Source organism: Arvicanthis niloticus, chromosome 6, assembly GCF_011762505.2.
Source record: "Arvicanthis niloticus isolate mArvNil1 chromosome 6, mArvNil1.pat.X, whole genome shotgun sequence".
NCBI lineage: Eukaryota > Metazoa > Chordata > Mammalia > Rodentia > Muridae > Arvicanthis > Arvicanthis niloticus.
In genome coordinates, this window is record NC_047663.1 from 71,421,817 (window position 1) to 71,493,905 (window position 72,089).

A 72,089-nucleotide genomic window follows, 5' to 3' on the forward strand; every position below is an offset into this window, starting at 1 on the left:
TTCCTCAGTTGAGAATTCTTTGTTTAGCTCTGTACCACATTTTTTAATGGGGTTATTTGGTTGTCTGGAGTCTAATTTCATGAGTTCTCTGTATATATTGGATATTAGCCCTCTATTGGATCTAGGATTGGTAATGATCTTTTCCCAATCTGTTGGTTGCTGGTTTGTCTTATTGACAGTGTCCTTTGCCTTACAGAAGCTTTGCAATTTTATGAGGTCCCTTTTGTCAATTCTTGATCTTAGAGCATAAGCCTTTGGTGTTCTGTTCAGGAACTTTTCCCTGTGCCTAGGTATTTGAGGGTCTTCCTCACCTTCTCTTCTTAATTTCAGTGTATCTGGTTTTATGTGAAGGTCCTTTATAAACTTGGACTTGAGTTTTGTACAAGGGGATAAGAATGGATTAATTTGCATTCTTCTACATGCTGACCTCCAATTGAACCAGCACCATTTGTTGAAAATGCTGCCCCTTTTCCACTGGGTGGGTTTAGCTCCTTTGTCAAAGATCAAGTGACCATAGGTGTGTGGGTTCATTTCTGGATCTTCAATTCTGTTCCACTGATCTTCCTGCCTGTCTCTGTACCAATACCATGCTTTTTTTTTTTTTTTTTTTTTTTTAAATCACCATTGCTCTGTAGTGTATGTTGAGGTCAGGGATGGTGATTCCCCCTGAAGTTCATTTATTGTTGAGAATAGTTCTCGCTATTCTGGTTTTTTTGTTATTCCAAATGAATTTACAAATTGCTCTTTCTATCTCTATGAAGAATTGAGTTGGAATTTTGATGGGGATTGCGTTGAATCTGTAGATTGCTTTTGGCAAGAAGGCCATTTTTAATATATTAATCCTGCCAATCCATGAGCATGGGAGATCTTTCCATCTTCTGAGATCTTCTTTGATTTCTTTCTTCAGAGATTTGAAGTTCTTGTCATACAGATCTTTTACTTGCTTGGTTAGATTCACTCCAAGATATTTTATATTATTTGTGGCTATTGTGAAAGGTGTCATTTCCCTAATTTCTTTCTCAGCCTGCTTATCTTTTGAGTAGAGGAAGGCTACTGATTTGTTTGAGTTGATTTTATATCCAGCCACTTTACTGAAGTTGTTGATCAGGTTTAGGAGTTCTCTGGTGGAAGTTTTAGGGTCACTTAAGTATACTATCATATCATCTGTAAATAGTGAAATTTTGACTTCTTCTTTTCCTATTTGTATCCCTTTGACTTCCTTTTGTTGTCTAATTGCTCTAGCTAGGCCTTCCAGTACTATCTTGAATAGGTAGGGTGAGAGTGGGTAGCCTTGTCTCGTCCATGATCTTAGTGGGATTGCTTCAAGTTTCTCTCCATTTAGTTTGATGTTGGCTACTGGCTTGCTGTATATTGCTTTTACTATGTTTAGGTATGGGCCTTGAATTCTTGATCTTTCCAAGACTTTTAAGATGAAGGGATGTTGAATTTTGTCAAATGCTTTCTCAGCATCTAGTGGGATGATCATGTGGTTTTTTTTCTTTGAGTTTGTTTATATAGTGGATTACATTGATGGATTTCTGAATATTGAACCATCCCTGCATTCCTGGGATAAAGCCTACTTGATCATGATGGATAATTGTTTTGATGTGTTGTTGGATTCAGTTTGCAAGAATTTTATTAAGTATTTTTGCATCAATATTCATAAGAGAAATTGGTCTGTAGTTCTCTTTCTTTGTTGGGTCTTTGTGTGGTTTAGGTATGAGTGTAATTGTAGCTTCATAGAACAAATTGGGTAGTGTTCCTTCTGTTTCTATTCGATGGAATAGTTTGAAGAGAATTGGTATTAGGTCTTCCTTGTATGTCTGATAGAATTCTGCACTAAAACCATCTGGTCCAGACTATTTTTGGTGTGGAGACTTTTAATGACTGCTTCTATTTCTTTAGGGTTTATAGGACTGTTTAGATGGTTTATCTGCTCCTGATTTAATTTTGGTATCTGGTATTTGTCTAGAAAACTGTCTATTTCATCCAGATTTTCCAATTTTTTTGCGTATAGGCCTTTGTAGTAGGATCTGATAATTTTTTTAATTTCCTCAATTTCTGTTGTTATGTCTCCCTTTTCGTTTCTGATTTTATTAATCTGGATATTGTCTCTTTGCCCTTTGTTTAGTCTGGCTAAGGGTTTATCTATCTTGTTGATTTTCTCAAAGAACCAGGTCCTGGTTTTGTTGATATTTTATATAGTTCTTTTTGTTTCTACTTGGTTGATTTCAGCTCTGAGTTTAATTATTTCATGTCGTCTACTCCTCTTGGGTATATTTGCTTCTTTTTGTTCTAATGCTTTCAGGTGTGCTGTCAAGTTGTTAATGTATGCTCTCTCCAGTTTCTTTTTGTAGGTACTTAGAGCTATGAGTTTTCCTCTTAGTACTGCTTTCATGGAGTCCTACAAGTTTTGGTATGATGTGTTCTCCTTTTCATTAAATTCTAAAAAGTCTTTAATTTCTTTCTTTATCTCTTCCTTGACCAAGTCATCGTTGAGTAGAGCGTTGTTCAGTGTCCATGTGTATGTGGGCTTTCCATTGTTTTTGTCATTATTAAAGACCAGCCTTAGTCCATGGTGGTCTGATAAGGTGCAAGGGATTATTTCAATCTTTTTGTATCTTTTGAGGCCTGTTCAATGACCAATTATATGGTCTATTTTGGAGAAGGTACTATGAGGTGCTGAGAAAAAGGTATATTCTTTTGTTTTAGGGTGAAATGTTTTATATATATCAGTTAAATCCATTTGGTTCATAACTTCTGTTAGTTTCATTGTGTCTCTGTTTAGTTTCTGTTTCCATGACTTGTCCATTGCTGAGAGTGAGGTGTTGAAATCCCCCACTATTATTGTGTGAGGTGTAATGTATGCTTTGAGCTTTAGTAAAGTTTCTTTTATGTATGTGGGTGCCCTTGCATTTGGGGCATAGATGTTCATCTTGGTACATTTTTCCTTTGATGAGTATGATGTGTTCTTTCTTATCTTTTTTGATTATGTTTGGTTGAAAATTGATTTTATTTGATATTAGAATTGCTCCTCCAGCTTGTTTCTTGGGACCATTTGCTTGGGAGATTGTTTTCCATCCTTTTACTCTGAGGTAGTGTCTGTCTTTGTCACAGAGGTGTGTTTCTGTATGCAGCAAAATTCTGGGTCTTGTTTATGTATCCAGTCTGCTAGTCTATGTCTTTTTATTGGAGAATTGAGTCCATTGATATTAAGAGATATTAAGGAAAAATGATTGTTGCTTCCTGTCACTTTTTTTATTGTAGGTGAAATTATGTTTGTGTAACTATCTTCTTTTGGGGTGTTGGAAGATCACTTTCTTGTTTTTTCTACGTTTTAATTTCCCTCCTTGTGTTGGAATTTTCCATCAATTATCCTTTGAAGTGCTGGACTTGTGGGAAGATATTGTGTAAATTTGGTTTTGTCATGGAATATCTTGGTTTCTCCATCAATAGTGATTGAGAATTTTGCTGGGTATAGTAGTCTGGGCTGACATTTGTGTTCTCTTAGGGCCTGTATGATACCAGTCCAGGATCTTCTGGCCTTTATAGTCTCTAGTGAGAAGTCTGGTGTAATTCTGATAGGTCTGCCTTTATATGTTACTTGGCCTTTCTCCCTTACTTCATTTAATATTCTCTCTTTGTTTTGTGCACTTGGTGTTTTGATTATTATGTGACGGGAGGTATTTCTTTTCTGGTCTAGTCTATTTGGGTTTCTGTAGGCTTCTTGTATATTTAAGGACATCTCTTTCTTTAGGTTAGGGAAGTTTTCCTCTATAATTTTGTTGAAGACATTTACTGGCCCTTTAAGTTGGGAGTCTTCACCCTCATCTATACCTATTATCCTTAGGTTTGGCCTTCTCATTGTGTCCTGGATTTCCTGGATGTTTTGTGTTAGGAGCTTTTTGCATTTTGCATTTTCTTCGACAGTTGTGTCAATGTTTTCCATGGTATCTTCTGCATCTGAGATTTTCTCTTCTATCTCTTGTATTCTGTTGGTGATGCTTACGTCTATGACTCTTGTACTTTTTCTTAGGTTTTCTATCTCCAGGGTAGTTTTCTATCTCCAGGTTAGTCTCCCTTTGAGATTTCTTTATTGTTTCTACTTCCACTTTCAGATTTGGATGATTTTGTTTAATTCCTTCACCTGTTTGGTTGTGTTTTCTTGCAATTCTTTAAGGGATTTTTGTGTTTCCTCTTTAAGGGTTTCTACCTGTTTACCTGTGTTCTCTTCAAATTCTTTGAGAGTGTCATTTATGACCTTCTTAAAGCCCTCTAACATCATCATAAGTGATTTTAATTCTGTATCCTGGTTTTCCAGTGTGATGTGGTGTTCAGGGCTTGCTATCGTGGGAGAACTGGGTTCTGGTGATGCCAAGTAACTTTGGTTTCTGTTGTTTACATTCTTGTGCTTGCCTTTTGCCATTTGATTAACTCTAGTGCTACCTGCACTCACTAGTTCTGACGGGAGCCTGTCTTTCCAGGTATCTTGTTTGTGTCAGAACTCCTCAGGGTCCAGATGTCCCTGTGATCCCGTGATCCTGAGCTCCAGCTGCTCTGAGTGCAGTGTCTCCTCTAGGATGTCTCAGGATAAGGTGTCTTCATGAGAGCAGACCAGCTAGGTGTTCGCTGCTCTGAGTGCATTGGCTCCTCTAGAATGTCTCAGGATATAGTGTCTGCTGCTCTGAGTTCCATGGCTCCTCTCGGATGTCTCGGGGTATGGTGTCTCCTGCTCTGAGGTTAGTGGCCTCTCTAGAATGTCTTGGGATACGGTTTCCACATGGGAGCAGACCTGCTGGGTGTCTGCTCCAGCCACAAGGATCCGGAGAGGGGCGGAAGGGGAGTGGTATTCCGCAGGGGTGGGGTTTGGGTGCCTGGTGGATCCTGCGAGCTTCCTGCTCCCAGTTGTGGTTCTGGGGCATAGGGCAGTGCGTGACTGATCTTACCTGCCTCTCTGAGGTCTGTGGCCTCTCTGGGATGTCTCGGGATACAGTTTCCACACAGGAGCAGACAAGCTAGGTGTCTGCTCCAGCCACACCTTTTCTTTTTTTCTATTAGTGTACTATTATTACCTTTATATCACTTGTGGCTTGCCTATTATAGATATTTCCTTTGTGGTAACCATAGGGTTTGCAATGATGTTCTCACTATGACATTATTTTGAAGCAATAACACCAAAATGTGCACATAAAGATAAAGACAGAAAAATGATATAAATAAAAGTATAAAAATCCAATACAAACACTAATATAAAAACTCTGTGCATCCCATCCCTCCCACAGTTTGAATTTTTATATACTGACTTCTCTCTTTTTTTGCCCATCTTTTCCCATACGGATGTAATTGTTTTTAGTTTCCATATGATGACATGGTTTACCTACATAGCATATTCATATTAGAATATTCCGAATTTGTATAATTACTCTTACCAGTGAACTTTAACCCTGCCTCCCCAGCATTGTCCTTTGGGTTGTTAATGCCTATTTTATGGAAAGCTGAGAACTTTCAGCATTTTATATAGGAAAGGTATGTGGAGCTATAGTTAGTCGACTTCTGTGAGTCTGGGAGTGTCTTTATCCATTTTCATTTTTAGTGTGCTGGGAGGGCACCAAGGCCTATGTCTCAGCTGATGTCACTGCAGGTTAAAATATGAATCTGTCCCATATTGGCACAGGTTTCTATGCATCACTAGGATAAGTCAATAACTCCATCCACAGTGGCCTGGTTTTAGCTGGGCTGCATTATGCTGGCAGAAAGGTGGTGAAAATAGTTCTTTGCCTGCCAAGGCTGATGCTAATCTAGGCCTGCCCCAAGTCTTATAAGAACGAAGTCCTGTGTTGTCCAGGGTAGAGGCACATTCGAGGCTATGAATGCAAACTAGTACTTGACTTTTTATTACAGTTGTGTACAACTGATTATACAATAGAATATTCTGGTTTGAGGGCAGGTCAAAGGCTCTCTGTAGACCACTGCTTGGATAAGAGGGACATTGATGTCTTCTTGGTGTTGGTTCACTATGATGGCCCTGTACTGAGCTACAAAGCCAAGCATGGTTTCTACGCCTGGATGCCCAGCAGGCGGGGTCTTGTCCACACTTCTGTTGTTTAAGATTAGGGGTATGGCAACAGTCCACTATCCATTATGCTAATGTAGCCCTGGGACTTTTTCTGGAGAAGCAAGGGTCAGAGGGCTCCATATAGCACCAAGCTTCACCTTGGTGGCTCTGTACTGGGTTTTTAGGCTAAAGACTTGACTTAATTCCTTCTCTTCCCTCTAGGTGGAAATCATCTTTGCCTGGGCTGCTTGCAGTTAGGAGCGAAGTTACAGACAACACTTTCCCTCCTGCCTTCTTGATGCATCCCTTAAAAAAAATTCATCATCCATTATACTAAACCTAGGCACTATGTGCCTTCATCTGGCCTCTGTAGCTGTTATGAAGTATTAACAATCATTTGTTCTATGAATACATTTCCAACTGTGAGAAAATGATGACAAAGAGATCCTAGATACCCTCTCACTCTCTCCAATATCCACACATGTGCAATAAATCATTAAATACATGGGATGAAATGACACTGGGGAACATCACTTTCTTAAAAAAATCCTTTAGCTAAGAATTATTTGGACTGTATATGACTGCCAGTAGAAATGACTGTCACTAGAATATTCTGTCTTCCTTATGTGTGTGTATGTATATATACATATATATATACATATATATATATACATTATATATACATATATACATCTTATATACATATATATGTATACATACATGTATCCATGTATATACACACATATACACAAATATACATATATACATACATATGTACATATATTCATATATAACCTCCTACACTCCTCTCTCCCTCTTTTTTCTCTTCTTTTCTCCCATGTTACTATTTTGTTATAATTTTTCTTCTTATATCATCTCTCTATGTGTATTGTTTTTGTTTGAGTTTTTCTATTCTCTTTCTTTTCATGCAGTAAATAATTTTTGTATGTGTAAGCCACTAGTTTTACTTTTATTTTAAATTTATATATGATGATGTGTACAACTATAGGGTACAGTGTAATAATTTAAATATTCATGCTACATGAAATAATCAAATCAGAGTAATTTGGATTTCTATGGACTCAAAATTTTTGTTATTTCTATGTGTTGAGACTCTTCTATTTCATAATTTTGAAATATATAATGGAATTTGAAACATAGTCATATTTCTGGGGCATAGAAGATGAGACTGTCTTCTACTATATAAGTGAATTTTGGTATCTATTAGTCAATTAGTTCCTGTCCCATGTCACCCTTATCCCCAGGCCTCCAGTGACCAGTGCCCAATCCACCATTCTTATGACATCGACATTGTAAATGTCACTGTATGAATAAGCAGCCCTGGTGTCTGACTTTCTCTGTCTTGCTCATTTCACCTACTGTAGCAGGATATTTATTCTGCTACATTGTATTCTCAGTGGAGCTCACTGAGTAGGCAGTAGAAGAGGAGGTGGAGATGGGAGAAGAAGAGAGAAAGGGGAGGGGAGAAAAAGAGGAAGGGAGGAGAGAAAGAGAGGAAAGGGAGGAGAAGAAGGAGGCTATGGACCATGGAGAACCATGGATGGGTCAAAATCTGTCCTGGGTAGCAACTTCTATCAAAAGTTTAGATATTGGGTAACAACTCTAATTGTGTGGCCATCTTGTTAATTGAACATTTCTAAATATAAATCCTTTAAATAATCACTAAACTTTAAGGGTCTTATTTCTATCAGGTACTGTGAGGATGGCAGATATTGTCTGGGGTTCAGCTGAGCTTTGTGGATGCAGTGTGGGGGATTGGCAAAGCATCCCCCACGCTGTCATCTCATGGATGCCAGGGTCTGTGCATCTAGCTAGCCAGAGCCCCGGTCAGAGCCGAGGAGCAGTGGGAACATGGTGGCTGCCCGGGAACAAGCTGGACTGGGTGCCGTTTTCTAAATATCATTCCCTACAATTTACTGTAATATCATCCAGTTCTAACCACATTGCTGACTATAAAAAGACTTCATTCTCTGTATGACTGATTGACATTTTATTGCATATAAAGGACCACATTTTCTTTGTCCACTCAATCACCGGTGGACATCTGATTGATACCTTATCTCTACTATGAAGAAAAATGCTTTAAACATGGAGGTTGAAGAGAAAAAAGCTTTCTGTATCATACCACATAGCATGACAGCAGCTCATGGTGGAGTTGAAGAGATGCTATTGCCTCTCATTTTTTCATTCCACACCATCCTGATGCTTCTGACATTTTTCTAAGTAATTAAAATGGTATCACATCTGAATATTGATGTACCTCATGGAGTACTTCTGCTCATGCTTTCCTTAATTGACACATGTATATTGTAAAAGAGTATCCATCATAAAAGACAGTAGAAATGGGCCATGAGTTAAGAGTGGATAGAGCTAGGGTCATACTTACTTAGGAAGGACATGAAAATGCTAATGACTGCCTCAGGCACCTCACTGTCTGCATGGCATGACATGATGAATGACCATTTGGGAAAGTGTTGCTATATTGAATTTGATCTTCTTTCACTATCAGCAGTGCCTAGAACCCATCTTTATTCTCTCCAGAAGGATCACTGTATCTTACTCTCAGACTTATTCCTCTGGAAAGTTAAGATAGGAATCAACATGCTGCACAATGCCTTTAAACACGATGCTAGGATGATTGTCGTGAGTTCATCACTATCGACTTCCAGTTAAGACAGGAGATGAAACTATGAGGTCTGGGGAAGGGTGATTTAAAAACCCTTGGTTAAAGGAGAGTATGTGTTTCAGAATATGAGTGTTGTTATACAACACTTTATTGCTCCCCGTTCTCTCTTCTATGCTGAGTCTGTGCCTCTCCCTAGCACCTTCCACAGAGCCCCCTTCACATCCTTGTTCCTTAGGGTATAGATCAGAGGGTTGAGCATGGGGGTGACTACAGTATAAAAAAGGGCAACAAACTTCCCCTCACTATCAGAATACCTGTGGGCAGGTTGGAGGTATGTGGAGATGGCTGAGCCAAAAAACATGGCAACCACCATGAGGTGGGATGCACACGTCCCGAAAGCCTTTCTGCGACCAGCCATTGACTTGATGTTCAGCACTGCCCTGGCAATGTGAGCATAGGAGCCTAGAATTAGCACTAAAGGACACACTAAGATTATGACTCGGGCCACAAACAAACTGACCTCTGTTCCTCCTGTGTCCTCACAGGCCATCTTCAGGAGAATAGGTAGCTCGCAGAAGAAGTGATTCAGTTGGTGTCCACAGAGAGGCATGGCCATCACAAGGCTTGTCTGGATCAGAGAGTTCACAAAGCCTCCCACCCAGGAGAATACAACCAATGCTCTGCAGAGAACAGGGTGCATAATGGTTGTGTAGTGCAGTGGGCGACACACGGCAGCATAGCGATCTATAGCCATTGCCACCAAAAGCACACACTCCGTTCCTCCCAGTGAGAGCACTATGCAGAGCTGGGCCACACACCTTCCAAAGCTGATGGTCCTGTCAAGTCCAGAGAGATTGACCAGAAGCTGAGGCACAGTGCTGGCAGTGTAGCAGAGGTCCAGGAAGGAGAGGTGGCAGAGGAAGTAGTACATGGGTGTGTGCAGGCGGAGGTCCAATTGAGACAGGATGATGATCATGGTGTTGCCAAAGAGAGTCAGAGAGTAGAAAATAGAAATGAAGGCAAAGAAGATGGGTTCTAGGTGAGGCCAGTCTGAGAAGCCCACTAAAATGAAACCCTCTTCTGAACTTGTGTTCAAACATTCCATAGTCTTCCACCTGCACCAACAGAAGACATATCAATGTTATCCTGTTATGAAGAATATTAATTATTCTTCAGAGCACCAAAATCACATATTTGAGTTGCTACTCTGCTCCATTCCCCTCTCTAAACCATCTAATTCATAAGTCTCTTTTTCTTTCAAATTAATGACCCTTATTTTTTTAATTGTTGTTACATTTTATCTATCTATCTATCTATCTATCTATCTATCTATCTATCTATCTACCTACCTATCACCTCTTCTTTAGTCTGGAGGTTACTAACTTGATAGTGGTGTGGCCTTAGATTCTACTAATTCTTATTTGTTTGTTTTATGGCTTTTGTCAGGCTCAGTCCTCTGGATTGCTTCCTTGTCTGAAAAGAGAGATGATGTATTGTCATTCTTGTGGCCTGGACATCAGGATACAAAGCAGTAATGTGGAACCTTTATCAAAAAAATCCAGTGTGTGTGATGCGAGTCCTGTTGTTTTGGCTTCCTCTCTTTTTTAGTCTCCAAGACAGTTGTTTCAGGACTTTGAGTCAGAGAAGTAAGCTGTCTGAGTTTGCAACCTCTGGGTTCTTACTTTCCACCTCTTGCTTGATAAATGTGGTCAATGAACCAATTCTTGGAGCCTTGACCTGCTTCTATCTGTCCCAAAAGACTAAGTACCATATGAATTTCTTCTGGGAAGAAACATGTATATTTCTTTTGATGAATCTCAGTAGTTTCTTGCTCTTGCAGCTAAACATTTTTTTTTTTTTTGTATTTTGTTACAACAGTTCTTTTGAACTTTTCCATTTGAGATCCAACCTCCTTGGAAATAGCAAATAGTGTGAAAATACATACTAATGCCTTCTTTAATGTCACAAGAAGTGATAAACTCATGTTGCCTTTTCATGACATGTGGACCATAAATACATTTTCTTGAGTGAAACATTGAATATTCCATAATCTGTGAGAAATACTTTAGCTTTGTAAAAAAAAATATGCTTGTGAGTGTTTTGCCTTTATGTGTGTCCATGGACCATACCTGGTGGTATGTACATGTACCCTGTGGCTACCTGATGCCTGTGGAGGCCAGAAGAAGGTGTCAGATCCTCTGGAACTGGAGTTGCTCATGGTTGTGAGCTACCATGTGGGCGCTGGGAACTTTATGTGGGTCCTCTGCAAGAGTGACAAAAACTGCTGAACCATCTTTCCTACACAATAATTTATTTTTAAAAATAGGTTCCTGAAGATTAACTACAAGCACATTTGGATAAGCTATGGAAATATGACAAGCATTCAAAATTGCTTTTTTTTTTTTTTTTTTTTTTTTTTTTTTTTTTAGAGATTGTTGTGCTAAAAGTTAAACAAAAGCACAAGATTTTAGGTGTTCAGTGTAGGGCTCTTTGATTTCCTTAGTTAAGGTTGTTCTTATTATGTATTGTATTTATTTTATTGATGTTATCAGTGGACTACTTTCCTTTTCTCCTGGTTGTTTTTGGGAACATAATTTATTTTTTGTGTGGCATTTTTACTGTAAGATTTAGCTGAATTCTTTTATTATTTCTGCCAGTTTTTAAAATTGCATTGAGCTTCTAGTATGCTCTGTTTACCAATGGCTCTCAACCTGTGGGTTGTAACCTCTTTGGGGATTACATATCAGAAGCAAAATTGCAGCTATGAAGTAGCAAGAAAATAAATTTTATGGCTTGGTGTCACCACAGCATGAGGAACTGTAATAAAGGGTCACAGCACTAGGACGGTCACGAATCAGGAAGGTTTAGATGGTCGTGTCATTTTCAAATAGTTGATTTTACTCCACCCTGTTTAAATTTGTTATCCTTTATTTGTCCATCTTGGGGAAACTAGATCTACATGTGCATAAATATCAAAATAGACCCATCGCCTACCTACTGCACAAATAGCAACTGAAAGTGGGTTATATAGTTTTATTTATAACACCCCAAACTGAGTGGAAAAAATGATGGGCTTCATCCTGAAGTTGATTTTTGTCAAAAAAAATTTTTTTTTAAAACCTGTGCCTGCAAACACAGTTGAAACAGAGTAAAACCTACAGTGTAACCTACAGGTTCTTGGTGATCTTGATGTAGAGGCTGTACACACGTTGGGCAGAGGCTACATGGGAAGCCTCTGTACACTATTGCTATGAGTTAAACTGCTCCAAATCATTTATATGAAATGATTCTAGGAATAATAAGCATTTAGACAAAAGAAGAGATAAATACTTGCTATGACAAATAAAATTGTAGATAATTTGTTTCTAGGAAACTTGTCTTGGAAGAAATGATACAGATGTCATTTGAGAGGAGCAATGTGAGGTGATGTAAGGGGCCACCTTGGACCTAAATAAGTAAGCAAGACCAGTATAAAGGGAGTAAGCATAGGTAAATGTGTTCTTCACTTTAATTGAGCTAAGAAAAATAATCATACAAATAATGAATCCTACGCATCATAAGAAAACCTACAGAATCAACTAACCTGGCCCATAGAGGCTCAGAGACCTAACCACCAACCAGGGAGCCTGCATAAGACTCACCTAGGCCCACTGCACATACGTAATGGTTGTGCATCTTGGTCTTCATGTAGGATTCCTAACAGTGGGAGCAGGGTCTGTCTTTGACTCTGTTGCCCTCATCTGGGACACTTTCTCCCTACTGGGCTGCCTCTTCTAGCCTCAAGAGAAGTTGTACCTAGTCTTACTGCAACTTGATATGCCAAGGACAGTTGGTATCCATGGGAGGCCTCCTCTTTTCTGAAGAGAATGGGAGGAGGAGTGGGTAGGTGGGGTCAGTGAAGTGGGGCAAGGACTGGGAGGAGCAGAGGGAGGGGAAACTGTGGTTGAGATGTAAAGTAAGTAGATAAATAAATATGTTAATTAAAATATATATCCTATGAGTATTATGAATGATGATACAAAATAAAAAATTTGATAGTGTAAGATACTATTAAAATATTTATATTATCTTATATTTTTATTGTTTTTATGCTTATTTATGTTTGTATCTGTGTGTTTTTGTACACATGGATGTCCACAGAGACCAGAAGAGAGTATTGGATTCCATGCTGGAGTTCCATGCAGCTGTGAGCTGAGAACTGAACTCTGGGACTTTGGAAGAGCAACAGGCACTTTTTAACCATTGAGCTGTCTCTCCAGGCCCATATTTTAACATGCATATATTGTCCGTTTTGAAGAATATAGTTATGTAAAGGTAGAAGACCAATCATAAATGCATTTATTTTAAAAAGTAGGAAACTTGAAAAACTTATTTACCAAGAAATGAGAGGAAAACCAAGTGATTGTTGATAAAACATGGAAATAGAATAGTACAAAAATTGTTCTCTAAAGGTTGATGTTTTATTTTCCTTTTCTCTTTCTTTTTTTCTTCCTTCCTTCCTAAAACAAAGTTTTGCTCTACACCCAGGCCTACCTCCAACTCCCAGTTCTCCTACCTTAGCCTCCTAAGTGATGGGCTTATGGGGTCATATTGGTAATCATATCAATCATATCAATCAATTATTAAGATTGAGTTTACAGGAAAAGCTTAACAATTATTAAGATTGAGTTTATTGGTAAAGCTAACAGAAATAAGCCTTTCCTTGAGAGAGCTTTTTCTTAAGTCTACTATGAATAATTTTGGCTTGACTAATTTCTGCCTTGTCAAGTTTACTGAGAGAGAGGATCATCAATGAACCTGTCAATGCAGATTTAATAACTTCAAAAAGATATCTTGACACTCTGAAAAACAGGATGAAGTATGAATTATAAACACAAAGTATATCTATGTTGTTTAATTAGTGTATCAAAGCTGTTTTGATTTGGGTAGTCTTTATAGACAACATCTTGTCAGCTCATGGATAGGTCAACGCAGACCAGTTCAATAATTGTTTTTATTCCCAGATTTTGAAAGTTCCCTTCTGTGGGTTTTAGTTTACTTAGCTGTAAAATCAAAACGACAATTGGACAGGATTTGGTTGACAGGATCAGACTGACATTAAAGGCTCTCAACCCACTCCTGTTGGTAGCATAGCACACTACGCTCTCAGCCATCCGAAGGCGGAGGAATGAATGGGTTGGAAGTCATCCTAAACTACACAGTGTTTCTTTCCCAAAAGGAAAAATAACCAATGAAACACAGCAAAAATAAACAAGTAAAAAACTACAAGAGTGCTTCAAAATATTCCAAAAATATTCAACAAGGGTTGTCGAATGAATTAATAAAAATGTTAAGTTCCTCAGCACTATGCCTCGTGCACACAGATATCCCAGCGATCTTTTCTTCCTGTGTAAGAAGAATGAAGAAATCTGCAGTGTTTTTCACACAGTGATTTAACCATTCCCGCTCTAGATTCTTATTAATGGATTCTGGAATTACACAAAACACTATATTTATAGTTGAAGAAATGTTTAGAATTCTAATTATATGTATATGTATGTCACACTACAGTATAGAAGAGTTTGACTCTTCTAAGCTAGAATTAAAAAAGTATGCCAAAGAAGATAGAATCGAATAGGAGAAACTGAATTTAAATTCACAACTTCTATTGGACAAGCATAAAATGGGATGGGGGGGGACTTACAAGTTTTCCAGCTATTTGCTAAGACATTAGAAAACACAGATGTAACAGTGTAATGGCCAGAGACTAAACACAAGTCAACTGTGTCTTCCCAAGTGACTGTAGCCAAATTCAAGACTAAACCAGACAACCCTTCTCACAGAGGATCTTAGTTTAGAATGAGACCAGAGAATTGTTCCTGCAATTTTTTTTTTTGTAATCTGACACATGCACAGAATATTCTTCATCCATAGGACTTTCACCTTTATTTCTCAGCCCCATGTTTCTATTTTCCTGTGGACATAAGCACCTATTTCTGGCAGCATGCAACCCGCTAGTGTCCATGATTAACATGCATGTGTATGGTGCCCTCTCTTGTGTAGAATTAGTTTTACTCTGTCTAGAATAACAGTTGGCATAGAAGAGCGCTTTAGAATAAAGTGTATGAGCCCCCAGCATCATCCTGAAGTAACCGGCATGTCCTTAGACAGGCACAAAGCCTTGAAGTCAGCTCAGTCTTGCTTAGTGGGACAAAGACATTGTCTCGCTTCCTGACATTAGTTTTTTCTAAACTCCAGGAATATGGTGTACAAAGACACAGTCCCAAACTATGCAACCTCAAGTCCAAAGTATTTTATTTCTCTGTCTCATCATAGTGATAGGCAAATTCTTCTGCCTAACCAGGTCTTTGACCCCTGTGTGCCAGCTGTGAGTCCCTTGCTTGGTGTATGAGTGTTTCTTTCTCAGCCCCAGTGCCCTACTGACAGTTGGCTCAGCTACAGAATCACAACCACCACAAACACCCGAAAGGACACATTAATGCTCACCCAATGTTGAGGCCAGCTCCCTGTGTTTAGCACAGCCCTCCTCACTCTTCCTGCACTGCTCCTGTGCCTGCTATTCAGTGGTCAGGTGCTTCAGCTGTGATACCCACTAACCCCTTGTTAATATTTTCCTCCACTCTTCATTGTGGCAACACCTAGGTTCCCACTCATTCCCATACTTGGTAATTATGGAAGGAAGATATCCTTGGGAAACATTTTCCTGTGTGCGTGTGTGTGTGTGTGTGTGTGTGTGTGTGTGTGTGTGTGTGAGAGAGAGAGAGAGAGAGAGAGAGAGAGAGAGAGAGAGAGAGTCAGAGTCAGTCATAGCAGGCTTGTGGAGGCCAGAGGGCAGCCTTTGGGTGTCAGTGCTCACTTTCCACTGTGTTTGAGACATGTTGTTCATGTCTGTACCTGTCAGACTCACTGGCCATGAACTTCCTAGGGTTCTCAGTCCACTTCTATCTCACTGTAGCAGCCCTGGGATTACAGATGTGTGCTCTACCAGATCCAGCTTGGACATGGGTTGTAGGATCCAAACTCAGTACTTTATGCTATCAAAGCTTGCACTTTACCCACTGACTCATCTCTTCAGCCCCAACATTTCCATTCTGGAAGAACAATTAGAGCTCATTTCTCACACAAACACTCGGTCACACATTATTACTCCCAATCTCATAGCATGTATTACAGTGGGGCTTTGACCATGATCACACTAGCTCAGGGTTTGGGCAGTACCAAGCCTTTTTATGGGAGTCTAGCAGATGTAGGTATAGAGGCAGGGAGGCCACGTTAGGGAGCACACAGTTGAACACAGACTTCCTTCTAACTGACTATCCTCTGAACACCGAGGAAAGTAAGCACAGCATGGGAGTTTCCTGAGCGTTAAGTGTCCATTTGTTCTCTTCATGATAAAACAATTAAAGGCATAGGGTTATGTTAGGTTCACATATTTGGTTCCCAAAGGCCCACATTTTCTTTTCAGGCATTACTGAGTGTTTGAAAATTTAGAACGCTAAGAAAGACAAAGGACTCTTTAGTCTTCACTGGTCACAGAATACTGAATACATTGCAAGTTCGAAACACTGGCTAAATATACAGACTCAGAGGACAGTAGAATTGATCAGACAGCTTTAAATACCCTAATGAGGCTTTAGATTGGAAAAGAGATTACACAAAGAAACACTGGTTTGAATCTGTGTTCCAAGACTGGCCTTAGGTTAAAGGTGAGGACAATTTTTTACTCCCCTAAAGCCAACACTCAGATTGGGGGTCAAACTTACAGGGAGGGAGATTGGGATTGTCTAAGAAGAAAATCTGTAAAAGAATGGAGGGGTTCTAAAACAAGACTGTCTGGAAAGGAAGCCTTATTCTTGATACTCAGATCTTTACCGGCATTCAGAGGTGACCTTCAGACTTCGTTATAGGATATCTGTAGTAGGTGAAGGCTGTGTTAGCTGGTTTGTGACATCTCATCCTGCCCTGATCTTTACTTCCTTAATGCTAATGTGTTAAAAAAAAAAAAAGAATTCCTCCTTCTAAGTCCCCTGGTGCACAGAACTTTGAGATTTCTATATTTGTCTTTATTTATTATAAAAATTAGCTTTTATCTATTTGTCTGGCTGTGGTTCTCTATGTCTATGAATATCTTCATAAATAAGGTGAGAGCCTTATTCTGATGAACTGGCAGGTCAAATGGAGATACATTCAAGTCACACAGTTAAATTTTCTCAATAAACAGAAGAGGAAGGTTGATAAACTCCTTCCTAATCATCTTCTTTGTTTGGCCAGGTATTATTCCACATTGCACTTTAGTCCTTAAGTTTTTAAGGCAATCTAAAAGTCTCTTCTGTCAAGCAATCCAATAAGAGCACACCCCAAAATTTCAGTACAAGTCCCCTAAACTGGGATGGGCCAGAGTGAGTGTAGCTGATGTTTAAATCGTGAGTTCATAAATGTCTTACTTTCACTGTGACTCTGCACACAGAACAGGGTGGTCTCCATCTGTGACGAGTTTCCTGTGTGTGTGTATTCCTCCAAGAAATTCTTAGTTTATTACAACAGCCCTGACTGCTCATTTCCTACCAACTTGTAACTATTTACTAATAGTAAATATAAATATAAATATAAATATAAATATAAATATAAATATAAATATAAATATAAAATATAAGTAATATAAAATTAAGGTCTATAAGAACCTTAATTTTAAGTTCACCTTCACCATGTATATTTAAAAATTATTTCCCTTATTTTAGTAGCTGGAGAAAAAAGATGCAAGTATGTTTTTTGAAATTTTTTTGATATGCTGCATATGAAGTAGGTACAGGGTATATACATAATAGAAGATAAAAAATTCTAATGGGGTAAATTATTTTTCCATGAGTTTAACATTTCTTTGCCCTGAAACTGGAGACTGAACACAGTGGAACTCATTACTGATTGTCCACCACAATAGTTTTTTTTTTTTTTTTTAATGCATTATGTTTTACCACGAATCTAAACATCTCAAGCAGTCAGAACGTACCTGGAATTCAAGGTTGGAAAACTCCGACTTTTAGTTTTTTCTAATGTACTGAGTTTGAAGAACAGATGAGACCCACTGGAGAACTGAGAAATCTTATGATGTCTGAAAGACACCTTTTTCCTTGGTCCTAATTTCACCTGTGGTGGGAAAGACTATGACCAGAGCTCCTGTCCTTGAGAGGTCAACATAGCACATCTAGGAGAAGATGCTGAGGGGCATGACTCTGAATGTAGAAGCATCCACCTCAACATCCAAGTGCATGCTACACCAACCAACTGATGTCAGGAAGCAGCCGGCATATTTTCAAGCCTCCTCTTGGTCCCAAGACTACATACTCGTTATGCCCTGAGGACATTTAGAAGCATTTTTTTTTTTTTTTATTTGAGTCCTGTTCCTGTAGCACTGAGCTCAGGGTCTTGCCCACACCAGGCAAGTACTTTACCACTGAGTAATGTCCCCAGTTACATTGAAGCATTTTTAAAAAGCAGTGGAGAGTGAGCGGTTTAAAAAGCATGACCTTGGAGACCTGGGGCTCCACAGTGGCAATTACAATGAACTTGACCGGCTCCAAGATCTGCCTTGAGTCCCTCAGTACTTTCTATTTGCCTAGTTCTGTCAAACCTACCTGACTTATTGTGTATTCTCAGGACAACTTCTCACTTGATCACTCGATTCTGCAGCCCAAGATTCCTTCTGATTCCCTACTTTGACTCCAGTCCCACCAGCCTTTTGCTAGACAGACTAATTCCACTGCTCACTTGAAGCCTGCCATGTTCTCATGTTACAGCTGTCTCCCTTCTCTGGAGTCATCCCGTGATGCTCGTGTATTCCTGGATAATTGTTCCATGGATCCAACTGAAACTTGATGAGTGAAGTTTTCATTTTTTGTTATAACATTTAATGGATCATCTCTTCATTTTCATTTTCAACATACTCATAAATTCACATATTCTTTTTAAAAGCAATGCATGGGCAAATGGCATTTTTTTTCTCATGGTATAGAAAATAAATGTTAATATCCAAAGTTACCTATATTCACTTAAGGAATTATAATGTGACTTCAGGAAACATATTTGCTAATATCTAAAAAGCTTTGGGACCTTACATGACTGAGCCTCAATTTCCCTGTCAATAAGATGTTATCATGATCTAACTTTCTAACCTTTGTTTGTGGATTAATGGCACACCGTGTGTGAGATGTCTGGTGTATGGTAAATATTCATTGAGTGATTCTGTCATCATAATACTAAAATTTATTCACTACTTACACATTCTCTCAGATTAATAAAGTTTTCAGAAACACACTGTACTTGAAATAACTTTAAACACTCTCAGGAGTACTAGTCTTTTTCTTCACACAAGAAGCATAACTCAATCAAGAGAAACATTACAAACACTGCAAACACTATTATCTTCATACACAATTAATGCAAATGGCACAATTTATCATATACAAGTGAAAGAGTGTTAATTTGGATGACTTGATCAGTTAATGGATAATATTAGCTAAGAGTACATAGTGTTTATGCTGTCGAAGCCATTCTCCCAGGACCTCTGCACATATCAACCCAGGCAATGTACACAATAACATTGAGTATTCATTCCTGATAACATGTTGGTTTCACAGAAGACAGTACTGAGGCACATTTTACCCAGTGTCACTTACATAGCTACTCAGTGCCACTTTTCTCTCTAAAGCTGGCGTGCTGGCTAGTTATATGTCAACTTGACACAAGCTAGAGTCATGTGAGAGGTAAGGACCTTGGTTAAGAAAACACCTCCCTATGACTGGGTTATAGGTAAGTCTGTAGAGCATTTTCTTAATCCATGATTGATGGGGGATGGCCCATCTCACTGTGGGTGGGACCACCCCTGGACTGATTGTCTTGGGTCCTGTAAGAAATCAGGCTGAGAAAGCCATGTGAAACAAGCCAATAAGCATCAACCCTTCATGGCTTCTACCTCAGCTTCTGCCTCTTTGTTCCCACACAGTTTGAGTTCCTGCTTCTTCAATGGACTGTGACTCAGGATATGTAAGCCAAATAACCCCTTTCCTCTCCAAGGTGCTTGTGGTCATGTTTTTTTTTTTTTTTTTTTTTTTTTTTTTTTTCCACAGTGGTAAAAATTCTAAGTGGCTAGGTGTGAATAAACAAATGGAGTTCCCAGGAATACTTTGCTATAGTTCTGGGTTTAAAGTATATGAATGCCTATGTGTTACACATTTCTGGTAGTCAGACTTTTCATCACTGTGACAAAACACCTTCAGGACAAGTTAAGTGGGGAAGGAGTTATATTGCCTCATGCTTCCAGACCATCATGGTTGGAATGTGTGGTGGTTTGAATGAGAATAGCCCTCATAGGCTCATATATTTGAATGCTTAGTCATCAGAAAATGGCACTACTTGAGAAGAATTAGGAGGTATGGCCTTGTTGGGGTAAGTATGTCACTGGGCGTGGGCACTGAGGTTTCAAAAGTCCATGCCAGGTCCAGTGTCTCTCTCTTCCTGCTGCCTGTGGCTCTGGGTGTAGAACTCATAGCTACTTCTCCAGCACCATGTCTGTCAGTGTTCTGGGTTCTGTGGGATGATTGATCAAAGAAAGAGAGGCACTGCAGGATGAATTTAGGCTTCTCAGCAGTTGGATCGGCCTCTCAAGGATTGAACTTGGAACCTGTTTTGCAGAGCCTTTTTACTGTCACACAAAAGGCATTTTTTTAGAAAATCAATTTCTGCACTTCAAAACCTCTTATCTGATCTAGGAGTTATCTGAAGGAACCATTGCCTATGCAATTTTCAGCTATACCAGCTTTCCTGGTTTGCCAGGTATGTCTCAGGCCTACGTTATGCAAAGGGACTCTGAATCCTTTGGAAGAGCAATCCTATAAGCCTCAGATACCAACTCCTGAGTATTTACTAAAGGCTGTTTCAAAGCCTAGGTGATGTCACTCTGGAACTCATGACAAATGCAGTCAATAGTTCTGCTATAATTGTGCTACTTTACTTCCTGAAATGATGATAATAGAGTAAACATCTGAAAATGTTAGCAAGACCCCAATGAAGTATTTTATTTTATAAGAGTTTCCTTGGTCATGGTGTCTCTTCACAGCAATAGAGCAATGACTAAGATAGTATAGTAGACCAGAGCCATTCAAATTATGGTAGCTAGAAACAGAGAGGGCATACCTATGCCTGTTGGCTTCGAGATTCTATCCTCCTTTATTCCACTGAGCCCCAATGTAGGGCAGGTGTTTTCTATATTCGGGGTGAATTATCCCCCATCTAATTAACTTCTGGAAATATGTGAGAAGATACAGCCAGGAGGTTGCTCTACTAATCCTTCAAGTAATTATCAGTCCAATAAAATTGACAATAAAACAAATATTAAAAAAAAAGTGTGGACACCTTTGTTGCTAGATCTAGCGAAAACAAGCTGGAACTAAGCAAAAGCTTCCTCCCTGCCGCCAGCATTCATAATTCTGAAAAGCAACAAGTAGGCTGCTGGAGGAGAAAAGATGTTGGTAATCTTACATAACTGTGAATCTACCAACTACAGTGTCAGCCTGCTAGGAATATGGGCCCAGTGGTGCAATATTGGCACAACTGTTATGGGGGTAACTAAGAACACTGATTGGGTTCAAGGTCTGCTCCTCAAGAGGGATTTTAGGTCTGATTTTATAAACCTGATTTTTAAAAATGTTAGAGGTGAGTAGATCATAGGCTATATAGGTGGGGAACTTATTTTTGCATAGTTAAATTGACATGGCATCAGACTACCTTCTAATCTTGTATACTTATAACCATAGATGAATGCTAACCTTAATTAGTAAGTGTCTCTACAAAAAATGATGATGAACACAGAGACTTTCGAGTGCTCAGGATGCTGAGCAAACAGAACAGTTGAGCATTCAATCCTAAACAGGCCACTTCTACGACTCCCATTAAGGCTCAAGGAATATCATGGAAGAAGGAGCAGAAAGAATATATGAGGCAGTCAATAGGGAGAAAGTCTGTGAAATTATCTCTGAGCATGCCACAGCCACTGTGATCATGATTTCACAGTAGCTGTGGTTGTCTGAACTGGGTCTGTAGAAGACTGGATGCTTGTCAACTCTAGTCATTGGTGAGGAGGGTCACAGGGCTATCCCAACCTGCTGATGAATTTGATATCTATTGGTGGACCCACTGATCTCTACTGAATAAGTCCTAACACATGGGCGTGCACAGAGGACTCTGGCTCAACCTAGTAGGCTACAAAACAACAACATCAACAACAATGACAACAAGGCATTGTTTTAATTCACTTTGTTGATGTGATAAGCTACTCGGGAAATAAAGGAAATACCCAGGCTCATGTACCCAGGGGTGATACTGCCTACAGTGGCCTGAGACATCAATTAGCGATAAGAAATGCCCCATAGACATGATGTAGACAAGTCCATCAGCTGTGGTTCCCTTTTCTCAGGTGTGTCAAGTTGACACAATATGAGGGACCACTAATGTGTGTAGAGAGTATGAGGTCCTTTGTACACACAGATAGGCACTAGGGAAATCATGAAGGCTAAACATATAGATTTATTTCTTCAAAGAAAGAAGATGCTTGCCTGTTTTCCACCCAGAAAGCTGGGAATACATGTAGTTTATTGCCTGGTTATCTTTTGCCATCTGTAGGGCCAGGTTTCACTCATTCCCCCAAGCTACTGTGTTTTTTTATTCCCGACTCATGTACTGTAAACATTGCACATTGCTTCTCAGTCAATAAATCCCATTCTTTTGTGATATATCACATAATTTTTAACAACCTAGGTAACTTCTGTGTTATCTGTAGGGCCAGGTCAATCCTCACTCCAACAGGCTATTATGTTTACCTCAGTTATTCTCTCTAAACCCTGATCTTGAACATTGTTTCTGAGCCATCTTTATGGAAGAGACCATATGTATTTTGTAGAGAGTTTCAATATAAACATGCCTTAAACTTTGTTTTACACATATGATTGAGTTAATTGTTATCAGAAAAAGTTTCTTCCAAATTGTGCTGTGCTTAAATATGGCAGAAATAAACTGCTTAGTGTCAGACTCTAGAAGTTTGTACCAACCCTGGCTAATTATATCACTTTCAACTGGATTTTCTTCTTGCTTCATTCAGATCAACATTCTGCTGGCCATAATGGTTTCATGGATGTCAACACTCATCAACCTGGGGGGGAAGGAACTGTAAGGAGAGGGGGAAATGGTAGTGGACAGGAGTTTAGAGAGAGTGTGGGCTTGAGAGTAATCAGAACACATTACATGCATAAAATCATCTAAGACCAAGTTTCATTTATGAAAGCACAAAATGCAATTATTATATTGTTTATTGGCTTTGCATATAGGAAGGGTGTGGGAAGATTGTTGGATTTTTATACAATGCTAAGTTTTGTTTTCAATATAACCATCCAACACTGATTTTAACAGGTTTCCTGAGATGTATTTCACGTACATAATGTATATGCTTAATATTTATACTGTAATGATTCAGTATACTCACAGATTTGTATATTTGTCATTTTAGAAATTTTTGTCACCGGATTTAATTTCATGCCCATTTGCAGTCACTGTCCTGACTGTCATTTTCAGACAACCATTGATGTAATTTTGTGTCTCTGGACACTTCTTAATGAGGCACTCCACAGTGTGTATGACTCTTTGCATGTAAGTTACTTTTCCTTTGCTCAGTTCTCCTGGGGTTTGTCCCTGGTGGCATTCTTCAGGATGCCATTCTTTTACATGATTGACTAGGTCTCTTTCATGAATAGATCAAATCTCTCTCCATGCAGTTACTGATGGCCATCTGGCTTGTCTTCACAGTTTGCCGGCTATGAGTAAGGATGCCTTGAAACAGTGGTAACTTTAGTATGTGAATATTGACTTCTGTAATTTCAAGAAAGAAACCAAGTAAACTATCTTAATGAAACTAATAATGTTTAGTTCATACCTGAAAACCCGAGGAGACACAGGCATTTTGTATAAATGACACGGACCTCCATAGAGTCCAAAAATGACAAAAGAAAAGAAATTTGCTATTCAAATACTTCACACTGGTGTCCACCATAGAAGGTGTGTAATTTGCATTTATTTTGCCAAAAATTTTGTTGAGTCAAAGTGGGTAGAATCTACAGGAGTTGTTGTTAAGTCCTGAACGGGGGAGATTTATGATTCTCTTCTGTTGTCCAGGATTCTACAAGCCCCTACCCCTAATCTGGGAGGACGACATGCAATAAAGGGGGCTGGGTGAGTGAAAGAACTGTGTGTGTTTTCTAGTGGGTAGCCTCTGCTCAGCTCCTAGATAATTTTGTCTGAAGTGTTTTGGGATCAGTGTTTTCAGATATCTGGGCCCCTCTTTTAAAAGATAATATGATAGGTTTTCCTGTCTATTAAAAAAATCTCGGCACAAGACCTGCCCATGATTAAACCAGACAACATACCAGCACAGAGAGGAAGAGCCTTGTGAGCTCCCACCCGGAGCAGAAAGGCGACTGATAATTGAAAGCTGATGGGGAAGGGAGAGTCAGTTTTCTTTACTTTGCTCTTCTGCTCAATGATTTTTGCTTGATTTTCTGTTTTCATCATGCGTGTAGGGCTCAAATCCAGGGCATTTGCTCACAGTCAGGAAATCCTCTGCCACTGCTCTGCACCCCAGCCCTTCTGCTTGACTTCTGAATTATTTCTGGCTCTCTAAGTTGCTGTTGTTGTTGTTGGTTAGGCTTCTGCATTATTTCTGTAGTGTCTGTATTTGTTGACTCATTTCCTTTAAACCTTTATTTTAAATTCTCCATCCAAGTGTTTGCTCGGTTGACTCCTTCGTTGGGAGAAGTCATGTTTCCATGAACGTTCTTTGTGTGTATTGCTGTGCAACATCGTTTATGAACTGAAGGACTAGGTGTTTCTTCCAGCCTTTCAGATCTGGCTTTATGATTGTCCTTACAGACATTTAAAGCAGGCGTCTTTGCATTCTCTGAGTCTGGAGTCATCTTTGCCTTTTCAGCACTAGATGGCAGGCTAAGCCCAGGTTTGCTGCATGCATACTACTGGTGTGTGTTTGTGCTTCAGAGGCAGAAGGTGATGCAAACCCAGATAGATCTAAAGACTTCACTTGCCGTGCAAGTGTGTATGGAGTCCCAAAAATGTTGCTTTCATGCTACAATCCTCTCTGTATCACAGTAATCGAGTCATTTGTAACTAGTAGGCATGTGGTAGGTAATTCCCTGGCTCTAGATAGACTAACCACAAGGCTCTGGTCATATGTAACACCCATGGCTACAAACACCACAAAAACTACACTGAATCTGGTCCCTTGAGACTGTTGGAGGTCAAGATAAGTCCAGTGTACATGCTGGCATGAGCATGTCCTGAGTTCCAAGGTAAAGTCTTGTGATTACAGCACCATCCTGCTCTAGAAACTGAAGTCTCAGACTCTGATGAGTTGGGGTAGTGTGATAGAAGCAGTGGCTTTCCTACCTAGGCTGACCCTATGCTGGGATGTGCAACTAAGAAAGTTGCTTGAATTTGTTCCATGTCACTGCCATAATATAAAATAAATATAAAATAAACTAGTAATGTCATTAGCAAAAAGTAAGAAATTCCAAAATAAAATGATGAATTATATAATCACATTTATGAATAATGTATTCCAATAGCAAACATCGAATAATTTTGAAGTAACCGAATATTAAATAATCTGCTGGCTCTTGTTTGCTCTTCTACCTGGAGTCTGTGCCTCTCCCTAGCACCTTCCACAGAGCCCCCTTCACATCCTTGTTCCTCAGGGTATAGATCAGAGGGTTGAGCATGGGGGTGACTACAGTATAAAAAAGGGCAACAAACTTCCCCTCACTATCAGAATACCTGTGGGCAGGTTGGAGGTATGTATATATACCTGAGCCAAAAAACATGGCAACCACCATGAGGTGGGATGCACACGTCCCAAAAGCCTTTCTGCGACCAGCCATTGACTTGATGTTCAGCACTGCCCTGGCAATGTGAGCATAGGAGCCTAGAATTAGCACTAAAGGACACACTAAGATTATGACTCGGGCCGCAAACAAACTGACCTCTGTTCCTCCTGTGTCCTCACAGGCCATCTTCAGGAGAATAGGTAGCTCGCAGAAGAAGTGATTCAGTTGGTGTCCACAGAGAGGCATGGCCATCACAAGGCTTGTCTGGATCAGAGAGTTCACAAGGCCTCCCACCCAGGAGAATACAACCAATGCTCTGCAGAGAACAGGGTGCATAATGCTTGTGTAGTGCAGTGGGCGACACACGGCAGCATAGCGATCTATAGCCATTGCCACCAAAAGCACACACTCAATGCCTCCCAGTGAGAGCATTATGAAGAGCTGGGCCACACACCTTCCAAAGCTGATGGTCCTGTCAAGTCCAGAGAGATTGACCAGAAGCTGAGGCACAGTGCTGGCAGTGTAGCAGAGGTCCAGGAAGGAGAGATGGCAGAGGAAGTAGTACATGGGTGTGTGCAGGTGGAGGTCCAGTTGAGACAGGATGATGATCACAGTGTTGCCAAAGAGAGTCAGAGAGTAGAAAATAGAAATGAAGGCAAAAAAGACGGGTTCTAGGTGAGGCCAGTCTGAGAAGCCCACTAAAATGAAACCCTCTTCTGAACTTGTGTTCAAACATTCCATAGTCTTCCACCTGCACTAACAGAAGAAGACAACTCAATGCTTTCTATGAAGCACATGAACTATTCCTTAGATGGCTCAAAAATTACAAGTTTTACTCATGTTAATATTCTTTTTTTTACTTCTGTTTTTAGAGAATTTCATACATGCATGAAAAATATTTTGAGTATATTTATTTCCACTCCTACCCCAGCTCCTCCTAGATGCATTCTTTTCCCACCCTCTCATAACTGTATGTCCTCTCTCTTTCACAGAAAGCAACCCACTGAGTCCAATCTGTGATGCCAATATGTACATGGGCATGGGCTAACTACTACTGGAGTGTGGTTGACCTACTAAAGGCTGTTCCATTAATGAAAACTGAGTCTCCTTCCCTTAGAAGTCATTAGTTTTTAATTGCTCCTTCCTCAGTTAAGGGTAGGGGCTTGTCAACCCTTCTCCCCTTCATGCTACCATGTTGCCATTCTTGATCCTGTACACACCTTGTGCAGGCTACCAAAGCTGAACTTTCTCAGTTCAGCTCTTCTCTAGCACATAGATAGATCACTGGAGTGTAGAGGTGTGGCCCTGCCTTGAGTACATTCCTGTAGCCCATTTGTTCTATAGACAGGCCACTCAACCCTCTGGAAATGATTCTTCCTTGTCTGAACATAGGAAGGATGCAGTGCCGTCCTCGAGGCATTAATAACAAGATCTAAAAGCAGTAATGTGGAACCTGCTTTCAGATTCTAATGTGGAAGATGCAGCATTAGTATTCAGTATGGTTTTTGTTTTTTTCTTATTTTTGTTAGGTTCTGAGATAGGCTGTCCTTGTAGTTTGAGACAGAGGATGAACCAGACCAAGTTCATTAGTCTGACTGTTTGGTTCTTTCTTGCTATATCAGACAATATTTTGAAAAATTATCATAACAAATATATATTCTATGTCTATAGCTTGATAAACAGTAAGGATACAAGGAGGAGATTTGTTAGTAGAAGATGCTTAGATTGCCCCTGCAGTAAAATATGACTATGTTAAAGTAGAGAGTTAATTTTAAATGTATTTTGTCAACTCTAAGGCATTGTCTTAAAATGGTATTTAAAAAACTAGAAAAGTTTAAAAAGTACACATACTAAGCAACAGGAGAGCACTGAGAGCTGCAAATAGTCACTGATAAATAATGAAAGTGAGATATATGCATAAAAAGTTATTCTTCTTACCATCTTGAGTGCTTGGAAGGAATTCAATATTATTTCCAGGGCTGGAGAGATGGCTCAGAGGTTAAGAGCACTGGCAGCTCTTCCAGAGGTCCTGAGTTTAGTTCCCAGCTACCACATGGTAGCTCATGACTACCTATAATGAGATCTGGTGCCCTTTTCTGTCCTGCAGGCATGGACACATGCAGGCAGAACACTGTATATATAATAAATAAATAAATAAATATAAAAAAAGATTATTTCTAGCTGCATGGTGAATTCTGTCACTGTGATAAAACACTGACCAAATACAAGTTTGTATTGCTAAGACCCATTTGCCTAGGGATGGTGCTGCCCATAGTGGGCTGTATCCTTCCACATCAAACATTAATCAAACAGCCTCTTAAAGATATGGCCACATGCCAATCTAATCAGGGCAATCCCCTAGTTGAGACCTCAAATGAACCTGGGCTGTGCCAATTTGACAGGTGAGTCTAAATAGGACAGAGACCTTGTCTCAAAACATGGTAAAAGAGCATGACTAAATCACGCACCCAGACAACCAAGAAAACATGCAGAGCATGGATGAAGAGATTTCTATCTATGCTTAATGTGAATAATTTTTGGCACACTAATCCATGATGCTTTGTGATAAGTTTACTGAACTGAAAGGTAACCACAGACACCCAAGAGCTGAATCAATTATTTCAACAAGATGTTTGAGTTTTTTCTCATGAAAGAGAGTAAAACTGTCAACTGCAACATTATATATATATATATATATATATATATATATATATATATATATATGATAAATTATATACATATAATAACCTGTTTTGTCCAAGCCAGATCTTGTACAGTTTCAGATAGATTCTCATAGATCAGTTCAGTTGTGCTGTTCGTCTGTTACTTGTTCTGAAAGTTTGCTTCTAGTTTATGTATTTAGGAGCACAACAAAAAAATAATCATTTGATATACTTTTTTTTTTTTTTTTTGGAGATAGAGTTTCATTATTTAGCCCTGGCTAGCTTAGAGCTCTCTATATAGACTAGGCTGGCTTTAAAGGTACAAAAATCCATCTGCCTCTGCCTCCAAAGTGCTGGGATTAAGAGTGTCCATCATCATACCCAGAATTTGATAAGCTTTTGGTTGGCGTTAAAGGTTGTTGACACAGCATGAAATCCTCTAACTCTGAAGGCTGTGACAAGAAGACCATGGGACTGAAGTCACCCTGGGCAACATAGTGAGACTCTGTTTCCCTACATGTAAAAATAACAATAGCAATAAGAAAAAAATTTCAAATAAAACTCACCAATGTTGTTAAATGAATTTATGTATTCCATATTTTAGTAATATAGTAAAAGACATAGTATATATAAATATCTCAGGATATAGGAATATTCTCAGGGGAAAATTAACAAATCTACAGTATATCTCAGCTGGTGGTACAGCAATTTAGACATTTATGCTCTATAGTTTTAGTCATAATTTTCAAAACCACATGCAGAAATACTATATTTACAACAGTAGAACAGCTTGGGCTTCTGATTATGTGACATACGTATGTTAGAATCGTAATCCAAAATAATTTGAAAACTAGATTGCAATAGTCATCAAAATAGGTAATAGACAAAACAGAATCAGAGAAAATTGAGCTTTGATTCAAAACCTCAATTGGATAAATGTAATGTGAGGAGGGGGAAGAAACCTGTAACCCTAACAACCATCTAAGAAATTATAAGACAAGTTGTAAAGATGTAATAACTTAAGACTCAACAAGAGTCAGTAGTGTTTTCCCAAGTGAATGTAGCTAAAGGTTAAGTGTGACAATGCTCCTAACAGAGGACCTGGCCTCTCCAGTTTACAATAAGATCTGAAGATCATTCCCTGTAAGAGTCTGTTCAATGGGTCATTTGCTTTGTTTCTGCACCCATAAGATTTTCCTCTGTATCTCTAGCCCCTATTTCCATCTTTCATGAGGCTCTTCCTACTTCTTTGCTCCAGCATGTTTCATGCATCCATTTCTTGCAAACCTCAACTCCCTGACTAATTGAATGGGTATATTGGGAGCCCTGTCTTGCTTTGTGGGACAAAGACATTGTCCTGCTTCCTGGGGATCTAGAATCTTAATCTGGAATGCCATATGCATATATTGAAAACAGCCAAGTACCAACCTGAAGCTATGCAACCTCAAGCTCAAGGTATTTTCTTTCTCTGCCCCACCAAGTGACTCCTTTTCCTGCCTAAATGAGACTTTGACTTCTGGGTGAAGCCTTATGAGTTTGTGACTTGAGAGGATGCGCTGTGCTTTCTAGTTGTCAAGGCTCTGTGGGGATTGGGCTGGTCTGCAGAACCACAACATCAATGCCCATTGGGAACACTGAGAGCAGAGACTCCCTGTGTCTGACACTGCTCACCTTGCAACTCTTACGCAGCCCATAGAGCCATTCCTTAGGAACCTGAAAAGGAACAAGGGGTTCTAAAAGTAGACTGCTTGGGAAGAGAGTCATGTTCTCGACACTCAGATTTTCACACTTATTTGGAGTGCCCTTCAGAATTTGTAAAAATATTTCTGATTAGGTGAAGGTTTGTGTTAGCAGGGTTATGGCATCTCATCCTGCCATAGTCTTCACTTTTCTAATGCCAGCTGTATGCTAAACTTTGAACCCCTTCTCCTAATCTCCATGGTGCACAGCGCTTTGATTCTTCCACACTTGTCTCTTATTTGATTATAAAGATAAGTTTTTAATCTGTATTTATCACACTGTATGTGTCTCCATGTCTGTGAGTGATCTTTGTAAATAATGAACTTTTGATCATTTATTTCTGACAGTATATAGGATTAAACCCTTCTTCCAAGGCCACTGTTTTGATGATCTTTCCAGGTTATAATGGAACCACATCCAAACCACACAGTCTAAGTTTATTCTTAACAAAGAAAAAGATCCTACTAACTCATCCCTATTCATCGTCTTTGAGTGTGATTTCATTTTCACTTTTTAAAAATTAGGTCTTCACATGTGGTTGTCCTGTTGGTGTTGGGACATTAGTGTCACTATTGAAAACAGCCAAGTACCAAAGCAGTATTCTGCCAATCCTGTACTCCCTGCCTTTCACAGACCCACTTACACCCTGATCAGCCCCCACCCCTTTCATGATGGACACAGAACACTATTGCATTTTTGTTCCCCAAGCTTTCCAAGAAATCTACAAGGCTCTTTAATCAAATATCCAAGAGTAACTTACTCTAAATATTGAGTATATATCCCCAAACCAGATCTTTCATAGTCCTATTAATTGAACTTCAAAGTGTAAATTTTTAATGAACTGCACACAGAACACAGTCACCATCTATGATGGGTACCTTCTATGTGTACCCCTCTGAGAAATTCTTGGTTTGTTTCCACCGCTTTTATTCTTTGGTCCTCAGTGATACTACAACTTACTATGTATATAAGAACCTCATTGTTTATGTTTTAAAACATAGTTCACTAATTTTAGGCAATTGCAGAGAAAGAGAATCAGAAAAAAATTTCTTTTAGACCTGATGTGTAAAAGAGCAGTGTGGTTAGATGACAGAGAATATAAGAGTTCATGGGGGATAAAATATTTTTACATTAATTTAATGTTCTTTGCCCCCAGACTAATGACCTAACACAGTGGAGTCTAGTGCTGATTGCTTAGTGGAACATTTCTCTTTTAAGTGTGAATGTGAGTATCTCACCCAATTCCCACTTACCTGAAGTTCAAGGACAAATTTCCTGCCTTTATCTCTTTCTGTTTTACTGGCTTCAAAGGAAAAAAGAGGTCCACTAGAGACTGGTGGCAACATGTGATATCTGAAAGACACTTCCCTCTTTGGTTCTGCAGTGGGAAGGGCTCAGGTCAATACTCCTGTCTCTTAGAAGTCATGATAGCATACGTAGTGAACAGTATTTGAGGCTCCCAACCTAGGAAGTGAGACTGTCCACTTTCACCATGACCCTTTGAATCCAAGAAGTAGCTGGTGTGTTATCAATCCTCCATCTGAAACTAAAGCTGCACACACTAACTCTGTCCTGAGGGAACTCACATGCCTTCCTGGGCTTTGAGCCCACGGTCTCCTGCATGTTAAAGTAAGTATTCTACCACCGAGTTTTAGCCCCAGCGCCATAGAAACAGTGGAGAATGAGTTGCATACAAAGCATGACCTTGGAGACCTGGGGCCCCAGTGTGGTAATTACAGTGAACTTGACTGGCTCCAAGATCTGCCTTGCCGTCCTCAGTACTCTCTATTCCCCCAGCTCTGTTAAACCTTTGTGACCTACTGTGTATTCTCAGGACAACGTCTTACTTGCTCATGTGATTCTGCAGCCCAAGATTTCTTCTGCTTCCCTATGTTGACCCCTACTAACCCTTTGCCAGACAGACCAAATTCCCTCCTTCCCTCCCTCCCTCCTTCCCTCCCTTCCTTCCTTCTTCCCTCCCTCCCTTCCTTTCTTCCCCTTCCTCCTCCCCTCTCTTTCCCTCTCCCTACTTCTCTCCCTCTATTTCTTCCCTTCTTTTGCCTGTGAATTTTATCCGCACTTCTTAAATTTTAAGATTAGAATACAGAGTAGTAGGTTTCATCATTAGATTGTCACACTTTGCTCTTGTTTTTATCTCTCTCCACTGCCATTTTCAATCCTCACTCATCCCTAGCTAGTTCACTTTCTTTCTCCGGTCCTATCTTCTGTTTTCTGATTGTATGTGTCCATTTACCTTCTCCATTAATATCCTAGTTAACTTTTTATTTCTGTGATAATGGCCATGACCAAAGTTAACTTGGGGAGGAAAGCATTTATTTGATTTTAAAGCTTGTAGTCTATCATTTAGAGAATTCAGGGTAGAAACTCTAGGCAGGAACTTAAGCAGAGGCCATGGAGAAATTCTTCTTACTGGCTTGCTCCTTTTAGCTTGCTCAGTTTTCTTTCTTACACAACATACGGCCACCTAGGAGTGGCACTACCTACAGTGGACTTGACCCCCCCCCCAAGTCAATCATTAACTTAAAAAATGTCCCACAAGCTTGCCTAGAAAATCTAATAGAGTTATTTTCTCAAGTGAGATCTCATCTTTGTAGATGACTCTAGTTTGTGTCAAATTGATAGGAAAACTAACCATAACAATTAAGATATTTTCCTCCGTTTTTATGCTTTTCTGGTTTTATGCTTTTCACATGCATTTAATTTTAAATCTGGATTCTATATCTAAGGTAAAATATTGAATTTGTGCTTCTGAACCTGACTTGGTTTGCTTTACATAATGATTTTAAGTTGCATGCATTTTTTCCTCAATAAATAAAAAAAAAGTTACAAACACTTTTTAATATACTAAAGAAATGTGGGTTACACAGAGCTGCTTATCTTTGGCAGCTGTTTTCTGGGCTAAAGTCTAAACAGAATTATATTTGTTGGTTGTCAGAACAGAGGTGTTTTACTTGTTTATTTAAGTTTATACCAATGTTTTTGACATAGACTGCCCAGACCTCAGCATGGGTCAACAGTGTCTACTTGTGTTGATTTTTAACGAAATTCAAAATTAAGGTAGGAGAAACTTATAGCAGGGGTCATTGTTAGATGAAACCAGAAAAACATTTTCTTCTAGGGATTTTTGTCATCTGGTGATTCCCCTGAATGGAAGTCAAACACTGTTCAGGAAAGACCCTGTCTCATTTTCTCACCTATGGTCTTTCTGTCTTCCTTCCATCTTTTTTTTTTTTCAAAATTATATTGAATCTTTATTAGATTATATGTGCAGTTAAATTGTCATAGTTTATACAGTAGTTGTGTTGATGTCTATATCATAAAATCAATTTAATAAAGTCTTAGCTGATATCTTTTAATTATGAAAAGTTTACCACCAACTTCACTTTACATAATTTCCCTTCAAGTGCCTATACTCAGGGATTCACATTTGATCCTGTTTCATTTCCCCATACTTAGAGAGTTTAAAAAATGTCCCATGTGACTGGGGCTGTCCCAAAAGGTGTTGTTGCCTATAGATTCAATATGTTCTTCTAGCTGGGCTGCATTGCCTGGCCTCTGTGGGAGAGGAAGTGCTTAGTCTCAGAGAGACTTGAAATGCAGGATGGGATGATACACGGGGGGGGGGGGGGGGGGGGCACCTGCTCAGAGAAGAAAGAGAGAGGGAAGGGAGAAGGATTGTGAAAGGAGGTGACCTGGAGGGGTGGCAGTGAGCAGGATGTAAAGTGAATAATCAAAATCAATCAATCAATCAATCAATCAATCAATCGGTAGATAAATAGATAGCTAAATAAATAAATATGTCCCACGTAGCTTTGGTTCTTCCTTCCATCTTTAAGATCACAATGTCTACCTTTCTGGGGGACTTATTCTCATTAATTACTAATCTATTCACTGTACATCCTGTTCACACCTCCACCCCAGATGTATTAACAATTTTTGACCCATCACACAGCATTCATACTGGTCAAGACACAGAATTCTCTAGCCTCTGTGAGTAAAACAAGGTCAACCAATTGACTTCTCTTGCACAGCTTTGCAGTTCCAGTCTCTAGAACAATGTCTGGCATCAAAAGGCTGTCAGAAAAGAAATCTCCTATAAAGTGACCCAAGTGCGAACTTTGCTGCAGGCAACGGCATGTGAATATCGTCCTTTAACAAGGGAGCCCTCATGATTTCCTCTTTTTTTCCCCCATGTTTTAAAAACAGATCATATGTGAAATTTGATGTGCTCCATGAAGTATTTCTGTTCGTGTTGCCTTAATTGCCACACAAATCAGAATTGCATCACTGTATTAGAAATGGGCTTCGAGATGTGAGAATACATGGCCAGGGTCAGAGCTACTTAGGAGAGATGTAGAAACTCTTGGCCTCTGCCTTTGAAACAATGCCTTCTACCTGGCACCATGTTGTGACTATTGACTTGGGGATGGTATTTTTATTCTGAGTTTAGACTTCTCTTCTTGTAGTAAATATTATTTGGGTTTTTTAACTCCTCTGTGACCACATAGCTCCCAAATAAAAGACACAAAAACCTGTAGATTCACATTAAGCCTTAAAGCATTAGAGCTGGGCAGATATCTACCCTCTATGTTATTTGTCTACTTTCTTGTCAATAACCCTGAGATATCACTTGCCATGTTCCACCTGGGCTGCTCCTACACCAACATACTGGCCCTAATGGCCATGCACTCATGATCCACCCACTTCAAGGCAACTTCCTCTTCTTCCTCTTCTTGCCTTCCTATGGTGTCTGCCTGAGATCCCAAGCCCAGGAATGTTTGCTCTGCCCCCTTTTTTCTTCCCAGTCCAGATTGTAGGCATCTGTATTAACCAATCATGGATAACTTTGGGGGGGGGCAACATTTACAACAAAAGCTGGTATACGTGAAGATCTGCTTGTCTTGGAGCAATAAGATCTTGGGATATAGAGTTTGGCATTTGAATACAAGCATCACCAGACCAAGCACCTACATTCTCTCACTCCCAATTATACTTAGAGTCCATGTCTCTTCTCCATAGGACAACCACTCTAGCTCTCTCTAAGACTCAATCCTTTGAGAAGTCATGACACAAATCAACCCTTAATTCATGCTGCGTGAGGTTCTGGAAGTGTCTTAGACCACCAGTTCTAATTCTCAGATAAGGAAGGAGTACAATCATGATGCCTACTGAGGAATATCTTCTGGAGACTAATAGTCCCTTATAGGCAAAATGAGTTCAGTCATATGAAAAATATTAGACAATATTTGTATAAACTTCTGTTCCCTTCCTACCTTGTATTTGTATCTCTCCCTAGGACCTTGCACAGAGCCCCCTTTACATCCTTGTTTCTTAGGGTATAAATCAGAGGGTTCAGCATAGGAGTAATTATAGTGTAAAAGAGGGCAGCAAACTTTCCTTCACTCCCAGAATACACATGGACAGGTTGGAGATACGTGTACATGGCTGAGCCATAAAAAAGGAAAACCACCATAAGGTGGGACCCACAAGTCCCCAGAGCCTTTCTGCGCCCAGCTCTTGACTTGATCTTCAGCACTGCATGAGCAATGTGTGCATAGGTGCCTAGAATAAGTGCTACAGGACAGACCAAAATTACAGCTCCAGCCACAAACAAGTTGGCCTCTGTTGCTCCTGTGTCCTTACAAGCCAGCTTCAGGAGAACAAGCATCTCACAGAAGAAGTGGTTCAGGTGATGGCCACAGAGAGGTATGGTCATGATGAGGCTTGTCTGAGTCAAAGAGTTCACAAGGCCTCCCAGCCAGGAGGAGATGGCCAATGTGTGGCAGAGAAGGGGGTGCATAATTCTTGTGTAGTGTAATGGATGACACACAGCGACATAGCGGTCAAAAGCCATCACCACAAGGAGCACACACTCAGTTCCACCCAGTAAGAGCACTATAAAGAACTGGGTCATACACCCAGCATAGCTCATGGTATTGTCAATTCCAGAAATATTGACAAGAAGCTGAGGCACAATGCTGGTGGTGTAGCAGAGGTCCAGGAAAGAGAGGTTGTTAAGGAAGAAGTACATTGGTGTTTGTAGTCGACGATCCATTCGTGAGACAGTGATGATGGTGGAGTTGCCAAAGATGGTTAGAAAGTAGAACATTGAGATGAAGACAAAAAAGATATGTTCCAGATGAGGCCAGTCTGAGAAACCCATCAAAATGAAGCCACCTTCCAAAGTGGTGTTGAAGCTGCCCATAGACTCTTGCTCTCACAACACAGAAGACCACTCAATGCTTCCAATCAGAGCATGCACTTCGACATCACTTGAGTCCACAGAGTAACACAAAGCTATATGAAGTTTGGCACATTTGCCTTCACTGTGGCCTATCTCATGTTGAGTCTGCTAGGTATCACAGTCTGAAGTCATAAAAAGTCCTTGTTTTAAAATCCTGCAGTCAGCTTGGATTCCAGAAAAAGTAGGACCTACAGGGAGGAGAGATTATCACTAAATTATCTACAGTGGACTGCAGCACATTATCTAATAGGAACCAGATTGGTTTCCTGATACCAGTGATGAATATACAGCAACTTCAGCACCACGGTTGAGAAGATAATGTGTCAGATCACACTTTAACCAGGACGTAGGCCAGGTCCTCATCCTTTGTAGTAAACACTTTACCCACTGAACAATCTTCCAGCCTCTGAATTATCCTTGAAACATTGATTTATTACTATGAATTTCTATGCACAGTATTTTGGAACTTGAACATTTGATTTTATATGTTCAAAAAATCACCAATTGTCCATATTAAATCTCCAATGTGTTTGTTCCTGTACATCTATGCATGATTTCTATACCTAAATTTCTTGATCAGCAATCATGTTGGTTTTTTAGTTCTTTTAAGAGTGTATAGCAGATATAGATACTAAAATATTAGCAAGAAAATATGCTCTCACTGAATTAATGTGTTCATATTGCACTGCCAGAAGATGCACACACCAAAGACTTTCATTGAAATTTAAGTCTAAGCACAGCTGAGCAGACCTCCCCCTGTGTGCTTCTTTCTGCTCATCTACTACCAGTCTAATGAGCATATCTGGACTCTCATTGTGCAAAGGTAGAGTGATACTTCTGTATTCTACAGGCATCTTTCCTGTCAATGCTAACATAGTTACAAGTTGCCTCATTCACTGGCTATATGTCTCAGTCATATACACAGTCACTTTAGAGTCTCTATAAAGCTTAGATGATGTGAAAGGCACTCCTTGAACAATAAACACAACTACTTCACCAAAAATGAACACATAGATACCCCTTATTATAACTGAAAATGATCTTCCACATGTGGAGATTGTAGCAAAAGGCCCTTCTCTCATCTGTTCTCATCTCCCTCTGTACAACTCCAGTGACATTTATGTACGATGATGATACAAGAGGATGAACTCTCAGAAGGCTGTCCTTCTCAATGACCAACATGACATTTACAGATTATTTAGCTATTTCTAATATCCTTTGGGCACAAGGATTTATTCTTTAATATCTAGGGACATTAACTGAAACACACATCTAGAAGGATGGGTGTGAAACCTGAGCAAATGGGCATAGGACCCTCCTCTCTCTCTCTTCTCCCTCACCCCACAGCCAACCCCCAGTGAAGAGTCAGCCTCTGCAAACATTCCTACTGACTAACAGAAATAGTTCTTAAAGCACCCTGTGTTAATCCTCTCTTCCCATCATGTGATACATTGTACATCTATGGTGTGGCATGATTATGGAGGTCGGAGGACAAGCATGAAAACTCATTGTCTCATGCTGTATGGATCCTGGGAATGGAGCTGAGGTTGTCAGCGTTGGCATCGAGCTCCTTCTGAGCCATCTTGATGGCTCATTGTGCACTTTTAAACATCTGAAGACTAGGTGTTTCCACTGAAGACCTAAGTTTCCCAGGTATTTTTGTGGTGCTTCACCCTTCAGCTCACCCATTAATTTAATGATATTGTCAGAATATAGTGAAACTTAAGTCTAACAGGTAATTTGATTTCTTTATTTCTACAGAAAATGAGGATGCTTCCTGTTTTCCTTCCAAACTATCTTCCTTCTTAGATCATGTATTTCTTCTTTCTCTTCTTTCTCCCTCTTTCATTTTTATTGAAAATAATTTTCATACAATATTTTTGAATTAAACATTTCCTTCCCCTAACTCCTTCCAGCTCTGCCTCACCTCCCCACCCAATCACCTCCACATCTACTGTCTCTCTCTTTAGAAAAGCCAAGAGACAAAACAAACAAACAAACAAACAAACAAACTAGAATGAAAAAGAAAAAGCACATAAAACAGACAGACATACAGAGGCACAGAGGCACACACAGACAGAAAGACAGACAGAAAGACATACATATACATAAACACACACACTCCAAACCCCGTAAAACACAAAATCAGAAACCATAATATACAAGCAAAAATCTAGTAACATAAAAAATGGCCAAACAAAGCAATATGGAAAAAATATCTATAAAAAACACCATTACCATGCAGTTTGTTTTATGTTGGGTCTTCTGCTGGGCATGGGTTTAAATTAAGTGTGACCTATATACCCAGTGAAACTCCATTGGAGAAAAACAACTTTTCCTTTTCAAGCCTTATCAATTGGAGATATCATGTCAGTCAGGAATAGGACCTTGTGTTCAATTCCCTCTTTCAGCTCTGGCACCAGTCTGATTTGACCCCATGCATGCCCTGTGCTGGCCCTGTGCATGCCCCATGCATGTCTTGTGTGGGCCCTGTGAGTGTTGCCAGTCTCAGTGAGTTCACATGTGTGTCGGTCCTGTTCTGTCAGGAAGGCACTGTTTCCTTGGTGTCATCCATTTTCTCTGGTTCTTACAATCTTTCCTCCTCCTCCTCTTCCATTTAATTCCTTATACTTTGAGGGGAGGAGTTTGATGAAGACATTCCACCAGAAAGGACAGAAGATACCAGGAGAACAAGGCCCTCTAAATCAACTGATCAGAGCTCATATGAACTCCCAGAGACTGAAGCAACACGGACAGGGCCTGCATGGGCTTGCATCAGGTCCTCTGCATACATATTATGGCATATTTTCAGTTCATAAGGCTCTTAAGCAAGTGAATGAATGGGTCTCTGATACTTGTGTCTTCTCCTGGGCTCTCTTCCTTCAGTTGGTTTGCCTTGTCCAACTTCAGTGTGATGGTTTTTTGTTTGTTTGTTTTATCTTACATGCTAAGTATGTAAGCATGGTACATACTAAGCTTGCTTTATCTTACATACAAAGTATCTAACATTATTTTGTTATGTTTTGTTATGGGAAGTGGATCCAGATGGGAGGGAAGGTAGGGAGGAACTTGGAGGAAAAGACAGAGGAGAAACTAATGTCTTTCCCCCCATAGATTCTTCTGGTTGTATTCTAACAACTCTGACAATGTTTCCTTTCTTCATCTCCTGGCTCTGATGTTTCCAATTTACTTGAGCTTTGGCACTGTAGTGTTGGAGTTTTGAAAGGAAGTTCTAAACAATTTTATATCAACCCTTACAGTTTATTTAAAACAAACCATTTGCAACTGAAAAATGATACAGGGCAGATTTTGGATGATCTGTATAGAGTAGAGATAGGGTGAGCAGGAGATAGAGATCTAGTTATTCTGAGAGACACAACATGGGTTTTTTTTTTTTTTTTGAGCCCACCTTAGCTGTCTTCAGACACACACCAGAAGAGAGCATCAGATCGCATTACAGATGGTTGTGAGCCACCATGTGGTTGCTGGGAATTGAACTCAGGACCTCTGGAAGAGCAGTCAGTGCTCTTAACCCCTGAGCCAGCTCTCCAGCCCAACATGGTTTTTTTTTTTTTTTTTTTTTTTTTTTTTTTTTTTTTTTTGATGAACATTAACTTGTCCACATACTGTGTGCACCCAGTACAATGGAGTTGAATGCTAATCACCTTGTGGACTATTTCTCACTTCCTAGATTTTAACCATGGTTAACCATGGGTGACTGAGTAGCCACCCATTCTGCACTTACCAGGAGCCCAAGACAGAGAATGACCACTCTCATCTCCAGCAATTCCATCTGTGTCGAGGAGAGATGGCATCTACTAGGGCACTGGTGGGATCTTCTGGTGATAAAAAAGGTATTTTCCACTTGGCTCCTGATGCTATCTTTGGTACGATTGGACTCAAGTCAGAGTTACTAAGCTAGAGAAATTAGCAGAGTATGTGGTCCACCCCCTCAACAAGAGCAGAGATTGCTGATGCCAAAGCCTAGAAGGTGGGAGCATCGTTCTCACCAAACTTCTGCTTTCTTAACCCCAATTCCGTTGCCTCTTTCTGAGCCTGATGTTCAGCTCGAGTATTATCACCCCATTTCCTGATCCTAAGGCCTCAATACACTTATGTCTGGGGACATTGAAAAGGACCCTAGAAAGTAGTGGATAGTGAGTTAATTAGTAAGCATGGCCTTAGAGACCTCTGAGCCCCATTGTGGCAAATTATCTCCAATGACTGTCCTCTAAGATCTGCCCCACAGCCTTCAGTTCTTTCTATTCCCTGTTCCCTGCCAGACCAATCTGAGTTACTCACAGTTTCTTCAGAACACAACTTATTACTTGGTCATGGAACTCTGCATCCACAGGTTCCTTCCACTTCCTTACATTGACCCCAACCCTGACCAGGCCTTCATCAATCATACAAAAGTCCATGTCTCACTTAAAGATTACCACATTCACCACACCTCAAATTTGTTTCTTCTCTGGGCTCGTGTTCAATATGTATGTATGTATGTATGTATGTATGTATGTATGTACATATACCTATATTATTCTCTCACATATATCTAAGATAGCACAGAGTTTGTGACAGACAGGTTAGGTGATGCAATCAGTGTCCTGTGATTATGCATTGAATCTTTTTCAGGGTCCATTAGCAATGTGATTATTTGTATCTGATCAGTAGAAAGAGATGTAGCTTTTATTAAGAGCTTAGGATAACATACTATTTATTTATAGACCCTTTCAGAGCTGTCACTGCAGTGTTGTTGGTCAGATGTTTTGTCTCAAGTGTCATGAGGCAGAGCTGTTTTGAATGTAACCTAGATTTTGCTGTGGTGCGTTCTCTTTCAATAAGAAAGCTGAGGTTGAATCAGTCAAGGGATAGAGCATAGATTAAAAGTGGAGGATGAAGAGTCTAGGATTGACATAGAGATGTACATGTTCACATTTATGTTCATTCATGCTGTCAAGAGACATCAGGACTATATCATCACATTTTTAGAAGACAGTTTATCCAGTTGAAGAAAATGAGTTGTTTCCATTTCTTGAGTGTTGTGAACAGTGCTGTAATAAACACTGGGCTGACAATTCTCTTCAGGATTTAGGCTTTATTTCTTCTGTGTGCATATCCATTGTGGGGTCAGTAGATTACATGCCAGTTCTAATTTTAATTTTTTGGTAGAACCTCCATATTATCTTCAGCTGTAGCCAGCACAATAACAAGCTAAAACTTGGTATTCCTTGACGAGAAGAGCAATGACCAACCAGACTGCTCATGTACTACATAACTTCTCTGGGTTCCTTTTATGTGAAAAAAAAAAACAACTTTATTTATTGTTTGCTATACTTAAAGAACAGAGTAGGGTCACTCCAAGTGTCAGGCCTTCTCTAGAGCTTCAGAGGTCGTAGTGTCTCAGAGTTACCTGTTAGCATGCCTCCCCCAAAAGGCACACCTGAAGGCATTTTCCTTCCAGGTCTCAGCTTGTCCTGCAGTACAGCTATTGAGGTCTTTTGCCCTTTCTGCATAGTGTGCATGTGTTGTGTCTGGTGTATAGTAGTGTATATGTGTGGTGTGTGTGTGTGCATGTGTGAATGTGTGTGTGCTGTATGTATATGCATATAGTGTATGTGTGTATGTAGTATGTGTATATGTGTTATGGTGTGTTTATGTAGTATGTGTGGTGTGTGGACATATGTGCACATGTGCATCTGTATATGTGTGTGTATTTCTCTTGCTATATAACACATTTATATAACAGGTTTGGGTAATTTCTTCAATTACCCAAATGCTACTTGTTTCATGAGATTAACAGGTTTCTTTCTTGCTGTTGATTGTTAAAAGTAAGTTGTTTATTTCTCATCCATTGGTATATTTCCCAAAGCTTTTCTTGGTCTTAATTTTTGTTTTGTGATTTGTTAGGTGATGCAATCAGTGTCATATGAACACTATGAACAATATGTAACATGATTTCGTTAAACATTTTGTTGAGGGTATCGAGATCAGTGGTTAAGAGCACTGCATCTCCTATAGAGGACCTGGTTTCCATTACCAGCATCAAAATGATAGTGTGTAACAGCCAATTCCAGGGAATCCGACACCCTCTTCTAGCCCTCATAGATGACAGGTACACATACAATGTACATACATACATGTCAGCAAAACATACATATGCACAAAATAAATAAATAAACCTAAAATTTTTGGTGAATAGTTTTATAGCTTCTCATATGATATTCCAAAGACTTCTATTCTCTTGAGAAAAAAATTTACAGTCATATGAAATCTGTAAACATCTGTATGTCTATTTGTTCTAGCATGCAATTTAACGTATTTCCTGTCTGATGTTTATCTATTGGTGTAAAGAGAGTGAAAATCCCCTATAACACTGCATTACTACATTGAGTTGGACTTGACATACCACAAATTGACCTGTAAACCCCACCCTCTTAAGGACCAGGCGACTTCCTGAAGTGTTGGAAGTTGTAGTTTTTGAAAAATAACAAAACCAAAAATTAACCTGTAAGTCCCACCTGTCCTAGGACTGGGTAACTTCTTAGAATGTTGGGAGTTACAGTTCTGGAAAAATAACAAAGCCTCATGGGAACGTGCAGTGACCTATGACTTTATTTATAAAAGGCCCTACAAGTGTTGTGGGCTACTCAGTTGGGGAATCCAGGGAGTGGCCCTGACCAAAGTCCATCTGTTGGTCGGTATTTAATATTTAATAAAGCATGCTCCAAATCTGGCTTTAAATGGTTGAATTGATTTTTCTCTGATTGATAGACTCTCATTTTCTATTTATTAACGTTTTATGTGTCTAGAAGCTCTGATACTGATTAAATGCATTTTGCATCATTATTTCCTTTTGCTGAACTGACCTTTTCATCATTACTTGTCACTGCAACAAGACTGATCCTTTTGGATTTCTGGAGACGTAGTCTTGCCATTTCTGTTTCCCTGTCTCATGCACTGCACATGCCATCAAGCCTGCTGTGCATACAGGTGCCACCATGCCTGCTGTGTATGCACTGCCACCATGCCTGCTGTGCATGCACTGCCACCAGGCCTGCTGTGTGTGCACTGCCACCAAGCCTGCTGCGCATGGAATGTCTTATTCTTCCCTTCATTTTGTACATTCTCGGAGAAACATATGTTTGAGTATCTTAAATATTTATTTTGTCTATTCAATAATAAACATCAAATAACTCATCAGTAACTACACATAAATAGGGCCTTTGCATGCTATTTGTAATTTACTTTTTTGTTATAGTTCTTTCTTCTCTCTGTCTCTCTCTCCTTGTCTCTCAGCTTGTTTTCACTTTTATTGATTCTTTTGACTCTCACACCATGGAGCACACCCCCACTCATCTCACCATCCTTCACATCCACTCTCTGTCTTTGCACCCCCCCACCAAGAAAACAAAACTACAAATGTAAAAAGAAAAAAAAGAAAAGTAAAAAAACTCAAAACATCTCTCCATGGAAGCTGTGGTATGTCACAGAGTGTCAGGCAGTAGACCCTGTTGTCCACACATCTTTCCTTGCAAATGTTCATTGCAATCAGTTATTGGTCTGTATGATGGTTTGTATATGCTTGGCCCAGGGAGTGACACCATTTGAAGGTGTGGCTTTGTTGAAATAGGTGTGTCACTGTGGGCATGGGCTTTAAGCCCCTCATCCTAGCTGCCTGGAAGTCAGTATTCTGCTAGCAGCCTTCAGATGAAGATGTAGAACTCTCAGCTCCTCTTCTATGTCTCCCTGGATGCTGCCATGTTTCTGCCTTGATGATAATGGACTGAACCTCTGAACTTGTAAGCCAGCCCCAATTAAATGTTGTCCTTATAAGGGTTGCCTTGTTCTTGGTATCTGTTCACAGCAGTAAAACCCTAAGAGAGTTTGGTTCAAGGCCTCTGGCTTCTGCTACTCTATCACTACTGGAACCTCCCTGGGACTCCTCTTACATATCCTGTTGTTGCCCTGTGTCACAGAGATCCTGCAGTTTTGGATCTGCAGGACCAACCCCTTCACGCACTCCAACAATTCTAAGACGGGGTGGATGTTGGGATAGGCCAGCTCAGCACTGGATCTGAGCCTGCGTGGAAGCTGAATTGATCAGCCCACTAGCTCCTCTACGCCAGTGCCACCAGGGTGGGGCCTCTGGCTTTGCCTAGGGAAGGATAGGGCCAGCTCTTCCACTTTCATTCCTTTGGGACCAGCTCTCCTGTGGCCACACCACCAAGGTCAACTCTGCTGTGCTGTTCAGGTGACGGGATCTTACCTGTTCTTAAGCAATTCACTACAGTTGTGAGTATTCATCACTCTTATAACTTTCTGCACTACTGACATTTTTGGTTTTTTGGTTACCATAAACTTTGCGGGAAGATCTTTTGATTAGGACAAACTGTTCTGATGTGAGAGTAACATGACATAAACACAAAGATAAAAAAGAAAGACAATGCACTAACAAAACAACACACACTTCGAACATTTCCTAATGTAGTTTACATATTTTTATATTATTTCCTAGTGTGATATTTCTTTTTAGTTATTTCCTATTTTAGTCTTCAAGAGAAGATGTGATTGGCTGACATACTATTTATAATTAGAGCACTCTGGATTTGCATAACTACTTTTAGCAGTGAGATTTATATCTTATAATGTTTTCTTTTTAAAAATGTCTTTTTTTTTTTCAGTTTGAAGAACACCACTTAAAATTTTTTTGTTGGAAGGTCCCTATGGAAATATATTCTTAGCAGTCCCCACCACCATCTAGGAAATTCTTCACTTCTAAGGGAAAGTGTTGGGCACAGAATTCTTGACCATGCAAGAGATATACAATATTTTATTCAACCATCTTTCTCTTATTCTTAGTCTCTTCTCTTCTTTTTACAAGCACCTTCCACAGAGCCCCCTTCACATCCTTGTTTCTTAGGGTATAAATCAGAGGGTTCAGCATAGGAGTAATTATAGTGTAAAAGAGGGCAGCAAACTTTCCTTCACTCCCAGAATACACATGGACAGGTTGGAGATACGTGTACATGGCTGAGCCATAAAAAAGGAAAACCACCATAAGGTGGGACCCACAAGTCCCCAGAGCCTTTCTGCGCCCAGCTCTTGACTTGATCTTCAGCACTACATGAGCAATGTGTGCATAGGTGCCTAGAATCAATGCCACAGGACAGACCAGAATTACAGCTCCAGCCACAAACAAGTTGGCCTCTGTTGTTCCTGTGTCCTTACAAGCCAGCTTCAGGAGAATGAGCATCTCACAGAAGAAGTGGTTCAGGTGATGGCCACAGAGAGGTATGGTCATGATGAGGCTTGTCTGAGTCAAAGAGTTCACAAGGCCTCCCAGCCAGGAGGAGATGGCCAATGCGTGGCAGAGAAGGGGGTGCATAATTCTTGTGTAGTGTAATGGATGACACACAGCGACATAGCGGTCGAAAGCCATCACCACAAGGAGCACACACTCAGTTCCACCCAGTAAGAGCGCTACGAAGAACTGGGTCATACACCCAGCATAGCTGATAGTCTGATCACCTTGGGACAGACTGATTAGAAGCTGGGGCACAGTGCTACTGGTGAAACAGAGGTCCAGGAAGGAGAGGTGGGCAAGGAAGAAGTACATGGGTGTTTGCAAATGAAGGTCCTGTTGAGTGAGAACAATAATGGTGATGTTGCCACAGAGGGTTAGAGAGTAGGAAATTGAAATGAAGACTAGGAGGATAAGTTCCAGTCTAGGCCAGTCCGAGAAGCCTACCAACAGGAAACCTTCTAGGCTGAGGTTGAAACTTCTCATTGCCTCCTCCTTTCACAGACTGTAGAAGACAATCCGATGCTTCTTATTGTAACAGACACTTAGATGCTCCAGAGCTGAACTAAGTTGGCTTCCCACTTTGCTTTACAGAGCAGTTAAAGCCAAAGGAAATCCTTGCATGTCTGCCTTCAGTCTGCTCTTTCTCCCCTTCACGTCTGTTGACTCTGCACAGGTTGCATAGGCTGGTGACACAGACAGCCCCTATTCTAAACCCATTGTCAGCTTGGATTCCAGGAGCACTAAGGCCTGCGGGCATGAAAGATTACCATCAAAATGTAAAACATTATCTTCAGTGGAGATGCTGTGCTTAAACCTACAAGGATCTTCCGGGAAGACCATTATTTACAGATTAGCAATTTATGGGCTCACATTGCAGGACCAGGGCCGAGTCAACAATGACCGGACTGGACTTTAACTAGGCTTGCTTAATTATGTGATCTCCTTGCCCCACCTCTTTTTCTATTTAAACCTCAGTCTCAAGATGAACATGTAGTCACTGGAACTCTTTGTCTGCTCCTCTCCACAGTATTCATTGACTCCATATCCTTTCTCTGCATCTCACTGTTCCTTGTCTTCAGCTGGCTTGTTGCTATTAGTGGCTGAGTCTAGCTGTTGGTACTGAAGGAGCTAGGGCCTTTGAAGTAAAAAAATCCATCATAATGCATAGAATATGAATTAAAATATATTCCATAATGCTCCATATATGCCCCAGAGTTGTAGGCTTCATATTATACTTTGCCACTCAGCTCAGCTGTACTCGTCAGGCCTGAGTTTTCTGTTCTCAATTCTATTCTTATAGAGAGCACAGACAGAGCAGCAGCTATGTGGTCTTTGCTAGAATCACTTTCCTTTTGCACCTTTGTTTTATGATTTAATTCAGGCTACCTAATGCTCTGGCTAATACATTTTCAATCCTGTAGGGATAAGGCATTGCCTACCTCACAATCTTGACTTGAGGACTGCAGAGCACCAATGTGGAATTAGCTGTTACATTCTTAAAACAAAACAAAACAAAACAAAACAAAACAAAACAAAACAAAACAAAAACAACAAAGACCCAGCATTGATACTATGTTTCTCCTTTTTGTTCCTTTGCTTAGTCTATTAGCAAAGTGTTTCAGTAGAGTACCAGGAAGGAGTAACCAGGATGAGTTCACAGGTTTACCCCTGACTGTGCTCATCTTCCTGAAACTCAGTGCAAAAGGATAGTATAACAGTTTTTGAGGTCCTGCTCAGACCAACTGTCATTTGTCACAAAAGATTGGGAGCCTGCAGCTCCATGGTGGGAAAACCGCAAACACATATATGTTCTGTATGATGAGTCTCCCCATCATGAATATGTTATGACTTCTCACCATCTCCCCTGGGATGAGATGCTCCCTTCTCTCCGGACCTGTCTTCCTTACACAGCTTCTTTCTCCAGTATTTGTTGCAATTCTTTTAAATGTGCCTCTGTGCACCTACATACTGTGACTCTTCAGCAGTAGAGATCGGAGTGGCTGTAAAGACAAAATTAAAAAGTAGCTCCTTGAGGAGAAGCTAGGTGATGAGAGAGACAAAGAGGGGGGAGACAGGGAGGCAGATGTTCATGTGTCTCCACCAGTCAAAGATAGTTGATATATCTAGGTTGGGTAGGGTAGTGGGTTACACCTCTAATTGAGCATTACCAAACTTATAAAGCCTTTGATTAACATTTTTAAAAAAATGTATAAGTGCAAAAAGGAAAAGGGGGCATGGGATAGGGGTTTTATAAAGGGGGATGGGGAAAGGGGATGGCATCTGAAGTGTAAATAAAATATCCAATAAAAAATGAAAAAAAAAAGATATTTTAAAAAAAGAAAAAAAGTGGCTCCTTACACGAGCTAAGATGGGACTATACATTAACATCACTTCCTTTCATGGCATAGCAACTCTAAATAAAATTTGTCAAGGAAAACATTTGACTATCCCTACAAAATCAATAGAACTTAATTTTTTTCTGAGAAGAAAGATTAGTACACAATCTATATATAAGAAAGATACTAAAAAGTTGCTTCTTTTAAAAAGCCATTTGTTGATTTGCTAAGATGAAACTAAACATTGTAAGGTTTTGTGGTATTTGGATACAGATCTTTTACCTAAGTTTCAATCTCAGCTTAGAAGGTTTGTGTTAGTGCTTTTATCCCAAGAGGCTTTGTTCTTTTCATTCTCTTGTGAATGAAACAGTGACATTAATTTTTTTCTGATAGTTGGTTGTCTTTGGAGGCACAGTTTGATTTTTATGTGTTTGTACACAGTAAGTTAAGTCAGTTCTTCTATTAATTTCATCAATTTTCTGCTGTTACTTTTGTGTCTTGAGTGTCTCCTGTTTATATTATCATGCCACTCATAAAAGTAAAGGTTGCCTTTTTATTTCTTTGTCCTGGGGAAACTGGATATGCACGTGTAGAGGGACAGAAAGAGACGTCATATCCCACATCAGACGTAACTATTAACTGAAAATGGGCAAGGATTTTCATGAGTACTTCAAAATGTAAATGGCACAGAGAAGAATTTTGATGTTGGTCTTGGTATTTCTTTTTTTTTTTTATGTATGACAGTGAACACAAAACCAGCAACAGTGAAACACACCATGGACTGTGGGAAATAATGATATCTCTAGGTAGGCTCTTCAGTTGTGACTAGTGGACAATCTGGCTCAAGCCGTTGATAATGTGAAAGGCTATGCTTGCTTATGTGTGTCAGCGCAGGGGACAGAGAATAAACATACAATTTCTATACAACACTTCTGTGAGTTAAACTGCTCTAAATTAACATCTACTTTGAGAATTGTAAGAAAAATTAACATTTAAACAGGAAAAAAGGAATGAGAAATGCTTTCTATGCTAAACAATAAAGATAGTTTACTTCTGAGTAGTTTGCCTTGTAAGAAACATCAACAGAAGTAGTTTGAAAAATAAAGTGAAGCAGACATACATGAAAGTAGAGAATAAGAAGAGTAAGTAAGAGTAAGTACAGGTGAAGCATATTTTATTTTTTATAGTTTTTTATTTTATTAAGATATAATTGCATCACTTACTCCCTCTCTTTCTTCCTTTCTTCTCTCTTGCTTGTCATCAACTCCTTCCTAAACTCATGGCTTCTTTGGAAGCCATTATTGTCATATATCCATATAAGTAAAAGCATATACATATAATCTACTGACTCTGGTGTTATCAGTGTGTACATGTTTCTAGGGCTGAACATTTGGTATTGTAACCAATCAGGAACCTTATCAATGGGGAAGACTAATTCTCCTTTTTTTTTTTTTTTTTTTTTTTTGCAGTTGTTAAGCTCTTTATTTAGGGGTGGAGCTGGTGAAACTTCCCCCATCTATGCTGCCATGTAAACATTTTTAGTCAGCTATGCTGTTGATATTTTATGGTCATAGCTGGAAAGCACAATCTAAATGCATGCTTCCTGGTCCTCTGGCTTTTATTCTACCGCCTCTCCCATGATATTTCCTTAACATTCGGTCAGGAATTGTGTTGTTGTAGGTGTATCATTTGGGAAAGGGCACCACATTGTCAAGTGCTCTCTGAATTTTTAAAGATAATCTAGGAATGCTGATAAGATGATAATGGATTCTGCTTCCTTGGAATCTAGTCTTTTTTTTTTAAAGATTATTTATTCATTTATTTATTTATCGACTTCGTATCAGTATGCTGTAGCTGTCTGCAGACATACTGAAAGAGAACATTGGATCCCATTATAGATGATTGTGAGCCACCGTGTGTTTGCTGGGAGTTGAACTCAGGACCTCTGGAAGAGCACTCTTAAGTGCTGAGCCATCTCTCCAGCCAGACTCTAGTCTTTTATTTGGAACGTGGTGTGCAAACTGGCAGCCCTAAGACTATACAAATAATGTTGTAACCTTTTCTCTCCCTGTTCTGTCAGATTGACTCTTTTCCTCCTACCTGAGGCACTGGCCCCTGCATGACTGCTGTTGTGTGTATATTGTTTGACAAATATATCCTGATTTCTATTCCTTAGGGTCTTTCTGAGAATTGGCTGCTTTGCAGGAACACAATATCCAAGTCCATCTGTGGTGTCATGATTCTCACTCGAGACTGCCTAGTGACTCCCTGCATTCAGCACAGTTCACCTTACTCTCTTTGCACTGTCCATGTGCCCAAGGATCCAATTGCTGGAGTTAGGAGACCTTTTCAATTTTTTATACATTTCCCCCCATTCACCCTTCTTTGTGCCTAGTAGCTAGGGTTTGTCCACATATGATAATCAAGACAATAAAATTACCCCTGAGAAACATTTCCATTCTCGAGTGGGAATTGTAACTTACTGATCACATGAGCATAAATTTGACCTCTAGTACACCTCACACATTATTTCTTTTGTTTCATCCCCTTATTAAACATAGATTCATTACTTATACAACATAGACTGTATTCAGTTTCCTCCCCCTCTCTCCTCCCAGTTCCTCCCCACCTCCTCTCCTCTCCTATCCAGTCCAGATCCACTTCCCTTCTGTCTCTCACTAGAAAATAACAGGCTTCTAAGAGTTAACAACAAAACACAACAAAATGGAATATAGTTAGATAAAACAAAAACCATCATATTGAAGTTGGACAAGACAAGACCACAGAAAAATAAGAGATTCCTCAAGAGAAGGTACAAGGATCAGAGACCCACTCATTCAAACATTTAGGAGTCCCATTAAAATACTGAATCCCATGATACATATTCAGAGGACCTGGTGCAGGCCTGTGTGAACCCTGTGATTGCTGATTTAGTCTCTGTGAGTTCATATGAGCTTTGTTTAGTTGTCAAACATTATTTCTAATTCTACAGTTTAACCAAGGTATATTTTGACTATGGTCTCGCTGGCTCAGGGCCTGGGTGGAAGTGAGCGTTCCTATGGGATCCCAGTGCATGTGCGTGAGAGATGGTGGAGAAGATGCATTAAAAAGCATATGGATGTACAAAGACCTCCTCCCAACTGATGAGTCCCCAAGCACTGAGGAAAATGGATGTTTCCCAGTGCCCTGTTCCTCAAGCAGAGGCCACTTCTTGAAAATATTCTGTCCTGTTTATTGGTGAAGGCAGAGGTGATACTCGGCAGACATAACTGATTCCAGATGATGCAATTGCTAATCCCAGGCATTCCTGGATGTTACAAGTCACTATCTCATAGCTTCACGTTTACTGAGTAGTCTGCACCGTCACAGAATACTGGCTATTATACAAATTCCTGGCTGTAGAACATTGACTTAACATCTAGAATCGAAGGAGAGTGAAACTGAGAAACCGTCTTTGAATGTCTTTCCTGAGAAACAGGTGCTTCTAGAGGAGCATCAGAACCTGAAAAAAGAACTTTTAAAGATAGCTGTGATCGTTTGCACCAGTATGAAAACATGTGTCCTGTGGAAAAAGCCAAGGAGTTGCCTTGCTCTTTTCCTACAGGCACAGCCCAGAACAACTGAGCACATTTACAGGAAGGCAAACGTGACTCACCAAAAGCACTTGAAAGAAGAATGAAGCTTTCCAAACGCAGCTTGCCTGCAAAGGAAGTGATACGCAGGCAACTTTAAAGCTTCCTGTTCTCTCGAAGGGTGTAGGATGCCTGTCTAGGATACTCTAAAATGTTTCTGCGTAGATGAAAGATTGTATTGGCAATTCGGTGTGTTCCAATAAGTACTCTCTTTACTTTCATACTCTTACTTATATTTTAAAATTGGTCTCTTGCCACTGGCCTGTTTGGCACACAGAATTTTGAGTTGTATTACAAAAGCCAGTGACTACCTATGTTCAGATTCCTATGTATTTTCAATATGTCTATGTATGATATTAAAGGGTAACAAACTTCTTGGTCAACAACCATGTTTAACTTATTTTCTTACAGGATGCAATTCTGCATCTTTCAGCCAAATCCATGAATTAAACTATATTGTTTGACTGTACTGGGACTAATATCCAGCTATGCACATTCATCTTCTCTCTGAGCAAATGTAGTCGCACAAATTTCTTCCTAACCTAACTAACTTCCTTGTTTGATCATATGGTCTTGGAGTGGAATATAGTCTTACTTTCTTTCATTATGCCTGTAGTTGTGGCTTTTTTATTGTGTTTGGGAGATTAATATCACTATTGTACTTATCTAGGGGTTAAAGCATCTTTCAACTGTACATATGTTACAGTTGTTTAGCTTGGTCTTCATGTGGGACTTTTAACAGTGGGAGCAGTGGGACTGTTTCTGACTCTGTTGCTGTCTTTTGGGACCCTTTCCTTGGATTGCCTTGTCTAGCCTCAATTGGAGAGGATACATCTAGTCTTATTGCAACCTGATATGCCAGCACTGTTTGATATCCATGGGAGGCCTCCCCCTTTCTGAAGAGAGAGGTAGGAGGAGTGGATGGGGAATGGGTTGAAGTACTTGGAGGAGAAGAAGGAGGAAAAATTGCAGTTGGGACACACACACACACACACACACACACACACATATATCCCGATCTGGACACTATTCCTTCTACACTATAGAGCACAGGGTTTCCTGTAGTATCCTAAGAGTCTTTAAGAAGATCTCCTGGAAGACGTGTCTATCAAATATCCACTAGCAACTCACTCATATTTCTACTATAAAAAACATATAGAGTATAGTCAACATAATTGACATTCAAAGACTGAAATAAAAAAAATTCTTGTTTTCATTGTGACTGCCTCAGTTGGAAGAAGTTTCCCCCATTAACTACTCCTCCAAGAAATTCTGATTTATTTCAACAACTCTGACAGAACCTCTACTCTTTGTCATTTGGGTTTGGTGTTTGGAATTTCCTTGGATATCAAAGCTTTGATATCATATTACTACCATAGACAAGAATTAATTGCACAGTGTAACCCCTCTTATTTTCTATATTTTAACTGTGTATCCTGAGTAGTTTGCCTAGTCAGTACTTACCTGGAGTTCAAAGCCTCCACCAATTCTGTGGACTACAAAGGAAGAGTGGTGTCCACCAGTGAGTGACTGGTGATAGCTACTGATGTCTCAAAGTCTGTTTTCTCTTTGATCTTGATCCTACCTTCAGTGGGAAGGACTCAGGTCAGAGCTTCTGTCTCGGAGAAATCCTGATGGTGAATGTTCTTCCCTCAGAAGCACAGAGTGCTGATGCTGTGTGCTTTCATCAGAGATGAAAGCAACAGTGACAGAGTGCCTTCAGCTGCTTTCTGATCCCCAAACTACACTGGCATAGTGTGACAGCGTATCTTGACTATGTATTCATACATATATTCTTTGGTGACAATGGTAGGGGGAAAGAATTGTCAAGTATATGTGGTCTTGGAGACTTCTGGGACCTATTGCATCAATTATAATTAATAGACTGTCCCTCTATGATCTGTCCTGAAATCCTTAGTTCTCTATTCCCTATGCTCTGCCTGACCAATCTGACTTACTCATTATTCTAAAACTACAACTTCTTACTTGCTCATGGGACTCTGTAGCCTGAGATACCTTCTACTACCTACTGTGACCCAATTCCTACCAGACCTTTACCAATCAGACCAAATGCCATGTCTCACTTGAGGCCTGCCATGTTCATGACAGCTCATATCTTCCCAGATTTGTTTAAAAATAGGAATATATCCAACTAATATTTATTTCCTTGCAGCTGAGTACAATAATTTCTGAAAATTGTATAATATATTACCATTTATTGTTTTATGTCTTATTTTAATTTCTAATAACCTTACAAATTCATACATTCACTTAAAATAATGTAGAAAAATAGTATTCTTTTCATATTAAGGTAAATAAAAAGTCAATATACAGTGTTTCCTATATTCACTTAAAGAACCATACTATTCTTTAAGTGAATAGCTTTGCAGTTACTAGTCTTGTGATCTGCCATACTTGAGCCTTAGTTTCCCCATCTGTAAGATGAAGGTACCATGATCTATCTTGTACCATTGTTTGTAGATGCCTGGTCATTCAGTGATATTATTAAGGTAATATTAATTTTTTTAGGCCCTCACTCTGACTGAAGGGAACACAAAAATATAATCTTTGATCCCAAGAAAGTTCATAATCAAAGGAAAAGAGAAACTCAGTCAGAAAGCAGGAAAAAATGTAGTAAGGCTTTCTTTTCTTGGTGAACCAGTGGGTCTACTAACAGGAGTACAGGTGAAGACTTATCTACAGAAGCAGGGATGACTCAAAATTAGCTGGGTAACAGAAAGTTGACGTCAATAAAGGTGAAAGCCACAACCCAAAATTCAGCTCACAGGCAACTTCATAGGTTCTAACATCTTCTCTCTACACATTGGCTGGTCAGAGTTCCCCTCAACAGCTGTTTACTCCTGAATAAGGTTTTCTTTTGGACTCATTTAGTTATATCTGGACCAGCCTGTAGTTGGTGCTGCCCACGTTCAGGACTGATGTTAATAGACACAACCAGAACTTCACAAATCTCTTAAGTGTTTCTCAATCCAATCAAGATTGACAACTATCAAAGAAGCTTTAAAATGCTATAAAATGTCGTTGGGTAGAATATGATTATGATTTTTACGTAATAAAACCCCTTGGCTTTAGAATGAATGTCAGCTGAAAACCATCCTATCAAATCTTTTCTCTCAAAGTAAATAGCAAGGATTGGCTATGAGACTATAAGTTTTCAACTCCATCAGAAATCCAGAATGACTGAGTTAACTGAAATTATGGGAAGCACAAAGCATAGCTTCTAAAACAGCCAATTTATAGAGACCGCTGAACACCTGGACAATCCTATACTACAGAACATTGGAGCATCCGATCTTTGGCCTTCTGGCCCAGGATCATCTGACAGACATAGTAATGCAGAATTATTAAGGGCTGATTATAAGGGCTGATTCTGTGGATTTCTGATGTTTTGAAAACCAACTATTTATGTAAGGCAATCTGGACTGTTGTCTGTTAACTCCTCTCAGCTATTTCTAAAGAAAATATAGAAAACACCCTAACAATAAACTCAAAGCCATGAATTTGCTATAGGCCTTTAACTCACAGGCTAACCATCTCAAATCTGTTAAAAAAGTTAAAGAAGGACTGGGTCTAAGCCTTGTATTCCTAAATGTGTTATACAGGTGCAATGCCTATGATAGTAACAATATTAATCTCACTTTTATATTAATAAGAAGCTAGTACCAATGAAAACCTTAAATTTGAAATCAAAGTAAATTTGTACTATTTAAGAAATTATAACTTCATCTTAATAACAATTATACATATTTCTATTAGTAGGTTATGGCTATGCAATAAATCCTAGCTAATCCTCCTTGTTCCAACAAAACCACTACTTTTCCCTAGAAAGAAGCCCAATATTAACCACCTCAGTCCCCAAGCCCAGGGAATAGGGGTACCGACTCTTCATTAACTTCTACAAGCTGATTATGGGTGTTGAGATGTTAGAAGAGGGGTTGGGGGAAGAGTAAATTGATAAGCCTCTGACACTGTGTCTTCACTGCATCCAGCTGGAATTCCAGGACATCAGAGGTTTGAGCAGGTCTTCTCAGCTTGCCTGATGAGTAGATACACCAAGGCTATGTATTCTGCAATATACAATTCTCAAAAAAAAATTTAATATCAAGATAATTGTTTGTTTGAACTCTAGTCTTCTGGTGGCCTGCCTCTGTCATGTCTAATCCATATAATTCTGGGAGTTTCTATGAGGGTGTGCTCCCACCATCCTCCCATTTTTGCCTCCCTGCTCTCAGATTTTCCAACATCAGGGAATCCAAACTTTCAGGCACCTAGGCCCTCCACTTCCACTGATGCCTAACCCCTTATGCCATTCCCCCACTCCAATTACTATGAGGGTGTGCTCCTACCATCCTCTCATTCCCACCTTCCTGCTCTTGCAATTCCCCAACACTAGGGAATCCAAACTTTCAGGTACCAAGGCTGTCCACTTCCACTGATGCCTGGCAAGGCCACCCTCAACTACCTATACAGGTGGAGCCACGAGTCCCTCCCTTTGTGTTCTCAGGCTGGAGATTTTAGAATGGCTACTCCAGATTGTTTCTTAGGACCATTTGCTTGAAAATTTGTTTTCCAGCCTTTTACTCTAAGGTAGAGTCTGTCTTTGCACTGAGGTGGGTTTCCTGTATGCAGCAAAATGCTGGTCCCATTTATGTATCCAGTCCATTAGCCTATGTCTTTTAATTGGGGAACTGAGTCCATTGATGTTAAGAGATATTAAGGAACAGTGATTGTTGTCTCCTGTTATTTTTGTTATTAGAGGTAAAGTTATCTTTGTGTGGCTATCTTCTTTTGGATTTGTTGGAAGAGGGTTACTTTCTTGCTCTTTTTAGGGTATAATTTCCCTCTTTGTATTGGAGCTTTCCTGCTATTATCCTTTGTAATGCTGGGTGTGTGGAAAGATATTGTGTAAATTTGGTTTTGTCAAGGAATATCTTGGTTTCTCCATCTATGGTAATTGAGAGTTTTGCTGGGTATAGTAGCCTGGATTGGTATTTGTGTTCTCTTAGGGTCTGTATGATTGGGGGGCAGAGCTGCCACCCAAGATCTTCTCAGTGCTCTGGCACAGACCAGAAGGAACCAGTGCTCAGTATTGTGCTAACGTTTTTTTTATCTTCTTTTCCTTGAAACTGCAGAATCTATAGTCATGTAATAGTCACTCAATCCTGGGCTGAGCATGATTGCACCAGCTCCTTTATTGAACACCACACATAAGGAATAATTCATGTATCAAATAATATATACATGTGAAATGTACAATTCAGAATAAAGTGACAATGTTCTTTTTAAAAGACTGCATTTAATTTTATTTAATGTGCACAGGTGTTTTATATCCATGTTTATCTGTATGCCATTTGTGGTGCCAGCAGAGGATAGAAGAGGGCATTAAAGCCACTAAAATGGAGTTACAGATAGTTGAGAGCTGCCATGTAGGTGTTGGCAGTCAAACCCAGGTTATCTGGAAGAGTAGCCAGTGCTCTTAACTGTTGAGCCATCTTTTCAGTCCCTGACTTATTTTGTTATTAAAAGTTTTTATCCCCCTTCCTTGGTCATTTTGGCTGGGGCAGACACCTAGCTGGTCTGTTCCCCTGAATATACCATATCCTGAACCTTCCTAGAGCAGCAGAGCAGTAGTGAAACCACTGCACTAGGAGAGCAGAGAAACCACTGCACTCAGAGCAGCAGGATTCAGGATCCCAGAAGCAGATGAGTCCCAGGAGCTCTTCCTCCCAGGATCTCAGGATCACAGGATAACAGAGACAACTGGACTCTGAGGACTTCTGACACAATCAAGATAATAGGAGAGAAAGGCTCCTGTCAGAGACAGTGAATGCAGGTAGCACTAGAGTCACCCAGATGGTGAAAGGCAAGTGCAGTAGAAACCAACGTTACCTGGCATCATCAGAACCCAGTTCTTGCACCATAGCAAGTCCTGGGCACCCCATCACACTGAAAAAGTAGGATTCAAAAATAAAATCACTTCTCACGATGATGATAGAGGACTTTAAGAGGGACATAAATAACTCCCTTAAAGAAATACAGGAAAACAGGTAGAAGCCCTTAAAGAGGAAACACAAAAATCCTTTAAAGAATTGCAAGAAAACACAACCAAACAGGTTGTTAAAGAATTAAACAAAACCATCTAAAAAATGAAGTAGAAACAATAAAGAAATTTCAAAGGGAGACTACCCTGGAGATAGAAAACCTAGGAAAGAGATCAGGAGTCATAGATGCAAGCATCACCAACAGAATACAAGAGATAGAAGAGAGAATCTCATGTGCAGAAGATACCATGGTAAACATTGACACAACTGTCAAAGAAAATGCAAAATACAGAAAGCTCCTAATCCAAAGCATCCAGGACACAATGAGAAGACCAAACCTAAGGGTAATAGGTATAGATGAGAGGAAGATTCCCAACTTAAAGGGCCAATAAATATCTTTAACAAAATTATATTTATATAATATATATTAGGAAAACTTTCCTAATGTAAAGAAAGACATGCCCATGAACATACAAGTAGCCAACAGAACTCCAAATAGACTAGACCAGAAAAGAAATTTCTCCCTTCACATAATAATTAAAACATTAAATGCACACAAAAAAGAAAAAGAAAAAAAAATACTAAAAGCAGTAAGGGAAAAAGGTCAGGTAACATATAAAGGCAGACCTATAAGAATTATACCAGACTTTTCACCAGAGACTATAAAAGCCAGAAGATCCTGGACTGATATCATACAGACCCTAAGAGAACACAAATGCCAGCCCAGACGACTATACCCAGCAAAACTCTCAATCAATATTGATAGATAAACCAAAATATTCCATGATAAAACCAAATTTACACAATATTTTGCCACAAATCCATACCTGCAAAGGATAATACATGGAAAACTCCAACACAAGGAGGGAAACTACAACCTAGAAAAAGCAAGAAAGTAATCTTCTAGAAAACCCAAAGGACGATAGCTACACAAACATAATTCCACCTCTAATAACAAAAATAACAGGAAGCAACAATCATGTTTCCTTAATATCTCTTAACATCAAGAGACTCAATTCCCCAACAAAAAGATGAAGACTAACAGTCTGGCTACATAAACAGGACCCAGAATTTTGCTGCATACAGCAAAAGCACCTCAGTGACAAAGACAGACACCACCTAAGAGTAAAAGGATGGAAAACAATTTTTCAAGCAAATGGTCTCAAGAAACAAGCTGGAGTAGCCATTTTAATTTAGAATAAAATCGACTTTCAACCAAAAGTTATCAAAAATGATAAGGAAGGACACTTCATATTCATCAAAGGAAAAATCTACTAAGATGAATTCTCAATTTTGAACATCTATGTTCCAAATGCAAGGGCACCTACATTCATAAAAGAAACTTTACTAAAGCTCAAAGCACATATTGCACCTTACACAATAATAGTGAAGGATTTCAACACCTCACTCTCAGCAATGGACAGATCATGGAAACAGAAACTAAACAGAGACACAGTGAAGTTAACAGAAGTTATGAACCAAATGGATTTAATGATATCTATAAAACATTTCATCCTAAAACAAAAGAATATACCTTTTCCTCAGCACCTCATGGTACCTTTTCCAAAATAGACCATATAATTAGTCACAAAACAGGCCTCAGTGGATACAAATATATTGAAATAATCCCTTGCATCCTATCAGATCACCACGCACTAAGGCTGGTCTTCAATAATAACAAAAACAATAAAAGCCCACATACACATGGAAACTGAACAACACTCTACTCAATGATGACTTGGTCAAGGAAGAAATAAAGAAAGAAAGACCTTTTAGAATTTAATAAAAATGAAGGCTCATCATACCAAAACTTATGAAACAATGAAAGCACTGCTAAGGGGAAAACTCATAGCTCTAAGTGTCTACAAAAAGAAACTGGAGAGAGCATACACTAGCAACTTGACAACACACCTCAAAGCCCTAGAACAAAAAGAAGCAAATACACCCAAGAGGAAAATATGGCACAAAAGAATCAAACTCAGGGCTGAAATCAACCAAGTAGAAACAAAGAATTATAAAAAGTATCAACAAAACCAGGAGCTGGTTCTTTGAGAAGATCAACAATATAGATAAACCCTTAGCCAGACTAATCAAAGGGCACAGAGACAGTATTCAAATTAATAAAAGTAGAACTAAATAAGGGAGACATAACAAGAGAAACTGAGGAAATTAAAAATGTCATCAGATCCTACTACAAAAGCTTATACTCAACAAAACTGGAAAATCTGGATGAAATGGACAATTTTCTAGACAGATACCAGGTACCAAAGTTAAATCAGGAGCAGGTAAACCATCTAAACAGTCCCATAACCCCTAAAGAAATAGCAGCAGTCATTAAAAGTCTTCCCACCAAAAGTGCCCAGGACCAGATGGTTTTAGTGCAGCATTCTATCAGACCTTCAAGGAAGACCTAATACCAATTCTTTTCAAACTATTCCACAAAACAGAAACAGAAGGAACATTACCCAATTCACTCAATGAATCTATAATCACACTCATAACTAAACCACACAAAGACCCAAAAAAGAACTTCAGACCAATCTCTTTTATGAATATTGATGCAAAAATACTCAATAAAATTCTCGCAAACTGAATCCAAGAACACATCAAAACAACCATCCATCATGATCAAGTAGGCTTTATCACAGGAATGCAGGGATGGTACAATATTCAGAAATCCATCAATGTAATCCACTATATAAACAAACTCAAAGAAAAGAACCACGTGATCATCTCACTAGATGCTGAGAAAGCATTTGACAAAATTCAACATCCCTTCATGGTAAAAGTCTTGAAAAGATCAGGAATTCAAGGCCCATACCTAAACATAGATAAAGCAATATACAGCAAACCAGTAGCCAACATCAAACTAAATGGAGAGAAAGTTGAAGCAATCCCACTAAAATCAGGGATTAGACAAGACTGCCCACTCTCTCCCTACCTATTCAATATAATACTGGAAGTCCTAGCTAGAGCGATTAGACAACAAAAAAAAGTCAAAGAGATACAAATAGGAAAGGAAGAAGTCAAAATATCACTGTTTGCAGATGATATGATAGTATACTTAAGTGACCCCAAAACTTCCACCAGAGAACTCCTAAAGTGATAAACAACTTCAGCAACATGGCTGGTTATAAAATCAACTCAAACAAATCAGTAACCTTTCTCAACTAGATTAAACAGGCTGAGAAAGAAATTAGGGAAATGACACCCTTTCACAATAGTCACAAATAATATAAAATACCTTGGTGTGAATCTAACCAAGCAAGTGAAAGATCTGTATGACAAGAACTTCAAGTCTCTGAAGAAAGAAATCAAAACATATCTCAGAAACATCTCCCATGCTCATGGATTGGCAGGATTAATATAGTAAAAATGACTATCTTGCCAAAAGCAATCTACAGATTCAATGAAATCCCTATTAGAATCCCAACTCAATTTTTCACAGAGTTAGAAAAAGAAATTCTCAAATTCATTTGGAATAACAAAAAACCCAGGATAGGGAAAACTATTCTCAACAATAAAAGAACTTCTGGGGGAAATCACCATCCCTGACCTCAAGCTGTACTACAGAGCAATAGTGATTAAAACTGCATGGTATTGGTACAAAGACAGGCAGGAAAATGAATGGAATAGAACTGAAGTCCCAGAAATGAACCCACATACTTGATCTTTGACAAAGGAGCTAAACCCATCCAGTGGAAAAAGGACAGCATTTTCAACAAATGGTGCTGGTTAAACTGGAGGACAACATGTAGAAGAATGCAAATTAATCCATTCTTATCCCCTTGTACAAAGCTCAAGTCCAAGTGGATAAAGGATCTTCACATAAAACCAGATACACTGAAACTAATAGAAGAGAAGGTGGGGAAGAGTCTTGAATACTTGGGCTCAGGGGGAACACTAATGGCTTATGCCCTAAGATCAAGAATTGACAAATGGTACCTTATAAAATTATAAAGTTTCTGTAAGGCAAAGGACACTGTCAGTAGGTCAAAACAGCAACCAACATATTAGGAAAAGATCTTTACCAATCCTAAATCTGATAGAGGCTAATATACAATATATACCAAGAACTCAAGAAATTAGACTCCAGACAATCAAATAACCCTATTAAAAATGGGGTACAGATATAAACAAAGAATTCTCAACTGAGGAAACTCAAATGGCTGAGAAGCACCTAAAGAAATGTTCAGCATCCGTAGTCATCAGGGAAATGCAAATCAAAACAACCCTGAAATACCACCTCACACCAGTCAGAATGGCTAAGATCAAAAACTCAGGTGATAGCAGATGCTGGCGAGGATGTGGAGAAAGTGGAGCACTACTCCATTGTTGGTGGGATTGCAAGCTGGTACAACCACTCTGGAAATCAGTCTGGTGGTTCTTCAGAAAATTGGACATAGCATTACCTGAGGACCCAGCTATACCACTCCTAGGCATATACCTAGAAGATGCTCCAACATATAACAAGGACATATGCTCCACTATGTTCATAGCAGCCTCATTTATAATAGCCAGAAGCTGGAAAGAACCCAGATGTCCTTCAACAGAGGAATGGATACAGAAAATGTGGTACATTTACACAATGGAGTATTACTCAGCTATTAAAAACAATGAATTTGAGAAATTCTTAGGTAAATGGGTGGAACTAGAAAATATCATCCTGAGTGAGGTAACCCAATCACAAAAGAACACACATGGTATTTATCACTGATAAGCGGATATTAGCCCAAAAGCTCGAAATACCCAAGATGCAACTCACAGACCACATGAAGCTCATAAAGAAGGAAGACCAAAGTGTCGGTGCTTCAATCCTTCTTAAAAGAAGTAACAAGATACTCAAGGGAGCGAATATGGAGACAAAGTGTGGGACAGAAACTGAGGGTGGTCTGGAGACCATTCCACCTGGGTATCCAACCCATGTGCACTCACCAAAGGTAGTCACTCATGTGGATATTAGAAAGTGCAATATGACAAGAGCTTGATATTACTGTCTCCTTAGAGGTCTGCCAGAGTCTGACATATTCAGAGGCAGATGCTCACAGCTAACCATTGATCTGATCATGGGGTTCCCAGTGGAGGAGTTAGAGAGAAGACTGAAAGAGTTGAAAGGGTTTGTGGCCCCATGGGGAAAGCAACAATACCAACCAACTAGAGCTCTCAGGGTCTAAACCACCAGCTTGGAAACACATAGGGAGGGACCCATGGCTCCAGCTGTATATGTAGGGGAGGATGGCCTTGTTGGGCATAGGTGGGAGAGGAGATCCTTGGTCCCATGAAGGCTGGAAGCCCAGCATAGGGGATCTTGAGTGTGGGGAGGTGGGAGTGGGGGATTTTTGAGGCACATTCTCATAGAAGCAGTAGGAGGGGGATAGTAGAGGGGGGTTACTGGGAGGGGGAAATGGGGTAAAGGAATAATATCTAAAATGTAAATAAAATATCCAATGAAAATAAAAGAAGAAAGTTTTTATTTACCTTACATTCTGCACTCTCCCCTCCCCACCCCCATCATCCATTACTCCATACTTCTCAGAAAGACCATACTTCATAGGTCTCCCATGGGTATCAGCTATCCTTGGTATACCAAGTTACAGTAGGGGTAGGCACATCTTCTACTGATGCTAGACAAAGCAGCCCAGCTGGGACAAATGGATCCAAAGGCAGGCAATATAGTCAGAGACAGTCCCTGCTCCTGCTTTAGGAATCCCACATAAAGATCAGCTGCACACTGTTGCATATGTGCAGAGGGCCTAGGTCTTTCCCATGTATCCTCTCTTGTTGGCGGTTTAGTCTCTATGAACCCCCATGGGCCCAGGTTAGTTGATTCTGTAGGTTTACTTGTGTCCTTTACCCCTCTGGCTCCTTTGGTCCTTCCTCCCCATCTTCCACAGGGTTCCCCAATTTCTGCTTATTTTTGGCTTTGTGTATCTGCATCTGTTTCCATCAGCTTCTGGGTGAAGCCTCTCTGATGACATTTATGCTAGGAACCTGTCTGCAAGTGTAGCAGAACATCATTAATAGTGTCACTGGTGGGCTCCCTCTACTGGCATAGGTCTCGAGCTGGGCTAGTCATTAGTTGGCCATTCCTTTAAGTTCTACTCCATCTTTTACCCCTGCACATCTTGTAGTCAGGACAAATTGTGGGTCTAAGATTTTGTGGCTAGGTTGATGTCCCAATCCCTTCACTGAAAGCCTTGCCTGATTACAGATAGCTGATTCAGGCTCCACATCTGTTTGCTACTAGTCTTATCTAGGGTCACCTTCATAGATTCCTGGGAATTTCCATTGCCCTAGGTTTCTAGTTTATCCCAGAGATGCATCCCCAATCTCCCTCCATCTAACTTCTCTCCCCACCTCTAACTTCCTGATCTCATCCCCACTCCCTCCCCCACCAAGTTCCCTCCCTCTATCCACCCACTGTGTGGTTTAAGTATCAGGGTAATTGTAGCCTCATAAGATGAATTTGGTAGTGGTTCTTCTTTTTCTCCCTTTTTTTCTATTTTGTGGGATAATATGTGGAGTATTGGAATTAGCGCTTATTTGAAAATCTGGTAGAATTATGCACCAAAACCATCTATCTGGATTTTTTTTGGTTGGGAGACTGAAACTTTTAATGACTGTTTCTAGTTCCTTATTCCTATTTCTCTTTAGACTCTTTGCCAGATCTTGGTTTAACTTTGGGAAGTGATGTCTATCAAGAAAACCGTCCATGTCCATTTCATTTACATTTTCCAATTTGTGGAGCACAGGTTTTTGAAGCAAGACTTAATGATACTTTGGATTTCCTCTGTGTCTCCTTTTGTGTATGTTGGTGTGTCTCCCTTTTCATCTCTGATTTTGTTACTTTAGGTATTCCTGCTCTGCCTTTTAGTTACTTTGACTAAGAGTTTGTCTATCTTGTTGATTTTCTCAAAGAACCAACTCTTTGTCTCATTGATTCTTTGAATTGTTCACCTTGTTTCTATTTTATTGATTACAGCCATGAGTTTATTTTTCCTGCCCTCTGCTTTTCTTGAGTGTGTTTGTTCGTTTTGTTCTAGAGCTTTCAGGTGTGCTGTTAAGTTGCGAGTATGAAATCTCATTAATTTTTTTTAATAAGGGAACTTGGTGCTATGAACTTTCCTCTTAGCACTGCTGCTACTGTGTCCCATAAGTCTGGGTACATTGTATATTCACTTTCTTTGAATTCTAGAAAGTCTTTAATTTCATTTTTTATTTTTGATACAGTGGTCATTGAGTTGAGAGTTGTTCATTTCCATGAGTTTGTAGTTTTTCTGTTGTTTCTGTTGTTGTTGAAGTCCAGCTTTAATTCATGATGGTCTGATAGAATACAGAAAGAATATCTGCATTTTTGGAGAAGGTTCTGTGATATGCTGAGGTTTATTCTTTTTTTCTTTTCTTTCTTTTTTTTTTTTTTTTTGATGAAATGTTCTGTAGATATCTGCTAGGTCCATTTAAGTCATAATGTCTGTTACTTCTATTATTTCTTTGTTTAACTTCTGTTTAGTTGACCTGTCTATTAGTGAGAGTTAGGTTTTGAAGTCTCCCAGGATTAATGTGTGGGGTTTGATGTATGATTTAAGCTTTAGTAATGTTTATGTTACAGATGTGGGTATCCTTGCATTTGGGGCATAGATATTGCCCCAAATATTGAGACATGATCATTTTGGATTTTTCCTTTGATGAATATAAAGTGCTCTTCTCCATCTCTTTTGATTAATTTTTGTTGGAAGTCTATTTTATTAGACATCAGAGTAGCTATTCTAGTGTCCAGCTTGTTTCTTGCATCTGTGTGCTTAGAAAATCTTTTTCCAGCTCTTCACTTTGAGGCAATGTCTATCTTTGATGTTGAGGTGTGTTTCTTGTATGCAACAGAATAATGGATCTTGCTCTCACATATAGTCTGTTAGCCTTTGTCTTTTTCTTCTGTTTCTATTATTTCTATAGCTAATTTATTCAGAGATTTTTATCTTAAAGAATTGATAAATTTTATAGTTTTTAATCTGTTGAAATCATATATCTTATTCAAATTATTTTTTCTTGAAAATAGATTTTTCTCTTACATTGCATCCCAATCACAATTTTCCTTCCCTACATTCTTGCCATCTTCCCTCCATGCTTCCCTTCTTCCACAGAACCACTCCTCCTTTGTTTTGCTTCAGTAAAGAGCAGGCCTCCAAGAGACGACAACCAAACATGACAAAACAAGATACAATAAAACAAGGTAAAAGTCCTCATATCCAGGTTGGATAAGCCTACCCAATAAGGGCATCATCGTATGTTTTTTGCTTCTTTGTTTCATTGGTGTGTGTCATGTGATTGATATGTATCGACCCATTCTTGCAATTTGGGGAATCATATTTTTGTCATGGTGGATAGACATTTTAATGTACCATTGGATTTTCTTTTGCTACTGTTGTACTGAAAATGTTTGTGCTTATGTTCATCAGCCTATGATTTTATTTATTTGGTGTGTGTGTGTGTATTTATCTAGTTTTGTTATCAGGGCAATGCAGGGCTTACAGAGTGAATATGGAAGAATTGTCTGTTTTTATTTTTTCTGGAATAATCAAAGAAGGTTCAATATTGGTTCATTATTGCTTGTAGAATTTAACAGTGAGTAATCTGGTACTGGGTATTTGTTTGGTGAGATGCTTTTTAAATTTCATATTTAATCTCATTGATTGCTATTGATCTGTTGAGCCTTTATATTTCTTTATGACTCAATCATGCTAAACTGAATGCATTCAAGGACCTGTCCATTAAGTCTAGGTCATTAAGCTCATTGGTTTATTGTTTCTCACAGTGATCTCTCTCTCTCTCTCTCTTGCATTTCCAGTGTCAGCTGGAATAGATTTAATTGTTTAGAGTTCTTGTTCTTTGCTTTCTAGCCAAGGGTTTCTCAATTTTATTTTTTTATAACCAGGTTTTCATTTGGTTGATCATTTCTATATATGTATAATCATATATAGAGTGAATATATATAGATATATGTATATCACATCCATATAGATACAATGTACATGTAATATGTGTATATATGTGTAACTTGTATACATACAATGTGTGTATATATGTAAAGTATCTAAAACTATATAGACACACATATATGTAACCTTTATACAAAACTCTATATAAAGTCTAGAAACTGCTAATGAGAAAAAGCATACATTTGTCTAACATGGACTTAATTATGATTATCTCAGGTTGCATTATTTTTTTTTGCATTTTTTGCTCTTTGTGGCTAAAAATTCTTTAGTTACTGTCATAAGTGAGAAGGTCCATGGATACCCAAGGGTTAGAGGTTTTCATGGAGATGAAAACACCATCCCAAAAGATATAAGTTGCAAAAACAATGGTTGTGTGTGTCCTGCCCTACCAATTGTTTTATATAGGTTTTGCTATTTTTTTTAGTGATCACTTTTTTTAACTGCATGCCAAATAAAAGAGTAGTACATTAGTCACAAAACTTTTCTCTATTAGGTACACACACACACACACACACACACACACACACACACACACACACACTAGTTGTTTAAACAGTATGAAAGGATGAAGAAGAAAGCATTGCTTCATGTATGTGGTTAGTAATTACCTTGAGCTAAGGAGTGGCAGCTTGGGCCAGGAAACAGTGGCCGCCAAGTGCGGAGTGGAGAGGGTCGAAACATTTTTGGCCACCCAAAGTGGGGCAGCTTGGGCTGCAACATTTTTGGTGCCCGAACAGGGACTCCTGCTTAGGCCTCAACAATTTCCTAGCATGGTGATTCACTAGCTTCAATAAGAAGTATTTGCGGGAAAACTGGGATGAGGAGGGGATCCTTTCTCAGAAAAAAGAATCATAAAGTGCAGTTATATGGGATAGATTGGGGTTACAAAACCTGCCCCAGGTACATGTTGCAAAATATGGTTATTTCTTTAAAAAGTAAAGCTTAGTTTAATCATGGATTACTAGAGTTTATTTAACTCTCACAACTATTTGTATAAAATATTCTAAAGACTATGTAAGTAGCAATTGCTATTGGAATTAAGATATTTATCCAGCCTGAAAGATACTAAAACTTTAAAGCTATTTACAAGGATATCTACAATTTTGATGAACTCCCATTGAAGTACATGAAAAGATAGGTGTGGTAGAATGTGAAGCCTGCCCCATCTCCACATCTCTTCACTATCTCATCTCTGCCCTTATTCCCTCATTCTTCACTCCCGAGTTACTCTACCTTTTCTTTTTTATTATACAACTTTCTCAATGTTTATTGTTTTTTTCTCATCATTTCTATTTTCTTCTCTGTCAGTGGAAGTATCTTCACCATGGTAACAAACAAATCTGTGGCCCATCTGAGTAGATTTTGATGCTTTTATTTGGTGCTGTTTTTACAGATTTTGGACTTTCTTTAAGCTAAATGAAATTGTATTTAAAAGTCATGTTTGATGAGCTACTTCAGACCACAGTCCCCCTTTATTTCTGTAGTAACAGGAACTAAAAGACTCGAAAGGCAGAGGTGACCTGAGAACCTAAACCCTGATGTATGAGAGGACGCTGGGATAATTAGGAAACATTTCATTGAGCAGTGTTCTATGCTTATGGGCAAAGTGGCATCTGCACGACATATATTTGGGAATCACTGGCTTTGGAAAAGGGGTGTTGCATTCTTGTGCTATGTTTGAGATAAGTCAACTTTTACTCCTTTCTTGTAAGAACTGTAGGCATTAACAGAGAAAGAAATTAAAGAGATAATGACTTCTAGCTCTCAAAGAGGAAAGCAACAAACCTGTGAGACTTGCTGCAGGCTATTTCTTGGTTGGTAGAACAGGGTAGACTTAAGGATATGAGATATATCATAGAAAGTTGTAGTGGTCCTGTTTTTTCTCCTTCTAGTCTGTTCCTCTTCCTAGAACCTTCCTCAGAGCCCCCTTCACATCCTTGTTCCTCAGGGTATAGATCAGAGGGTTGAGCATGGGGGTGATGATAGTATAAAAAAGGGCAATGAACTTGCCATCCCTTTCAGAATAACTGCTCTTGGGCTGCAAGTATGTGTAAATGGCTGAGCCATAAAACAGAGAAACTACCAGGAGGTGGGACCCACATGTGCCAAAAGCTTTTCTGCGTCCAGCCATTGACTTGACCTTTAGTACTGCTCTGGCAATGTGTCCATAGGAGCCAAGAATTAATGTTGCAGGGAAGACCAAGATTATGGCTCTGGCCACAAACATCTTGGCCTCCGTTTCTCCTGTGTCCTTACAGGACAACTTGAGGAACACAGGCATCTCACAGAAGAAGTGATTCAGTCGGTGGCCGCAGAGTGGGATGGTCATCATGAGGCCTGTTTGAATCAGAGAGTTCAGGAAGCCTCCTACCCAGGAAGCAATAGCCAATGCCTGGCAGAGAACAGGGTGCATGATGGTCGTGTAGTGCAGTGGCCGACACACAGCAGCATAGCGATCAAAAGCCATCACCACCAAGAGCACACACTCAGTGGATCCTAGAGCAAGAGATATGAACAGCTGGGCCACACACCCTCCATAGCTTATGGTCCTGTCAAGTCCATGGCAATTGATCAGGAGCTGGGGTACGGTGCTAGTTGTGTAGCAGATGTCCAGGAAGGAGAGGTGGGAGAGGAAGAAGTACATGGGGGTGTGCAATCGAAGGTCAACTCGAGAGAGAACAATGATGGTGGTGTTGCCAAAGACAGTTAGGGAGTAGAAAATTGAAATAAAAACAAAAAGGATGATTTCCAGCTGAGGCCAATCTGAAAAGCCCACCAGAATGAATCTCTTCTCTAAAGTGGCATTGAACTTGTCCATAGCCTTTTATGTGCACAAACGGCAGAGATTAACTTAGTGCCCACAATGAAGATCATGAATCTAAACAACATTCCCTGAACCAGGCACTTTGATTTCCATGTTGCTGCTCAGTTACATCTGTTGAATAACAGTCTTTCTTATTATTATACAAATAAGTGGATTAGAATGATAGAGCATTTGTTTGAACTTTATCTCTCCTGCCTGTGTGTTCCAGAACTCTAGCCATGTTTTTTTAATTCCTTGAATCTGATACTTCGTTTATGAAAGTAGAGTTTGTATCTTGCCTTGCTAACAGAACAGATGTTTGTATCCAAATGTACTAACTAGGAAATTGCATTTTAAAGATCAAATGCAGGGCTGGTGTTTGCGTCAGTAGGTTTTGCATCTAAGCACTTCAAAAGACAAGCCATATAAATGATAAATGGATGTGCAAAAATACACATAGAATTATCTTCTCTTTTGCTCTCTACGAAGCACAGTGTTTCTGTCTATTAAGACCCAGGACTAAGCATGCAGAGAACACATGTTCTTTCCTTTCTGTACATCTTTGGCTTTCTAATCAGTGTATGTGGTTTGTGCAACAATCTGCAAGACCTTGTTCACACCACTGCCCCCTGACTTAAAAAAACTGAGAAGAGTGGATCTCTGTAATTTAAGGGGAAATTACTTATAAAAAATTTGTTTCTCTTTATGAGTCATCATGCTTGCGATGCATGACATCTTATTTTTCTTTTTAAAAAAGATTTATTTATTTCATGTATCAGTACACTGTTTTCCGACACACCAGAAGAGGTCATCAGATCCCAATACTGATTTTTGTGAGATACCATGTGGTTGCTGGGAACTGAACTCAGGAACTCTGGAAGAGTTTTCAGTGCTCTTAAGTGCAGAGCCATCTCTCCAGCTCATATGGCATCTTTTCAATCAACTTATCAACCCACCTTTGGACTTCCCAGGAGGAGTTGTTCTCATCTCTCCAACCCAAAGTTCTTTGCATCAGTGTTCTCCAGAATTTGTTGCATTCAATGAAAATAGTTCACATCTCTTTATTCTTCAAAAGCTCAGTTTCTGGGTACCACACAACACAGTGAATTAACAGGGACATTTCATCCCTTATGGCATGCTATTCTTAATAATATTGACAAGTGCTATGTTACTGTTACTTTCATCCAGGGTATGTAGAAGATGTAAATAACTTTGTTTTGTGTGAAACAGCTGATTTTTCTCTTCAGTATATTCTCATGAAATATAATCAACAATGAACACAGATTGATGAATTATAGCAATGGGATATGCATAAAAATTTTTGCCATTAAGGGTTAATAGTTCTTGTGGTAAAAATATGAAAAGTATATGAACAAGTTCCTCACAAAGAAAGAAATTAGTGATTGACAGAAGTCTCACTTCTGCTTAATATGTGATCTTGTGCCAAGTTCATACATCACCTTTTCATTAAAGTTGTATTAGAATGTCAGTAATGAGACTATGCTGGATCAGTGCTGCAAGTGATGTATTTGAGTACTGAAATACTCCTCTTTTGGAAAACATGTAAACTATATGGATAAAGTGTTAGTATATATGCTTTAATCAGCACAAGCAAGATAGATTTGATGGGGATTAAGTACTCTGAGGCATTTTTAAATTTTGAGAGATGTGTTGTATGTACTTTTAACACTTGTGTATTCTACCAGTATTCTCTAAAGACCATCCAACTGGATCTGCTGACCTTACTCAGCATTGTGTCCTCAGCTTACAGTGCAGCATTGGAGGGGTAAAATCTCTCAATGATCACTGCTGGGTGAATTAATGAATTCCATGCCCTGCTATTGTGAGTGAAACACCCAAGTATCTCAGGTATATTTATTTTCTGTGTAATAATGAAGAATTAACACTGCTCTATTCTCATTTAGTGATAAGCTAGATGCTAGCCACTCATGCTGTACATGCTAATCTCTAGTATATTTATACTATCATGTAGACATTCATAACATACTGCAATTCAACAAACATCAAAAGAATTATTATTTGAAAATTCCTGAATTCTAGATCCCCAAAGGTTTTAATACAATATAACCAAGAGGTACAAACTTTAAGCCACTTCCACAGTCTAGGAAACAACACTGAATAGGCAAAATTGAACTGAGCTTCAAAATGTCAGCTGGACAGAGATGGAACTGAGGGGACCATCTGACAATCATTTATGTTATAAGTAGAAACCAGAAAGTGACCCTGGAATAGTGTCCAAAGAGTCAGCATGAATAAGTCATGCCCACTTGACTAATGGATTTTAACAAATGCAAGCTAAGATTTGATAAAATGGTGGCCCAGAACCTAAAAAACCCTTAGTTTGCGAGGAAACCCAAAGGTAATTTCTTCTTCATATGCAGGTTCTCAAATCAAACTTGAATAAAGCCCTGAGCTAGCTTCTTCATGGAGATTTCTCTCTTTGACTCATTGATATATCATGTCAACTATTTTCTGGATACTATCTTTAGTCTTCCATTTTCTTATGAATATACCTATGAAAAAATGCAAGTTTTAATAGTCTCCCTGACAAAATTAGATTAGGAAGCTGGCATTATTCAGACTTAAGATTTTAATATCTAGAGTAATGACCAATGCAGAAGAATGCTT

The 72,089-nt window shown here is 39.3% G+C and overlaps 5 protein-coding genes across 10 annotated transcripts in view; all 5 read right to left on the reverse strand.

Annotated features, from left to right (window-relative positions):
- Positions 1-8,042: 8,042 nt before the first annotated feature.
- Positions 8,043-18,152, reverse strand: LOC117711213 (olfactory receptor 2Y1-like). Its single transcript, XM_034506716.2, has 2 exons — positions 17,710-18,152; positions 8,043-9,817 (listed from the first exon to the last, which is right to left on the reverse strand). Exon 2 carries the CDS (start codon positions 9,805-9,807, stop codon positions 8,872-8,874), a length of 936 nt encoding a protein of 311 aa, XP_034362607.1. The 5' UTR covers positions 9,808-9,817; positions 17,710-18,152; the 3' UTR covers positions 8,043-8,871.
- A 4,224-nt stretch (positions 18,153-22,376) lies between these two features.
- LOC117711285 (olfactory receptor 2Y1-like) lies at positions 22,377-31,884 on the reverse strand. 4 transcript variants are annotated; one of them, XR_013111314.1, is made up of 4 exons: positions 31,296-31,883; positions 27,578-27,770; positions 24,170-26,395; positions 22,377-23,615 (listed from the first exon to the last, which is right to left on the reverse strand). XR_013111314.1 is itself a non-coding variant. In XM_076936930.1 (3 exons), the coding sequence occupies exon 3, from the start codon at positions 26,378-26,380 to the stop codon at positions 25,445-25,447; it is 936 nt and encodes a 311-aa protein (XP_076793045.1). In that variant the 5' UTR covers positions 26,381-26,390; positions 27,578-27,770; positions 31,296-31,883; the 3' UTR covers positions 22,380-25,444. The 4 variants fall into 4 exon arrangements, 3 of the variants coding, with proteins under 3 accessions (XP_076793045.1, XP_076793044.1, XP_076793046.1); XM_076936930.1 differs by having other exon boundaries at positions 22,380-26,390; XM_076936929.1 differs by having other exon boundaries at positions 22,380-26,395.
- A 475-nt stretch (positions 31,885-32,359) lies between these two features.
- Positions 32,360-40,425, reverse strand: LOC117711253 (olfactory receptor 2Y1B-like). The gene is made up of 2 exons (XM_034506782.2): positions 40,053-40,425; positions 32,360-36,495 (listed from the first exon to the last, which is right to left on the reverse strand). The coding sequence occupies exon 2, from the start codon at positions 36,266-36,268 to the stop codon at positions 35,333-35,335; it is 936 nt and encodes a 311-aa protein (XP_034362673.1). The 5' UTR covers positions 36,269-36,495; positions 40,053-40,425; the 3' UTR covers positions 32,360-35,332.
- A 4,697-nt stretch (positions 40,426-45,122) lies between these two features.
- LOC117711295 (olfactory receptor 2Y1B-like) lies at positions 45,123-53,449 on the reverse strand. Of its 2 annotated transcripts, none has more exons than XM_034506856.2 (3): positions 53,047-53,449; positions 47,471-47,614; positions 45,123-46,361 (listed from the first exon to the last, which is right to left on the reverse strand). In XM_034506856.2, exon 3 carries the CDS (start codon positions 46,095-46,097, stop codon positions 45,141-45,143), a length of 957 nt encoding a protein of 318 aa, XP_034362747.1. In that variant the 5' UTR covers positions 46,098-46,361; positions 47,471-47,614; positions 53,047-53,449; the 3' UTR covers positions 45,123-45,140. The 2 variants fall into 2 exon arrangements, with proteins under 2 accessions (XP_034362747.1, XP_076793047.1); XM_076936932.1 differs by having other exon boundaries at positions 53,168-53,448.
- Positions 53,450-67,993: 14,544 nt separating this feature from the next.
- LOC117711098 (olfactory receptor 2Y1B-like) overlaps positions 67,994-72,089 on the reverse strand; it is a 6,031-nt gene continuing 1,935 nt past the window's right edge. For both annotated transcript variants that reach the window (XM_076936934.1, XM_076936933.1), the window contains exon 2: positions 67,994-70,523. In XM_076936934.1, the coding sequence (XP_076793049.1) occupies positions 68,526-69,455 (930 nt within the window). In that variant the 5' untranslated portion in view covers positions 69,456-70,523 and the 3' untranslated portion in view covers positions 67,994-68,525. The remainder of the gene's footprint in view (positions 70,524-72,089) is intronic.

Bases quoted from the DNA above. Each gene is read 5' to 3' on its own strand.
- LOC117711213 (XM_034506716.2), bottom strand. From the start codon at position 9,807: ATGGAATGTTTGAACACAAGTTCAGAAGAGGGTTTCATTTTAGTGGGC.
- LOC117711253 (XM_034506782.2), bottom strand. From the start codon at position 36,268: ATGGGCAGCTTCAACACCACTTTGGAAGGTGGCTTCATTTTGATGGGT.
- LOC117711295 (XM_034506856.2), bottom strand. From the start codon at position 46,097: ATGAGAAGTTTCAACCTCAGCCTAGAAGGTTTCCTGTTGGTAGGCTTC.